General features: G+C 36.9%; 4 protein-coding genes and 1 long non-coding RNA gene across 5 annotated transcripts; 2 read left to right on the top strand and 3 right to left on the bottom strand.

Moving 5' to 3' along the window:
- Positions 1-25,877: 25,877 nt before the first annotated feature.
- On the bottom strand, positions 25,878-26,702 carry LOC105203354 (general transcription factor II-I repeat domain-containing protein 2B-like). Its single transcript, XM_011172140.1, has one exon. It carries the CDS (start codon positions 26,700-26,702, stop codon positions 25,878-25,880), a length of 825 nt encoding a protein of 274 aa, XP_011170442.1.
- A 5,797-nt stretch (positions 26,703-32,499) lies between these two features.
- Positions 32,500-34,639, top strand: LOC105203353. The gene is made up of 2 exons (XM_011172139.3): positions 32,500-32,764; positions 33,321-34,639. The coding sequence occupies exon 2, from the start codon at positions 33,341-33,343 to the stop codon at positions 33,794-33,796; it is 456 nt and encodes a 151-aa protein (XP_011170441.1). The 5' UTR covers positions 32,500-32,764; positions 33,321-33,340; the 3' UTR covers positions 33,797-34,639.
- Positions 34,640-34,895: 256 nt separating this feature from the next.
- On the bottom strand, positions 34,896-37,834 carry LOC105203355 (transmembrane protein 222). The gene is made up of 4 exons (XM_011172141.3): positions 37,620-37,834; positions 36,829-37,039; positions 36,635-36,762; positions 34,896-35,033 (listed from the first exon to the last, which is right to left on the bottom strand). The coding sequence occupies exons 1-4, from the start codon at positions 37,748-37,750 to the stop codon at positions 34,952-34,954; spliced, it is 552 nt and encodes a 183-aa protein (XP_011170443.1). The 5' UTR covers positions 37,751-37,834; the 3' UTR covers positions 34,896-34,951.
- Positions 37,835-37,871: 37 nt separating this feature from the next.
- On the top strand, positions 37,872-46,101 carry LOC113004603. Its single transcript, XR_005574608.1, has 8 exons — positions 37,872-38,100; positions 38,241-38,374; positions 41,075-41,279; positions 44,302-44,489; positions 44,614-44,713; positions 44,940-45,149; positions 45,214-45,302; positions 45,933-46,101. It is a non-coding gene; the product is annotated as an uncharacterized LOC113004603 (long non-coding RNA).
- Positions 46,102-46,261: 160 nt separating this feature from the next.
- Positions 46,262-48,977, bottom strand: LOC105203357 (putative nuclease HARBI1). Its single transcript, XM_039451815.1, has 4 exons — positions 48,718-48,977; positions 47,638-47,967; positions 47,363-47,507; positions 46,262-46,925 (listed from the first exon to the last, which is right to left on the bottom strand). The coding sequence occupies exons 1-4, from the start codon at positions 48,730-48,732 to the stop codon at positions 46,852-46,854; spliced, it is 564 nt and encodes a 187-aa protein (XP_039307749.1). The 5' UTR covers positions 48,733-48,977; the 3' UTR covers positions 46,262-46,851.
- Between the last annotated feature and the right edge of the window lie 23,112 nt (positions 48,978-72,089).

The following is a 72,089-nucleotide window of genomic DNA, read 5'->3' as shown; positions in this document are numbered from 1 at the left end:
CTAAAAATGTGTTATTTTACAGGTAAGTTAGATTTTATGAGATGTGAACCTCACATCTCAAACATTTTACTTTTTTTTTGTTTAAGTAATAATAATTTAAAGAATTATTTATTATTAGTTACATTTATCACTACTGTTTTTTTACATATATTTTATTTTATTGTATTATTTACTATGTACATACTTTATTTTATTATTAATTGACGATAATTAAATTTGTTAATTTTTTCCGAGTTAATTTTAAATCAATTTGTATTTTTCACGGATTACATTTAATTACTCTTACAAATGTTTATATCGTATTATTACATAATTTAGCAAAACAAGAACAAATAATTTTTTTATTTAATAATACTTTTTGATCACTAAATTATTTATTCGGAGTTATTCGTACCGATCGTACCGATTCTTACTTGAAATATAGCTAAGTAGTTCTCGATTTGGCCAATTTCCGGACCCGCTGAGATCTTAGATTCTCGGACTTCTCCTTCTATCTTATAGAAAAGTAAAGGTATTAGCAGTCCAGAGGTATATGTATAGTCAAAGGGCCTAATAGCGAGAGCAGTAACAGGACAGAAAAATCGAAATTTTTCTACTGTTTCTACATTGTTAGGAAGTCTGTTCACTAATTCTTTAACCAGAACCTGCAGGAATATTGCGCATCTCTGTTTTACGGGCAATATAATATCCTCGGGCAAAGGTAAAGCAGCAGAAAAGGTGTGAAAAGCTTTCCCTAAGTAAACCCTATCTTTAGGTAGAAGCTTTTCTTCTTGCGATAAAGTGACATTCAGCATTTCCAGCTCGGACTTACGAAGAATGCTCATAGGCCAACTTTCTTTCATTGCCTTTGGTCGTACTATTCTTGAGGCTATCGAAAATATTAAGGTGCGCAAATCGGCGTACATACGCCCATGGAATTTGATTCTGTGGGGAAATTTTCTAAATTGAGAAGTTACCATTTTCTACATACTCACAGTTTATGATTAATGTAACGACTAGAGCTTATTGGTCGTTACGTTAATCATAAACTGTAAGTATGTAGAAAGATAGCGACTTTTTAGTTTGGAAAATTTCCCCATGGACAGAATCAAATTTTATGGGTGTACACCCAAGGACTTTGAGTCTCTCCATGGGGAAATTTTTCAAACTGAGAAGTCACCACTTTCTACATACTCGCAGTTCATGATTAATGAAACAACTAAAGCTTATTGGTTGTTACGTTAATCATGAACTGTAAATCATAAAAAACTGTAATCATAAAAACATACCATAAGAGGGCTAATAAATTCCATCACTATCATGGAAATTGTTAATGAATAATGTAACAAAGAGGTATGCTATATAAAATTTCAACATATTTTAAATGTTTGTTATTTTAAATTTAAAACATCTGTTATTAGTTTCAGCGACATTTTCGTTTGAAACGAAGCACGTTCGATATATTGAATAATATGTATTTCAATTTGGAAATTTATAATACAACAACAGAGCATGGTGGGCGTAAAACAATAAATAGTGATGCACACCCAAGGACTTTGATTCTGTCCATGGAGAAATTTTCCAAACTGTGAAGTCTTTATCTTTCTACATACTTACAGTTTATGATTAACGTAACAACCAATAAGCTCTAGTCATTTCATTAATCATGAACTGCAAGTATGTAGAAAGTGGTGATTTCTCAGTTCGGATAATTTTTCCATGCACAGAATCAAAGTTCTTGGGTGTACATATAAATATTATTCTTATTACACCGATAAATCATGTCATAATTTATTTATTAATAAATGTGTATTGTATAGTAACTATAGTTCTTTTAATTACTTTTTAGGTGGCTCAATGCGCATGCACCATTCTTATTGTCGATTGTGATGCAATCGGCGGATTCAAAAAATTTCCTGTAACGAACAAACACGTCCGCACACGCTTGACGGACTCTAATGGCGGATTGTGAGTGATGTAATCGGCGATTTCCAAATAGGGTCGTCCACGATTTTCGAATTTTTATCTTAAATGAAAGTTTAGATGTTAAAAACAACTATTACAATCATAATATACATTAAAAATGATTAAATCTGTTATTTTTAGTGTATTAAAATCATAAGCATGTTAAACGCAGATATTTCCGTGCGTCAGGATGGCGTTGACAACGTGACGTCATAATTCAGTATAGATCGTTTACAAACATTTCACAATGTGTGAAAATATTGAAAACATTCAACAAACAGCAATAAAACGCAATTACAAGTGGTGCTACGTTCCCTTGTGTAAAAGTACAATTGTTTCTACGCCTTCAAAAGTGTTTATATCAGTACCAAAAGGAAATATCAGAAAAAAATGGTTCGAGATCGCAAGACGCGACAACACTTCGTCTGCATCATTAAATTCCAGCATATTTTGTTGTGAAGATCATTTCAACGTAAGTTTAAATATTATTTTTGTAATTAACTACTAAAACATAATGACAATTAATTTCGTCTTACTGCAGTTGCAAGAAGATGTAGAGGACTATATAAGAGTACGGCTTGATCCGAATGCATCAGTACGATTAAGAAAAGGAGTATTGCCTACAATATTCGATTGCCAACCTGACAGAAAACGTTCTTATTCAAAACACGAACGTGCAGTTATTTTAAAGCGTCAGAAAATAGAAAATCTGAAAGAAATCTTGCACAATAAATCAGATGACGAGACATGTAGAGACATAAATGAACCTGTTACTGATCATGATCTGTTATGTACGTCAAACGATAATATTGGTAATTGTAGCGGTATTAATGTCGTTTATAATTTATGTACCGTTGAATTATTATGTACAAATAATGTTAATGATAAATTTCTAGATAATCCTACATCAACTGAAGTTGTCGAAACTAATATCGAAAGTGATGTAAACCAACCATCTCCAAGGTACAAGGATGTCGGTATTCAAACAAAATTACAAGTCCGAAAAATAATGCGTAGCAAGTATATACAAAATGTACCTGTCATGCGAGATGCTTGTTGTGGAACAGAACAGAATGTTCAGCAGAAGCAACATACTGTCCAATCTTTATCGTCCACCACAACCAATACCAATACAACAAGTCTTGATGACACACTTAATGGCTGCGACGATGAATATTTACCATCCGAAGAAACAATTAGCGAAGAAGTAGTAAAGCAAAATATATTAGAACAGAAGAAATTTGCAAAGAATTTTAGAATGATACTTATTGAAAATAAACCAAAAATGTATTTGGGAATTCCGGATAATGCCTTCTTTTTTATAAAATTATTGAGCCAAGAAACAGGAATTACATAAGACGAAATTTGCTTAACACTTTATAAAATTAAATTGAATGACACTTTTGCAAGACTTGGAGATGAATTTGGAGTTAGTGCTAGTAATGTAAGTACTATTTTTCGAAAAACTCTTCCTATTTTAGCACATTATCTAAAACAATTAATAATTTGGCCTTCAAAACAATCTTTAAAAAAGAACCTGCCATTACCATTCCGTGCTCGGTACAGTCATGTACAATCAATAATCATAGATATATAGATTGCTGATGTTCTATTTTCCACCACAATTTTCAGATACAGTGCGTTGCATTGATGCCTGGGGTACCGATTTTAAGGACCACGTTTCTTTCTTAGTTATTTATACGTTCATGACCAAATGCTACTGTCAACGATCACTGCAGCATTCAGTCATGAACATAAAATTAATTAAGAAAGAAACGTGGTCCCTAAAATCGGTACCCCAGGCATCAATGCAACGCACTGTACACCCATGGAATTTGATTCTGTCCATGGGGAAATTTTTCAAACTAAGAAATCGCTATCTTTCTACATATTTACAGTTCATGATTAACGTAACAACCAATAAGCTCTCGTCGTTACATTAATCATAAACTGCGAGTATGTAGAAAGTGGTGACTTCTCAATTTAGAAAATTTCCCCATGGACAGAATCAAATTCCGTAGGTGTACACTTTGATTCTGTCCATGGGGAAATTTGCCAAATTAAAAAGTCGCTATCTTTCTACATACTTATACTTTATGATTAACGTAACGACCAATAAGCTCTAGTCCTTTCATTAATCATGAACTGCGAGTATGTAGAAAGTAGTGACTTCTCAGTTTGGAAAATTTCCCCATGGATAGAATCAAAGTCTTTGGGTGTATCTCATTGAATGTCGCCATATTGGAAAGATTTTGTTCACGCATGCGCAATACGTGCCTTAAGGCATACAGATGTAACTTGTGTACGAAAAGAGCAGAAGAGTAACGCGGTCCTTTACTTGTGATCATTGTACATATATATTTAAAATAATTATTAAATAATTTTAAGCGTGTTAAAGCAAATATATGAATATATAAAGTAAATTATATGTACTATATGGATATACAGGGTGATTCAGAACGACCCATGTATCCCTGTAAAGACGTGTTCTTGAATAAATTCTGAGACGATTTTTCCTGTACGAAAATTTTGTCCGACGCTTACTTTTTGAATAATAAAAGGATAAAGTTAGCGAATCACGGGCCGTGTACACATGGTAGACAAAGGCGGCGCAACTCACCGTTCGACACAGGTAAGCGCCCGCGTCGGACGTTGAGTTGCGCCGCCTTTGTCTAACACGTGTGTACGGCCCGTGATTCGCTAACTTTATCTTCTTATTATTCAAAAAGTAAGCGTCGGACAAAATTTTCGTACAGGAAAAATCGTCTCAGAATTTATTCAAGAACACGTCTTTACAGGAACACATGGGTTGTTTTGAATCACCCTGTATAAGTCTTGATGTCATATTTTCGTCCGCAATATTTTCGTCTCAAATTAAATGTAGAAATTTTTCAATGACATAAGATACTGTTGATAATTATAATATTATTTTTGAATTTTATTTTATAATAATGAAAGGTTACATAATAAGAAATACTTTTATAAAATTTGTAGATAATCTACATGTTTTTTAATTTATTTACAAATACTAAAAAATTCGTTATATTTATATAATATTAAATTTATTGTATTTTTATACAGATTAAAATTTTTGTAATTGATTAATTGATGTAAAAGTAGATTAATATTATAATTAAAAATAGATTAAAGTAAAAAGTAAAAATTATTTACTTTTTACCAAATTTATCTGATGTACAAATAAAAATAAAAATAAAAATAGAAATATATAATAAATTAAAAATTATAGAAAAATAGTACTAAAGAAGACTATAATATTCTGTATAAAATATTGTTATAAAACTTGATGATTGTTTTTACTTTATAATATTGATATCATTCTTTTACATTAGAAGATAAGATAACGATTATTCTGTCTCAATATTACCTGTAAGAATCAAATATAATTAATTATATAATTGAGAGATAGGAAAAGGGAAGATGTAATAAATTCATACATATATATTGAATAAAATTTTTATTAAGCACTTGTATTTTAGAATAAGAAAAGTAACAAAAGAAAATAATAATATTTTATTATTTGGTATAAACATCACAGAAAAGTAAAAAGAGATTGCAGAACATGCACATACAACATATTTATATACATGCAGCATACAATGAAATCCATGAAAGAAAAATAAAAGGAAACATATTTATTGATGCATCCATACCAATTGACGATTGGTGTAGTGTCTTAAATTAAGACCGGTTTGACGAAGACTACAGATTTTGAAAAGAGAAAACATACGAACTTCAATATATTCAATAATAAGAGATTTGGTTAATGTGTATAAATGGCCAGAAAGTTCTTCAACAGTATCATCAAATATGTGATTGTTTAAATCTGGAAATATATTGTAAATTGTTTTTGAATTCGACACGAGTTCTCTCAAAACTTTTGAGCAGAGTATTGCACCAAACTGAGGTTCAGTTGGTACATGACCTCTATTACAACTGATTGCACGTCTAAATAATTGTTCTGTTAATATTAAAATGTTATAAGCAGCTTTTTTCATAATTAATCGTAGAGGATTATGATAACAAAGATTATTTGTAGCATCATCTATAGATATATTTGAATAGTTATTGTTTATATTATCATAATTCATACAAATCAAAGATTCTCTGCAAGATTCACATTTGATTCGAATCCATACTTTACGAATTACAAAACCGCATATATAAGCTATAGAATTGTTTGAAAAATCACTCGTTATCTCAGATAATGTATCTAAAGATGCCACATTATTAAAAGATTGATTATATAATAATTCATCATCTAATAGATATTTTTTGCAAACACCTAAATTTGCTATTTCATTATAAACTGCTGGGTCATATCTATTTAATCGCGCCATTCGTTGAGTTGTTGATGTTACTGTAAGAATTTTTGTATTATATTATCTTGCATTTCTACATTGTCATTATTAGTTTTAATTTCATGATGAATCACTAATCTTTTGTAAGCAGATGAAAATTGTGCACAATGTTGATTTAGGCATCATCCTCCACAAGCTCTAATAGCGCAAAAAAATAATTCTAAATGGTCCTGACTAAATTTATATGTCAATAAATATTGAAACTGTCTATTATTAGGTTTAATATAATTATCGAAAATTGCAATGATAGCTTGAGTAGCTGAATACATTCCTAAAAAATTTTACGACGCGTTTTAAATAATAGTTCTCCATTTTCATTTTTCAAGATCGAAATATAAATTAAAATTTGTTCTATTCGTGGCCGCCAAATATGTTCATTTTCTCGTTTCAAAGGAGCTTTGTATCCTTGACCGTAAGGATTACGCGAATTTAGAAAATCAAATAAAATATCAATGGAACGAATAAATCGAATTGTTGCTTCACAGCCCTGAAATTGTGGTAATTTCACATCGTTCATGCAAAACTCTAAAGTGTCAACAACACTCTGACTTAAAGTTTGGGCAGCCAAATTAACTTTCATTTTCATTTTAAAATATCTTATGTGATTTAACCGTAATTTATTTCCTCCGCGTAATCCTTCAGTTTCTTGCAAGTACGCTACTAAAGAAGTAATATATTTCCATTCAATTTTGTTACCATCACTATCTAAAAGTATTTTCCAATCGCCAAGTACATTTCGAATTAATTTAAGCATGTGACAACCATCATATGTAACGTACACATAGTTTTGAGTTACAGGATGAAGAAAATAAGGCTGTATAACATTACATGCGATATCAAATTTAGCACCTAGTTTTTGTACCATAGATAAGTGCTCACTAGTACCATCCAAAGTTAAAGATACAACTGCAACACCAATTTCTTGCAATTTAATTAAACTACTCCTTATTAAACCCGATGAAGTATTAGAGTCAATTCCATCGATCAAGAAGTAAGCAATGGGCAACTTCCAATTATCAATAGCTACAACCATTAAAACTAATGCATTTTTGGCTTCTCGCAAATTATCGCTTGTTTCAAATTCAACGCCAAAATTACCGTGTCCACGTACTTTACCATCTCTACTTCTCTGAGTTCCTTTTTTTATTCCCATTTCATCTATTATAAGTGAAACAATAATTTTTTTATTTTCTAAATTTGCCTTTTCCACTTTATATTTTAATGATATAAAGCTTTCCGAAGTAAACCCTGGTTCTCCATCGATGGAATTGTACCACGATCTCAATACACTTGGTGTAAGCAAAGCCATGTTCATCTTTTCACGTACATAATTATATGCACGAGGTGAATAAAAATGTAGAGTTAGTACAAAACTACGCAAAGCTGGTGGGTATTTTCGTTTGCTCAATTTCTTACAATTTTTTATAGCACGTTCTACAAATTCTTTAATCCCCTGATCCGATATTGTATCGAGACAGCTCAAACAATTTTTCGAGACCATATTCTTGCGTCGTAAATCTGTTATAACTTCTTTTAAACTTTTAATTTCAGTTCGAAGACGTCGAAGCTGTCAGTTTTTAATTTTAATTATTCGTTCCTTTTTTTTAATATTTCTTTACTTTTTATAAGTTTCTTATGTTGTGTTGACGGAGAAACATAATAATGATGATCATGATGTACTGATTGAGAATTTATAATTGTTTTTTCATGTAACGGTTGACATTCTCCATTACTATGATTTATAATTTCAATGTAATTATTAGATGTCGATAATCCATTAACATTTTCATCTAAAAGATGAAAAAAAACTTTCGTGTATGCATGGAAAAAATTTTTTAATAATTTTTATCTTATTCATTATTACTTACCATTTGTGACAATAAAAGATTCCTCAGAAATAGGTATATTTTTTTTCAGAGACGTCTTACTAATACTTTGATCTGAAAAAAATAAATTTGTAAACTCTTCAATTTGTAATAATACTAATGAAAATTACCTGATGAGGATGTTTCAATCAGGTCTCTTAATTCATTACAAGATGCTTGTTGTGGAGGGTCAAACATAACATTGTTGTTGAATTGTATCTTCTGATTCAATTCTCTTTCACACGGAAGAACATTTTCTGGTGATGTTGATACAACTGAAAATAATATAATTGTATTACATTTTTATTTTAATAACTGAAGAGAAATATTCATTAAACATAAAAATAAAAATTTTACCTGATTTTATATTGTTAAAACATTCAATCTTAAATATTGTTGGAACGCTATTATCTTTTAACCAATATTTTCCTCGTATCTTGCGAAAACATTTTTGCTCAAAATGTTCTGAACATAAATAATTGTTGTTGTTTGGAATCCAATTCTTGATTCCCATATTATCAAGCCATTTCTTTAAAATATCTGATTTGTCTAATGGAAATCTAAGTTTATAATATGAACAAAAATAAATAAATATATTCATTTATAATTGGAAATATTCGATCATTAATGTAATATTTACAAATTGAAATAAGAACGCCTTGTACGGTCAAACTGGATCTTAGTATTTTTTATAAATTTTAATTGTGTGATGTTTATATACTTTTTTTCAAATTTAACCGACTACGCGTCGACTACTTTTCCGGTCAGAACGCAGTTGTAAATTGAACATGAACAGGTAATAACATATTTTTTAAATTAGAAATAATTTAATAATTAGCAATGCTAACTTGCATCTTGATGCCAGAGAAGTTCTTATTTCAATTTGTAAACATTCATTTATATTTACAATTACAAAAAATTGTTATAATCTTACTTGAAACAGGAATATTCTGATTTATGTATTCGCTTCCGTTTGCAATATATACAATAATGATAAGGGTTATCAAAACGCGTTGGAATACTGTTTAGTTTCAATCGTACTACACATCCTGAACGGTCAAAGCAATCTTCTATGAAATGATCAGAGCATAAAGTGGTCGAGTTGGTTGGTATCCAATTTTTAACAGGATAATTATTTAGCCATTGTTTTAGAAGTTGCTGATTGTTGAGAGGAAACCTACAATATGTTTAAGGATATAATATTGAGATTTTGAGCTATTTAAATTGATTGTTATAGATAAGACAAAGATAACTTTTATATAGATATAATATATAAAACTGTATCGGAATTTCTCAAAAGTGAGATGAAGACACAATAATCCATCAATCCAGAGAAAAACAACTTAAAAAAAAAAGTATATATAAATAAAAGTAATACAATAATGCAATACTTACTTGTGATATGATGATGTAGATTCGTGCCTTTTTGTATTATTACAAAAGCAGCACTGTCCCATTTTAAATTACAAAAGCAAAACTTATTGCATAAACAGCTGTAAATACTTTTGTAAACAATCTTTTAATTTTGTCTCACTTTGGCCACGTGTCGTCAACTTAACTGAACTCTTATAAATAGGACGAATTTTTTAATTCATTGATTGATCAATCGCATTATGTGCCAATGCGGCTTTTACAAAACAAAGTTGTATTTGCGCATAATACGATTAATCAATCGATGAATTAAAAAACCCGCCCATAAGCTAACCTACAGATTAACTAATTCTACGGATGATGTGTTATATAATCCAATTAATATAAATTTCACGACGCTGGTTTTGACAGTTTGATTTTCAAACTGTCAAAAAAAATAAAAAGGAAACAATTCTACGGGTAAATGCGCATGCGTGTGCAAAGTTTTTCCAATATGGCGATATTCAATTAGGGTCACAAATTCGACGCAATCAGCAATCTATATATCTATGTCAATAATCGATTGTTTAGAAATAGAGATTCAGAAGCCTGGCTCAGCGGTGAATCAAAGTGTAACTTGGTCTGAATATAAAAAATGTAATACTTTGAAGTACTTAATATCTATGTCAGCGGATGGATTGATTAATTTTATATCAGAAGGTTTTTGCGGTAGAACATCTGATGCTCTCATTGTTGAACAGAGTCAGTACATAAATAAACTACCGGAAAACTGTGCAGTCATGGCTGATCGAGGTTTTAAAAATATTAAACATTTTTTAAAAATGAAAGGATGTATTCTTATTTGCCCGCCAAGTGTATCTAGTAATTCAAAACCAACAAAGGATGAAGTGCTAGAAACTCGACGAATCGCTAGTTTAAGAATCCACGTAGAAAGAGTCATTAGAAGAATAAGGGTCACTTTCACCAACGCCGATTAACTTAATCGCTGATTAGTCTATCGGAATTGACCAATCGCATTTGTCGTTTTTACTTAACGACAAATACGATTGGTCAATTCCGATAGACTAATCAGCGATTAAGTTAATCGGCGTTGGTGCAAGTGGCCCTAAGAGAATTTAATATTCTAAAGCCTCATTCTACAATCCATCATGAATTATTAGACGCAGTAGACAATATGATTATTGTTGTTGCAGCATTAATTAATATTCAATTACCACTTGTAGCACAATAAATTTTGAAAATACTTTGGTATTTATTTATTTTTTATCCTACATTTATACATATTTGTACATATCTGTCATTTCTCTATTCCACTGAGAAGTAAAAGAAAAATATTTTTTTTCCAAAAAGTCATAGTTTGTCCTATAAGCTCCTTCACAAATGTTTTATTGTACTCTACACTAATTACAATAATCTCTTGTGATATTTCAAAATCATGTTTTGCCATACAAAAATAACCTCTTTTAACTTTTTTCATAAACATTTGTAATTAAATTTGAGCAAAAAATTTTTGTCTTATGCATTGATCTTTTGTAATATATCCCTTTTCCGATTTCAAATTTATAGGGCATTTTATTTCTACAACAAAATCTTCTCCTATTGCATCAGGAGATGCGCCAATTACAAGAAAATCAGGGTTTAACAATAATCCACAACATTGCAATCGAATATGCATAACTTCTTCAAACACTTTTAATACTTCTACTTCTAGGCGTCTTCCTCTTTCCATTGCATCAGTGTCTCTTATTTTAAGAGTACCAATAATTTGTTCAACTAAAGTGCCTTCAGGTGTTTTACAATGTGCTACTTCATAAATTCGAGAAGCTGTGATTCTTCTATATCTCAATTCTTTCCATATTATGGATTTACTTTGGTCTACAGTATCCTTTGCAATGTTTTCGCATGATCGTAGAGCCATTTCATTGTTGGTAATGTTTAAAAAACTGTCTGCGTCCTTACTCATATTAGAATTACAAAATTGTAACATTAATGAGTGTATTGATAAGTCCTTGCTGTTCGATTCAAATTGCATAAAATGTCTTGAGAGCTGGCAGTCAAATTTTATTTTTTTCATTTCTTGTAATACGGTTTGTAAAAATCCATCGTTGTTTGGAAAAACTGGAACAGGCTTTAACAGTAGCAAATCTTTTGCCTTCATGCTTCTCACATTTTGTCCAATTTGTGCTAGCCGAGGCTTCTTCCAATAACATATCGTTGCAGTTGGTTTAGGCTCTTCGCTTCGACGATGAACCCACATAAGAAATGCGATGGCATGTTTACAACCTCCTAAACTCATAACATTGCACAGTTCATATATAAGTTACTATTTCTTATTGATGTTAATTTCAATTTACACACCTGCTGATGCTGCACAGTCATCTCATTTAACATATTCGATTTTTTCATTTTCTTCGTCGACAAGTATTGATACCTAATATAGTTTATTGTGAACTTTATGTTCAGGACACACTTTCCCTCGAATGTGACAAAAGCTGCCTTCTCGATTTAATTCTACGAACCCAATTGCTAAATCTCCGTAGTTTTCATTTTCAGCTCTACAAAATATTATATTGATAAAATATTATAAAATATTATAAGATTTGTTTTTCTTTCACACACTAGAATTGAACTTCTCGTGCAATTTTTCTTTTCTTTTTTTCTTTCCTATGTGTAAAAAAATCAGAAAAAGATAAATCTATTATAATATATGTTAAGTTGGTATAAGAGGTTAGGGTTTCACTAGCTGTTATATTTAATATATGCGGTTTCATTATAACATATTTATGCGTTATTATGCATTATTGTTTTTATTTATTTTTCATTATTTCTACGTATAATTTTTACAAATATAATATACATGCATATATATACTTACTTCTTAGCTTTTACATCACGGGTTTCTGCAATGTTAAACACTTCGCTTTGGGAAAAAAAATCGGAAATTGTTAGTAGTCACTTTAGGTAGGTTATCTGACTGTGCTTGGACGAATCCGGTTTGATTTTTTTGCGACATAATAATTATTTTATTGTAAATATAAATAATAATTCTACAATTTCACAAAAAGAAGAAAATCAGTCTTACAAAGTATTTGAAAATACTGAATTATGACGTCATGCATGGTTCCAGCCAATCGTAGAGCGTTTTGCTCCCACTTCTTTTATAAGCATTTTAATTAATTTTTATTGACATTATTTATTGTTAAAATCATGTAAACGTATTATAATTTCTTTTAATTCAAGATATAGTATAAAAAAATAATTTTTAAAGCCAACTTTATTTTTAAAAATTGGACCCTATTTTCTGTAACGGACGATCATGTTCGCTGCTTAGTGTAAAGCCTGCCGCAGACGATACGTTTTTTCTTACTGGATTTCTAACTGGATTTTCTTACTTGCTACCGTACGGGCAATGGTACCGGCAGTGCTACTGGCCGTGGCTTCACACGGTGCGAGTTTTCGTACGGGCTAAGCAACTGAAATTTACTTCATAGAAGCAGCACGCTTAAATATGGATGAGATAGATGAGATGGATGAAATTATTGCAACAGTTGTACATTGTCGTAAAATTGCATTATTTTTAATTATTGAAAAATTGCGACAACGAAATAAATATCGCCGACGTTTATGGAGTCGACAGTCAATACATTCTTTAATGCCTCACTTTTACTGTGTTTATTATGGTAATTTGGTGTGTTTATCGCATATAAACATGGTTCTTATTAGTAGGCCTCTATTAAACATAAAATACTTTCTTTGGACTATTTTGACGTGGTCTTTTCATTTCTGCACGATGTTACATTTGCAAAGTGAATTCACGTTTGAACTTTGACAACACTTCGACAGTATAACCTGGTATAACCCAGTATAACCTATAAGACTGCGTCCTGATTGGCTTTCACAATAAACCAGTACTGAATCACGTAAGAAAAATAGGACATGATCTATTACGAAAATCCAGTACGCGAGCCAGTAGCGTAGCCCGTAAGCTACCCATTTTCAGTACGGGAGCACGTAAGACTGCCAGTATAGGAGCACGTAAGCAATCTCGTAAGAAAAAACGTATCGTCTGCGGCAGGCTTAAGTTTAAGGGGTTTTATCACTAATCTAACCAATCGGTTTGTTTATTGGAATTGACCAATTGGAATTGATCGCATTGCCTGTTGTGTAAAATAACAAATGCAATTGGTCAATTCCAATGGACTAACTTCTCGGTTACCTTTAACCGAGATTGGTTAAAGATAATAGGGAGGGTTCCGATAGCGCACATCCCGATAGCCCACCAACCAATCATCTTGACTTATCTAACCCAACCTTATCTAACCCAACCTACGGAAAATCTCTAGGCATCTGCCATTGTGAGTGGTTTGTGCGCTATTGGGACCCGCCGAAAGTGTAATATACAATTACGCTGGATTCTTATGTAGTTTGTATAGTCGTGAGCTAAAAGGTAGCAACACATTTTTTTTTATGGTAGATGGTTTGATGCTTAATTAGTTGGATCCACAGGTAAGAACCAATGATGTTCGCCGTTTAATGAGCAAGTCTACATTTCAAAACAATCAAAGAAAATGTGTTGCAACCTTTTAGCTCACGACTATACACCCAAGGACTTTGATTCTGTCCATGGGAAAATTTTCCAAACTGAAAAGTCGCTATCTTTCTACATACTTACAGTTCATGATTAACGTAATGACCAATATGCTTTAATTTTTTCATTAATCATAAACTGTGAATATGTAGAAAGTGGTGACTTCTCAGTTTGGAAAATTTACCCATGGACAGAATCAAAGTCCTTGGGTGTACAGTGCGTTGCATTAGGCCTGTTCGTGTTGCTGCCCTTTTTGAATTAATTTCTTTATCGTCTCTCTCTTTCTTATGATCGAATATATATTTATTTCATCTCGAGTGCAAAAATTTTTGGGGATTTCAAGCAACTCGAACAAACCTATTGATACCTGGGGTACCGATTTTAAGGACCACGTTTCTTTCTTAGTTATTTTTACGTTTATGACCAAATGCTGCTGTCAACGATCACCGCAGCATTCAGTCATGAACATAAAAATAATCAAGAAAAAAACGTGGTCTTTAAAATCGGTACCCCAGGCATCAATGCAACGCACTGCACATACAATAGAGGGGGTTTTCCAATAAGTTATGTAGGGGCTTAGCTCAAGGAATGAATGCGGAATCGATTGGAATTAGACTGAATATTATTTGCTCTTGTTGTATTCAAAAGACAATTTGTACTTTATTTATTGCTTACAACAGCTTAAGAGAGATCGAGAAGAACTTAGAATGTGTAACTCTCTAGATAGAGAAACTCTCTAGAACGTGAATCGGCGATGGCGCTTCCGTCGCCTAGTTATGTTCCTGAAGTGGCTACAGTTACACAAAGACCACAGTGTAACACTATTAACGTTTTTCATTGGAAAAACTAGTGCGCACGGAGTGCGCACTCGTCGCTGGCGATTGGCGCACCGTCTTCGCGCGCATTGAAACGTTCAATCGCCAGCGGCGAGTGCGCACTCAGTGCGCACTAGTTTTCCCAATGAAAAACGCTATATGTCCAACACGAAGTGTTCCAACAGTGACATAGTGTTACACTGCTTGACACGACAAAAAGCTAATAGCGTTTTCGATTGGGAAAAAGTTAGTGCGCACCAGTGCGCACTCAGTTTACGCCAACACTGGACAAGTTCCATGAGTTGCACTGAATAGTGTAAATGCAAAAGAACACGCCCAAATTTTCAGTGCAAGTGTCACTTGAGGTTATTATAATAGATCACGCGAAAAAGAAAAAAGTAACCTCGAAAAAATAATCTCGTGATCAGTAAGTAATGATTTTTACTATATGTAATTAAATAATATATAATCATTTAAAAAATGCTATTATATATATATTTATTGTACCATTCAGCTTTCGCCAAGAAGCGGGACTTGGTTTACAGAAAATCCTTAATTCCATTCATCCTTCCACACTTTCCCTATTCTCTCTCTACCCTACTTCATTCATTTCTTCCGCCATATTTTTCTAGAGACATTGAGTCTCTTTATGCGCATGTGTCTACTTTATATAAATTCTCTTTTATATATACGCGCCTCTCTATTCGAATACTGTACACAAAAACAAAATAACAGGTAGCATAGAATACATATTGAACTAACAAATAGATAACAAATACATAACATAACAATTACATAAATACATAGAACATGTCACAAACATAGCACCCATCCAATATACCTATCGATACCCCTCCCCTTACTTCTCCCTTTCCTCTTCTGCCTTTCTACTTTTATACTTTTCCTTTTCCCTCCAGAATTTAACTAACACCTTCTCTTTCCTTTCATCTAAACTATCGCTTTCTAACTTGCTTATCCTTTCCTCTACACTTTCTTCTAACTCCTTAAACCAGTCTTTTGTTATTTCGCATTCTCCCGTCAAATGCGCTAAACTATCTTTCCCCATCTCGCAGAATACGCAATTTCTTTCTTCCTCTTTTAACCAATATTTATTCTCTACCTCCATATTCCCACATCTCAATCTCATCAACGCTCTTATTCCTTCCCCGTTTTTCCTTTTTCTCACTTCGCTTTCCTCCAAGTAACAAGGTGTCCTGCTCCTATCCATGAATATTTTATATCTCTTATTATATTTAGCCTCTCTAATTCTACGCTCCTCCTCCTGTCGTTGTACATCCCTCTCTCTTTCCCTTAGTTCCTTAATTAAATCCCTCTCTATCCCTGGCATACCATCTATCGCTACAATCCCCCAGCCATTTCTATTATAATATTTTTCCCTCTCTCTTCCATATAAATCTTTCCATCCATCCTTCTTTTTTTCCAACCAGCACACTTTTACCCATCTCTCCTCTCCCATCTCTTCAATCTTTTCTTCATATCTTCTCGCTTTAATACCCCATTCTACTTTTCGCTTGTCCAACCCTAATTCTCGCGTAATCAAATATCTTGGTGTACAGAAATCTATTTTGAACATCCATCTTATATAATCTAGTGAAATCTTCTCTAATTCCTTTCTTTCCTCCAACCCCCATAATTCCACCCCATAGGACATTACACTCTCTACCAAATACTTAAACAACATCCATCTCCTTATGAAATCCTCCCTACAGATGCTTTCTCCTAATCCCCATACCATATTAGCTGCCAATCTTCCTTTTCTCCTTAATTCCTTTATATGATAATCATAATCTCCTCTCCTATTAAAATTGAAACCAAGATATTTGAATGTTTGCACCTCCTCGATTTCTTTCTTTCCCCATTCCCATTTCCTTTTCTTTTCCCTTCCCCTTTATTGAACACTATCATTTTCGATTTATCTGTATTCAGCTTTAAATTCCTCTCTTTTAAAAACTCTCCTAAAGTTCCCATCATATCACCCATAGCCTCCCTATTTTTCGCTAGTAATACTAAATCGTCCGCATACGCCAACATCCATACTCTATCTTTCCCTAGCTTCAGTCCCCCTATTCCTCTTTTCTCGAACCATTCATCCAAATCCGCAATATACAAATTAAAAAACGTCGGACTCAGAACACACCCCTGCCTTACACCTTTCTTTGTCTTGAACTCTTCCGATAATCCTTCCTTCGTCCTAATTGCTGCTCTTGTGTCTCTATAAATTTCCTTCAACCTCTCTATTAGTCCTCCATTGATGTTTTTCTTCTCCAAAGTTTCCCATAGTTTCTTTCTGTTCACATTGTCAAAAGCCGAGCTCAGATCAGCGAAAAAGCCATACACCTTTTTCCCTTTTTCCCCTGCTTTTCTCTCTCTCTGGATCAGGTGACCGAGAACAAAAATATTGTCCGTGGTCCTTCTACCCTTCCTAAAGCCACCTTGGTTCTCAGGCACTCAGGTCCCACGCTCAATCTCCTCCTCCAGTCGTTTCCTCAGAACTTCCGCGTAAATCTTATACGCCTTACATAGCAACGATATCCCTCTATAATTCTCCATTTTCTCAGTGTCTCCTTTCTTATATATCGTTGCTATGACACTTTTCTTCCAGTCCTCCGGAATTCCGTTGCTTTTCCATATACACGTTCCGCTAACCTTCTCTTCACTTTTCCTCCTCCATATTTCCACGCCTCCATTGGAATTCCGTCGAACCCTGCTGCCTTTCCTTTCTTCAATCTCTTTACTGCTCTCTCTATCTCCTCTATCTTCAGTCCCTGTTCTGCTTGTTCCATCTCCTCAAACTTCCTCACCTCGCTTTCCCTCTCCTCTTCTACTTCTTCTCCTCCGAGCAGTTCTTTGAAATGCTCCTTCTAGCTGTTCTTATTTATCGTGTTTTCCATCCAGTTGCTCTTCCCTCTCTTCTTATTGATCACCTTCCACACTTCAGCCTCATTTTTCAATGTCTTGAGCTCCTTTTCTTCTCTCTCCTTCCATTTCTTCTTCCTCTCCTCCGTATGCTCCTTAAATCTCCTTCTCTCTTCCAAGAATCTTTCTCTACTCGACTTCCCTAATCTCCAGCCTTTGTATAGTCTGTGAACTGTCCTTTTCTTCCTCGTGCAGCTCCTATCCCACCATTCCTTGTTTCCTAGTTTCCTCTTTCTTCTTCTTCTTACTCTTATCATTGCATTTTTTACCAAATCTTTTAACGCCTTCCATTTTTCTTCTATTGTGCTTTCATTTATCTCCTCTACGTCTTCTCCTTCTGTCCTTTCCTTATATAAAACTATGTCCTCCTCCTTCCATCTGTAGCTCCATTCCTCTTCTTCTCTCCTCTCTTTTTCTTCTTCATACATCTCTTTTCCTCTGTCTTCCAGTATTTCCAACACCAGAGGCATATGATCCGAGTCCGGCCGCCCTACAACCTTAAAACTATTTACAATTTCCATACAATAATCGTTCGCAATTACATAATCAATCGTAGAGCTGCCCTTTTCTCCTATATAAGTGTATTCGCCTTCCCTATCTCCTATCATTGTCCCATTCATAATATGCTCACTTATTTCCCCCACTAAATCTATTAGTTCTCTGCCCCTGCTGTTAATTACCTTATCTTTACTTTTCCTTACGACATTCCATCCTTCTTCGTCATTACCTCCTTCTAAACCAATTCTTGCGTTAAAATCTCCTCCTACCACTATATACTCCTCTTTATTCTCTTCTACCACTTTTTCTATTATCCTTCTTATCGTCTCCCAATTTCTTGTGACATAAACTACTACTATTATATAATCTTTCTCACCTTCCTCCCTCTTGATTTTTATTACAATCACCCCATCCTCCTCCTCCCATTCTAAATTTAATTTATCTTTTTTCCAGTCTTTCCTTATCCCTACAATAAATCCCCCCATTGCTCTACCTTTCTTTTTTACCCTTTTTGCGTAACTACATATCCACCTGTGCGTCGTCGGTAACTTTCCCTTAATTTTCTCCCACCCCTTTTCTTCTACCCAAGTTTCAACAGACATACTCCATGTCCCCTACAAATTTCCAAAATTCCATATCTTGCCTCCATATTCCTGCTATGTTCCAAAACATAAATCTTTTGATTTCCCTTTTATTCCTCTCTGCTTTCCTCCCTTCCCTTTCTTGGCTTACTCGAAATTTGTACTATTTTCCCTCTCCCATTCCCTTCTCCCTTCCTCTCTCGCTACCCTCCTATCTTTATCTATCTCTTTCTCTATCTCACCCCAGCTTCTCCAAGTATTTCCTATTTTGACTCTTCCCGTTCCTACCTTCACCTCCACCTCCTTCCCTCTTTGCTCCCTTTTCCATTTATGTATTCTCTCCTGTATCTTTCTCTCTTCCCACGATAAATCATTTTCTATATATATCTTTCCTCCTCTTAACTTACTCTTATTTGCCATAATTTCCCACTTTTTATCCTCCCCTCTACCTTTGCTATTACTATTGCCTTGTTAATTCTACACATCTTTATCTTACACTCTATTCCTAGTTCTTTCTCTATAAACTTTTCCACCCATGTTACCTTGTTCCCCTCCACCTCCTTTATCTTATCTCCTAAATCTTTAATTACGAAGTTATTCCGCCTTTCCTCTCTCTCCTTCTCCGTCACCCATTTCCTTACTTTACTAACCTCTCTTTCGCTTAGCCTACTACATTCGCTTCCCCGCGTCCTCCAGCTTCCTTCGCTCCTAGAACTTCCCTCCTCCCCTTCCCCGCTCCTTGAACCGTTCAACTCTCCCTCATTCATCGACTCCTTTATATTTACCGTCTGTCTCTCTACGCTATCTAATCTTTCTTTCATACTCTTAAACCTTTCTTCTCATTCCCTTTCTCTAACTCTATCTTTTTCCACCGACTCACGTAATTTCTTCACCTCTTCCTTTAATTCTTTACCCTCTCTTAGCCATACTCCTTTAAATTCTTTCCAGTCGCTCTTCGCCTCCTCTGCCCCCGTCATCTTAAAAGTAACCTTCTTACCGCTCGCGTTATCCTTCGTCACTAACTTTCTCTGTCTTAAGTCCTTACTTTCTACCTTACCGGCCTCATTTCTAGCTCCCGCCTTTCCCGGTGCCATAACCTCAACTCTGAGCCTTCCTACAATTCGCTGTATCTCCTCTAAACTATACTTCTCCACTCTCCCTCCAATTTCCCTTCCTCCTTTTATTCACCTCTCCACGTACTCACTCCCCTACCTTCCCCCTCACGCTTATTCTACTAATTACTCTATGCTAAATCACACGCTCACGCTTCTCCGTTCATTCACTCATGCGCCCTCTAACCAAGTCCAAAAAAATGCTATTATATTACATCAAGTAATTAATTATATTTTAAAAAGGGTATAAAATTGATGTACTTGTATAAAAGATATAACACTTACGGTGTCATTATCCATTTTTTTCACACATGCTACATAATTTACAGTTTTTGGAATCATTCTTCTAGTTCGGAAGATTGCAATTATTTCTACTTCTTTGCTTGAACTAGAAGAAGATTCCAAAAATGTCTCCAAAATGTTAAAAAGATCCAAATCCGGATTGCTCATTCTTTCAAATTTGAAACTTTGTTCGTTATTGCTTACAATAATGCACTGATGCTTGCATGCATCCAGTGCACTGAACTGGCACGGTCAAAGTATCTCGTACCACTTAGTGCGCATTGAGAGCGCACTATGCAAGTGTCGTGCGTTCAAACGAACACGTGACACTAGCCAAGTGCGCATTGGCACTGCCAATCGAACACGCGCCTGATACTGAGTGCAGCTAGTGCATCCCAATCGAAAACACTATAAGTTTCAACGTGTAATGCACATCAGTACTACTAACATTTAAAAAATTGATTGATAACCATGTCTGATAGATCCACGAAACTAATCAAATATAAAAATTTATTGTGTTACAGCGATAAAATTAGCGCATTACGTATTATCGCGGCAAGCCAGTAGAAGGATACTTGTATTAAATCTAGTGTAAAAACTATCAACTTTGAAAGATTAGTCTATCCTGGCAGATAAATCTATTACAGATGCGCTAAATACTTGTAAAAATAAGAATGAAAGACTATAATGCACTCTTGTGTTACACTATGAAACTAAACTGCATTCTAACAAGTACTTTACACGATATAACACAGTGTAACACAGTGTGTTTTAGCTGGAAAACGGCCAGAGTCGCAGGAGCAATCTGTATTATTGGTCGCAGTCGTAGTCGCTCAGAGTTGATTCAATTCCAATTCCAGCAACTACCGTCACTACGACTGACCAATTACAAGAGAACATGGTATATCGCGTATTAACAGAAATTTTATTTGGATTCACGACCACTCCTGCGACTTTTCGACCCCATTGTAGACGCCGCCTACAGTTACAACTTAACTTGTGTGTCTTGTGTTTACTGCTATTGTAGAACAGGCATAAAGGGCTCGCATATGAAATGCATAACATAACAAAGCACAACCATGATGTAAAAAACAAAGTAAAACAACGCGCATCGTCGGCGGCTCGATGCGCGGTAAGATGCGTAGCTCGATGTGATGAGCCGATAAAATTTGGGTCCAAATATCCGCGCAATTTAAATACGAAATAATCATATGTCACACGTACTTAAAATGTAGATGTGGTTAAAAAAAAAATATATAAAAATGTAAAAATACTTGAAATTTATTATCTTTAACACAAATCACTGTTGCAATAAACACTGTTGTCATAAACATGAAATACAACAATTTAGCCATACACATGAGCTCATTCTTATAACTTTCCAAATTTCTTCTAATCCAAGTTTAAAAAATTTGAAATAACAATTATCACAATTTTTATTAATGTACACCCATGAAATTTGATTCTGTCCATGGGAAAATTTTTCAAACTAAGAAATCGCTATCTTTCTACATATTTACAATTGGGTGACACCCTTTTGGACATAGCACGATTGGACACCACCACTCACAGCGCTTGACCAATGGAAAAACTCTAGGCATCGGCCGCCATGAGTGGTGGTGTCCAATCGTGCGCACCCTCTTACAATTCATGATTAACGTAATAATCAATAAGCTCTAGTCGTTTTATTAATCATGAATTGCGAGTATGTAGAAAGTGGTGACATCTCAGTTTGGAAAAGTTCCCCATGGACAGAATCAAAGTCCTTGGGTGTACAGAGTCTCAACCTTACCTTCACGTTCTTCTTTTTTTAAGTAGTTTTGAATTTTTCTGATTTACCGATTATCTCCGATTCACATATAAATACAAGTATAAATACGTTCCAGTACCGGAGCCTTAGCCATATTGAATATCAAAATTTGGACCCAGTTCTGATTGGTCTAGAGCAGGGGTCGGCAACCTTTTGAGTCGGAAAAGTCAAAAATTACAATTTACAACATTTCAAAGTTTTTAAAGAGCCACAAAATTTTCTCTTGCCAACAATAAATAGTACTCGCATAAATAAAGTTTTTTGATTAAAAAAAAACTAATCTATTTATTCATAAAAAAAATATCTATTTATTTATATATAAGTAGTGTTTTTCACAACAAATTAGATTATATATATATATATATTGTCACGTACTTTTCCTGACGCCGGAGAGCAACGGCGAAGTACGCGATCAAACAACGGGATAACTCGCGAAACACGCGCGGGAGCGACGAGCGAACCGAGCAACACCAAACGCTCGCACCAAATCGCGAGATTGGGCGCCAGACGCGATGATACTGGTCGCGTCTCCGGGTTCACTTTTCCACTCTAAACACGGATTCACAACACGCGAGAATGCGTCATGCCGAAACGCGAAATCGTCGCTCGCACGCGGCCAGCTCCTCTAACCGGTAGAGGGGCGGGGTAGCGGAGACAGGGACGAAGCGGCTCTGTTACGGGAGACGACGGGTAGGCGAGAAACTAAATAACGTCAGGCCGATGTAACAGACAGAGATCACATATATTGCAGATAATAGAAACAGCATACAATAAAATAAGAGAAAAAAAGGAAAGCGGTTAACGTACGAAAGAAAGACACAGCGATAAGGCGTTAACCCCATTAATAATCCAGACGCGGGAATTATTTCAACTCAAACCGTAATTACGCTACACGCGCCGATCACGACGACTGGTCCCGCGCGAAGCGCGGCAGCCAATCACGCGCGCTCTGACCGGCGCGGCAAGAACACGAATGCAGAGCCTCCGCTAAGGCGAGCAACGCAATTCTGAGCAGGGTTGCCAGATTGGGCGATAAGTCGCCAATTGAGCTACTCGAGAGCCTCGCGCGGCGACAAAAAATATGGTTTGGCGATATATCGCCGATTGGGCGATAAGCGATTTTCTTTGGGTGGTTTTGGACTATCGCTATAAAAGAACAGAAGAAAATTATTTGTGGGTTACACGCAGTACTTTTTTATGTTATAGGTTAAGTTTTAAATTTCGCGCATTGTAGATTTATTAGATTGCCGCTAGAAGCGCTTTGATGTTTGACTCAATCTTTGACTATATAAATATTTATATAGTCAAAGGACTCAATTAGGAATCGGGCATTTGAATGTATCCCAAGTCAATCATATTTCTGTATACTACATGGTAGACTTATGTATACTCGACAATACCATAGTATAGACATAGTATAGACATAATTTATATAATAATTATATCTATACTATGCTAATACTTGCTATGTTACATTACAAATTACGAAATAAAAAAAATCAGTTAAAAGCTATATATATTTTTATGTTTGTTATAATTGTCGCTACAATAAATAGATAATTAAAGTAATAATTGTTGTAGTTTATTAATAGAATTATTAGAATGCTCATTAACAGTTTAAAATTCAGCGGTAAAAAACAGAGAGAGAGAGAGAGAGAGAGAGAGAGAGAGATGCTGGCGGCGACTCAGTGTATCAGTGATATATCCAAAGTTTCTGTCGGCCAGTAATATTGTATACAAAAATACATTACCTTTAGATAACTATTACTACTATATATATTATATTCTTTTTTCAATTTTGCGAAAAATGTTATTTTATACGATTGGGCGACTTTGGGCTACTATAGAGGTCTCTGGCGGCGACTTAAGTGCTAGAGAATCTGGCAACCCTGATTCTGAGACGGAAGTGCGTACAGTAAAAGATTCGCGCCGACGACAACGCAGTCGCCGGAACCGCATTACAAAATTAATAGACCACGCGCGATTCACCAAGTCACCGATATCTCGGACGGCCGTATGATCACGGCCGTAACACGACTCACGCACGTGCGCGAGGGCTTTGCGGCTTCCCGAGAAGCCGGTCGTTCGCGAGCTTCTACGGCGGGACGGCTCAAACACACGCGGCAGCCGACAGCTGGGTGCCTCGACGAGGTCTCGGGCTTGAGGTGGAGAGCCAGCCAAACACTAAGAAGCAAGGTGCGTTCAATCGCCACGCGGCGGACGCACTCGCACACTAACCTAATGTCTCCACCTCAGAACGCGAGCCGGTCGACACCGACAGCTCGTGGCTTCATACAGCGGTTAGACGGGTCACCTCGACTTCAGCACGGTTCTTCCTCCGCTCCTCGATCCGCGGGGCTTGTCCGGGCCTGGCACACTCGACGATAGCCGCTCCCGATATCTCCAGCCGATATCTCGCACGCTCGCTCACGCTTCGCACCGCAGGGATCGCTGGGTCGCACGCAAAAGCCTAGAGGATCGCGTTCGATGCGCGATCGATGAGCGCTACCCCTCCCACATGGTGCGCGATATCCTTGCGCCTAGCGGCGCGGCCTATCCGCGGCCTATCCGCGGCCGCCCTTATCTAGCCGTGACGTCACGGCAGCGCAGTGTCGGGTCTCCGCAGGTGTCGTGCGGTCCCCGTCGGCATCCGACATCCTCGTCGTTCTTGTCATCCTCGCGGACGACAGCAGCAGAATTTCTCCAGCGGCGACTCTTCGCCGCTACCCTCCTCGATGGACAGCCGGCATTCGACGGCCCTTGTCCTGGCCGTTCGTCCGCCCCAGCCTGTCCATCAGCTGTGCCACTCGCGAGCCTCCTTTGCGTGGCGCTTATCTGTTGCCACGTCTTGTCTCGTCCTCCTCTCCGTCGGCGTTTTCCTGTGCGCCGGCCCTGGACGATCGCCCTCTCTCTTTCCTGTCGCGGTCCGTCTCCCTCGCCGCTGCTGGTCCTTCGGCGGCGTTTGTCGAGGTGCCCGCGGTTACATGTAATAAGCCGCGAATGAATAAATAAAATAACACGCAACGCAGTCCCGCCGGAGATTTCGCTCTCTCGTTGAGTGCCCGGCCCGGTCGTTCGCGCCTCCTCGCGCTACGCTTAGGCGGAGGACGAAGTGGCGAGGCAGATAAAACTGCCACGTCACAATATATATATATATATGTATATATATATGTCATTATTAGATAATTACTTATTATTTAAGAAAAAATTAAAACAATTAAACATTTACTTATAACACTAACTTGTACTTCAATAACAAACAATTGAGCAAACAAATTCAATGGGAGCGATGGCTTTGCATGGTTATTCAAGTAGAAATTTAAACTTTATTAAACAATGTAACTTGTATTTAAAATAAAAAAAACAGTAACATACATTTGAGCAAACAAATTCAATGGGAGCGTTGGCTTTGCATTGTTTTAGAAAGTTTGGATAAATTTGGCTCATAACTTGTTGTTTTATGTTTCAAACACGACTCTAAATTTTCATTTATTAGTTGGCTTCTTACTTTACTTTTAATTATATTCATGCAAGAGAACGCTTGCTCGCACGAATATGTCGATCCGAAGATAGTCAGCACTCCAAATGCGAACCTCACTGTAGCAATCTAGAAGACTATTCCATGCGTCGAATATAAGTACCTCAACTCGCGGCATTTCTTTCAAAGCTGTCCACTTTTGTTGCGTTACGTACATTCATTCCAACTTGCTTTTCAACTCTGTAAATTTTCCACTCCACAAAGCTTTACTTTTTAAATCGATCAATTGCATTTCTAGAGATCCAGTGTCAAATCCAAATGGCTCAATGTGGATTTCGTTACTATTTGTGTTGAGAGGATTTACTATGAATGCTAGAGTGGTTTTGTTGGTTTTGAATTGCTCAAATCTGTCAGCAAATTCATCTTTAATTTTTTTTATAACTGTGCTGAAGTAATTGGTGTCAACAGTTACACTGGTTTTATCACGATATTGCTTTAGAAATTGAAAATGAAGTAATTTACCGCTCTGAATATCTTCTGCAAAAAGAATTAATTTTTCTTCAAAACAAACCAATTCTTCTATCAAAACATAGTCTTGGTTTCCCTTTCCTTGCAGTTTTAGATTCAGCTCATTTAATTTCGCTGTGATATCCACCATAAAGTAAAATTTTTGCAACCATTTGTCGTTCTCTAATTCAGGGTGATTAATGCCTTTTTCATTTAGGAATGTATTTATTTCATTCAAGCACAAAGCAAAACGTTTCAACACCTTACCTTTGGAAAGCCATCGCATTTTATTGTGAAGAAGGGGGTCGGAATACTGAGTCTCCATTTCGTTTAAGAATTCTTTAAACTGACGATGGTAGAGTGCTTTTGACAAGATGCTGTTAATCTTGATTATCAAATTCATGAGCTCAACTATTTCGGCCGGAAATGTTTGGGCACAAAGCACTTCTTGATGTATTATGCAGTGAAACGTAAAAATTTCGTGGTTTATTTTGCTCTGAAGAATCGTTGTTGCTTCTTTATTTTTTCCTGTCATACTTCTGGCTCCATCAGTTGCTATTGAAACGATTTTATTTAAATCGATCTTATTGTTTTCAAAGCATTTTTGCACGGCATTTGCTATATCTTCTCCCCTAGTTTGTCTCGAGAGCGGTAGCAAGAAGTTCTTCTTTTGGACCTTGGGAAGACATATACCTGACAAAAAGGGCAACTTGTGCCGTGTCTTTTATGTCGCAAGACTCAACTATAGCAAGTGATAAGGCAGAAGAAAGTTGAATATCTTCCACCTGTAAATATGTTACATTTGAAGACATTTTAGCTATTCTATCTTGTACTGTTTTAGCGGATAGTGGCAAATCTTTGATTTTTTTCAAGATTTCTGGTTTGTTTTTGAAATCACGAAACAGTTCTTCAAATGCACGTATAAAGCAATCTTTGACATACTCACCATCTGTGAATGGTTTGCCTTTTTTTACAATTTCTAGTGATACCGCTTGCCAGATTAACATTACTTGTAGATTGCGTCCAGTTACTTAACATGGAACTTGATTGCTGTTTTTGTTTTTAGAGCTCGTCGACAGCTTTTTTTCGTTCTTTGCCGGCTGGATATTTACTAGTAAACTGAGTATGTTTTTTAGTGAAGTGTCTCTCTAAATTTGATTTCTTACTGTGAGCGAGTTTTTCGTGGCAAATGAAACAAGTCGGAAAGCCATCTGAGTTGCATATGAAAGCGAACGACTCCGTCCAATCCCGATTGAATTCTCAATGCTCTTCTTCAGTTCTTCTCTTTTTTTTTGTAGATGCCATGCTTGTGGTGAAGCTGTAATAAAGAATTTTTAAAATTATTATTTAGGTATCCAAAACAGCAGATGACAAGTTTTGTAATTATTTACTATGTCAACGTATACCTAAGTAAATACATACGAGAAGCTGTGCATAATGAAATATAATTTATCAAAAAACATTTTACAACGATATTTCCCAATTAAAAATACTTACCTAAATAAAATAAATAATTCTCTAATAATTTAATTATTAAAATAAATAATTTAGACACGAAACACTGTTTGTTTCGCTTTCTCACGTACTGATTGACTATAAGTAGATGAACTCTAAAACTGCAAATACCTACCTACTTTGATCCTCAGAGTTCGAAAATAGGTTTATTAAATAACAATTTATAGATACTTATACTTATAATTATTATTTTAATTCTAATTTTTAAATAATAAAAGCTATAAAATAGATAAATAATAAAATAGGTAATTTATTAAATATATATTTTAATAAAAACACTTTTGCAGTAATATCCAACAGTAGTACTTTGTTTCTTTTTTGACAATTCTTATTGACTTCAAAAAAGTAGTTAGGTATCTTATTTGGAAAAAAATATGTATAATATGTATTTTAAAAATATAATATTTATTATGTTACCTACCTTTATTTCGTTTTTTTATTACTATTATATATATATGTACATACATAACTCTGAGAAGATAATTCGCTTCTAACTCTTTTATTTGAAACAACAAACTATACGTTACAGCCAAAGTACTGGTGAAGACGCCAAATTGTCTTGCGTCGAAAGCGAATTAAAACCTACATAGAAACATCCGACGACGGCGTCATTCGAGAGCTTCCGACGGACTGACGACAAGATGACGCGTGTCACGGGGGAGGGGTGCGGTGAAAAGTGAATACAAGTGGCTGAGAAATAGAATCGGTGCCTAATCCTCGTTAATCGATTCAGAACGATTTTTAAATGTTTTTTTTTTTTATAAAATAAATAATATTTGCGTATGGAACTAAAGAGCCGCAGCTACACATCCAAAGAGCCGCATGTGGCTCGCGAGCCGCAGGTTGCCGACCCCTGGTCTAGAGTATGGTCTACTGCGCATCTGGTTACTTGTTTCACCTTTCTTCTTACATTGACCTAGTTTACATCGTTAAAACTTTGGTACTCGTATTAAATTTGGTGCGCACCAATGCTTTAATACAGGCTCGTTTACATCGAACGTTTCTTACACGACAGTTTTTAATATGTTATCGTTTTAGAGAGACCAAATAAGATTACTTATCATAAGACCGGTCAATTAAGGTTATATTTAATAGGCCTAATCCGCTACAAAATACGTTTCAGTGTTTACATCGTCATTTCCCAGATAGCCAAACGTGAATACTCAATCTAAATCAAATAATTGCAGAAATTAAGTTGCTCGTCAATTGCTATTATGTTGCCTATAATTTAATGAAACAAAAATGTTTTTCTTAATTCAGTATTAATATGCTGAGTTTTATTGTCAAACAACTGTAGAACAATTGTTGCAACCAATGTTTATAGCAATCTGATAGCAATATGTGAACAACGATTATCATTCATGAGTTGTGAGCAACGTGTCGGCAACCGAATGGTAATATAAAGTTAACAGAAACATGCGAGTATTACTTTTAGTCATAAGTTGTGAGCAACATGTCGGCAACCGAATATCAACTCTACTATAATAATAATTGCTGAAAAGTTTTCAGTATTTAGTTGACAATGATGTGCATTATTGAGTGAAAGAAGTGCACGTAAACGCCAGTAACCTAAGCGACCAACTGAAGCGAAGCATACTTGCGCATGCATCGCCTAACTTACTTTTTTACTCTTATTATGAATGTACATCATTTGTCGTTGTGTGTTTCATAAAATTAGTAAAAATTCAAAATAGCCCAGTGTCAGCAATGCATTTTCGACTTTTAGCAGCCACACTAGTAGCATGGAAGAGGAAGACTAGTACGTATGTATGTGGGCGCTTTGCGTATATGTGTAGAAGCCGCGTGTCGCACGCGGAGGGATACCGATTCCGTCGATGTGCGTATATACAGTCATGAGCTAAAAGATTGCAACACTTTTTTTTTATGAGTTTTGGAACATAGTTTTGCTCTTAACTCACTAAGCGCTCACCGATCTGCTCTATCTATTGAACATAAGTCTTGATATGACACAGATCTTGTAACAAGATCTATATGGTATTTATAGAAGGGATATAAAAAAGATTAAAAATCTTTTTACCTGTTGTTTATAACATGATGGCAATTTAAAAACACAATATGTTGCACGTGAGTTGTTCACAAATTGCTGAAAATCGTTGTCATCAGATTGCCGACGGATTTTCTACAAGTTTTTTGCATTGTCTGCAATCCAAGGGCAACCTAACAGCAACACTTGTTTCCTACCCATTGTTTAGATTTTAAGGATTCCTGATGTGTTGCGCGCCAGTTGCCAGCAAGTTGCTGAAAACTGAGTTTAAAGTCTATTGCCAATAGATTGTTGGAAACTTGCCATTATTATATTTTGAAAATTGTTACTGAACATACTGACAAAAACATACTGAAAAGAGGATACCCCCTTCTGTTGCTTTGCTGACAACTTATAAGCGATATTTGTGGCAAGTTGCCGACAATTTGCAATCATTTGGCTATCTGGGTTGTATCATTTGGTACGCGTATCAGTTTGGTACGATACTCTTGCTTGATACGTTTGTACCAATTTGATCCGGCATCGTTTACATCGTGAGTACTAAAAATTTAGTACGAATTTGATACGAATATAATGCTTAATACGCGTACCAAGTGCACGATGTAAACTAGGCCATTGCCCTAGTTGGGTGACACTCTTTTGGACACAGCACGATTAGACACCAACCAATCATCTTGACTTATCTAACCAAACCAACGGAAAAACTCTAGGCATCGGTCGCTGTGAGTGGTGGTGTCGAATCGTGCGCACCCCGTCCTAGTTTACACCGATTACTTGATACGCGCACTAACTAGTAATTTTCTATTAAATTATCTTAATTTCGGAAATAAATTTAAAAAATAGTATATTAACATAATACATATATTTAATTATCTCGATTCATTTTGTACCAATTTAATATTAGTATATTAAGTTAGTACAATATGAATCGAGATAATTAAATATATGCGTGTATTATGTATACACGCATTGTCGAAAGTAAGATAAATTAATAGAAAGTTACGAATTAGTACGTGTATCAAGTGCTCGGTGTAAACTAGGCCATTATGAGCACAACATAAGACCGATGAACCAATAAGCATCCAGCATAAAGTCGCCATATTGATTTACATAAGATTCCCATCGGTCCATAAGCCTTAAGCCCGTATCAGACTACGCATTGAAGATTGAGATTGAAGATTAAAGATTGAAATTTGACCAATCAAAACAAGGAAATTTTAACTCCTTTTATTTTGATTGGCCAAAGCTCAATCTTTAATCTTCAATCTTCAATTTTCAATGCGTAGTCTGATACGGGTTTTAAGGGCCTAGCACATGAAATGCATAACACAACATAAGCACAACATAAGACCAATGGACCAATGAGTATCTAGTACAAAGTCGCCATATTGATTTACATAAGATTTTTATTGGTCCAGAGACCTTATGCTACGCTTATGCTCTGTTATGCATTTCATGTACGAGGTCCTTTATGCTACGCTTATGTTGTTATGCATTTTATGTGGGAAGCCCTTAAAGGTTGGTTTATGCAGACCGTAACCGTTAACTTATGCCGGAATTTGTAAGAAATTAACCAAATATAATCGATTTATAAAAGAATAATTGACTATGATTGGTCAATTTCTTACAGATTCTGGCATAAGTTAGCGGTTACGGCCTGTATAAATGAACCTTAAAGAGTCTCGCATATGAAATGCATAAAAGAGCATAAGCGTAGCGTAAGGCCTCTGGACCAATGGGAATCTTTTGTAAATCAATATGGCGACTTTATGCTGGATGCTCATTGGTCCATTGGTCTTATTTGTGCTTATGTTATGTTATGTATTTCATGTGCGAAGCCCTTAAAGGCTATAACACATACCTTCCATAACCGTAACCATAAAGGTTGGTTTATGCAGACCATAACCGCTAACTTATGCCGGAATCTGTAAGAAATTGACCAATCATAGTCGATTATTCTTCCATAAATCGATTCTTATTTCTCGACTGTGATTTGCTAATTCTTACGGTACGTCTTATGGTTACGGTTATGGAAGGTGTGTGTTGTAGGCTACGGTCCACTTGACGCTACAAATGCTTCTAAGTATTTTTTGATTGGTCAATTTGTAAAATTCATTGTTCCGATTGGTTAATCAAACGCTTCGAAGCATTTGTAGCGTCAAGTGGACCGCAGCCATAGGCTTAATGCACACAGGACGCGTCAATGCGTTACGCGTGGCAAATAGCCAATCATTCTTTCGCTTTCTTATTTCTTGTCATAAAATAAAAAAAATGATTGGCTACCTCGCCATACGTAACGCATTGACGCGTCCTGTGTGCATTAAGCCATTGCCTTTAGAATGTAGACTTGTTTGGCCTAGTTTACACCGAGTACTTGATACGCGTACTAACTCGTAACTTTCTATTAATTTATGCTACTTTCGACAATGTGTGTATACATAATACATATATTTAATTATCTCGATTCATATTGTACGAACTTAATATACTATTTTTTAAATTTATTTCCGAAATTAAAATAATTTAATAGAAAATTACTAGTTATGGCTCTGGCAGACCAGCGCGATTTGCGACACGCGACGCGCGATTATCCAATAGGCGTACGTCTTTTCAAAAAATTGTAAACGCCTATTGGATAATCGCGCGTCGCGTGTCGCAAATCGCGCTGGTCTGCCAGAGCCATTAGTGCGCGTATCAAGTACTCGATGTAAACTAGGACTTTATCGAGTGGCGAACGTAATTGGTTGATCCACAGGTCAGAACCAATTACGTTTACTGCTCGATGAGCGTTTACATTCCAAAAACCATCGAAGAGCAGTGGCAGTGGCTGCGCTAACCACTGCATAAACGAATGCACCCGTAATGTTGCATGTATATACTTTAAAGGTATATGGTTTTAGTAAATTGTATTTTGTAGTGGATTTTCTTGTTGCGTTTTGAAAAGAGCCGATCAGCCGATTTATCAATTCCGAAACGTCCAAAGCATCCTAACAAAACGGTAGCAGGATGGTCAATTTGTAGCGTAGATCATTCGTTGAATGTGTGATGAACTTCTTTAGTTTTTAACCTGCTTACATGTGAGTAAATCCTATGATTTTTGCCATGCACACACCTAATTACGACTCTTAATTCTTTTTTATTACCATACAGCTCGAGTTTGTTTAATCTTTTGAAAGTTGAAAAATGTTTAGATGCCAAAGTTTAAAGGTAGATGATATATGTTGTCTGTAAAAGTCGAACATGGTTTTTTGTTCAATTTGAGATACAAATTCATAGACGTTTTTTTGATCTCAGATCTCAAATCTGTCTTTGTTTCGCGTATGATAACATAGCAAGCAAGACAAAGACAGATTTGAGATTTGAAAAACGTCTATAAATTTGGATCTTGGATATGCTTACAGTTTGACAAAATGTAAAAGTAAAATGATTTTTTTTTATGGATTAATCTGTGCACTTGCTTTAGATACGAAAGTGACTCAACTTTTACCTATAAAATAGCTTTGGCTTTTCAAAGTTTGTTATTTATTTTTAAAGTCTGCTTTTATAATAGATTTTATTTTATGGATATTTAATTTTAAACATGTCTTAGAATTATTAAAATTTATTTACAACAGAATTTAAATAAATTTTTAGGTGAGAATATTTTGTAAAAAATGTCTTGGCTCTTTGGCAAAAAAAAACATAAGGATTCACCCCCTGAATCTAGAGATGAGCAAGAAGAACGACCTTCAATAAATCCAGAGGATGACTTTATAGTGATTGAAAAAAGAAGAACCTCTCTACCACCTAATGTTGGTGATCATGATATTCCTTATCCCAGTGGACTATATCCATTCATCGGTGGAACACCAATGAACCCTGCAATGTCAGCTGGTAATTTACCAAAATTAACTCAGCAAGTGGATGCTCCGCATTATTTAAATGGTGTACCATTTAAGTTATGCAAACAATTGCAAAGTAATATGAACAATGATTTGGAAATAGATGGTCTACGAATTAGCGAAATAATGTCTTTTGTTGAAAGATTAGAGAATCAAAATTATGATTATGATTTCTCCCTTGAAACAGGAGTTATTGCAGAAATGGATAGTAGAACGACTAATGACTAACTTAGAACTCCCCTGAATGTTATTGTTATGTGTAATAAAATGTAAATTCTATGAATTAAAGAATCAAATTTAGATATATGCATGTGTCTCTCTTGATTATGTGAATATTTAATATATATAATGCTCATTTTTTTAAGAGGCAAGCATTATGTGATAACGTTATTATAAACGTTAAGTTTGATTCTTTTATTCTACACAGGTTATTTTTTTAAAGCGTTCCTATCTTTTATAGGCGATATAAAAACGTGACATTTTAAATAGATATAAAAATAAACAATGTATTAATACATAAATATCAGATTATTGAGAAAAAAATTTAATTAAAAGTTTGTAGGCATCAATTATTAGGAAAGAAAAAGTAGCATATAATTAAGATTTACTTTTTATGTATTTAAATTGCTTAAGGAGATAGTTTTATTGCTATTATTGCCATAATACTAGACTAATTAAAACACATACTTGATATTACATCATGTCTTGCAACATGTGAACATAAGAAATACTTTAAGAAAATAGTTATTAACTATATAGCTGTATATAAATAAAATGTAAAATAATATAAATTTCTTTAATTGTATATGCATATATGAACATACAATACAATATTATGAAAAGCCATACATCTTAGATTTAAGCCTGGTTCATGCAGGCCTTAACCATAAGAAATTGGCCAATTATAGTTGATTTGTAGAAGAATAATTGACTATGACTGACCAATTTCTTACAGTTATGGCCTGCATAAACCACCCTTTAATTTTATTGTTATGTAATACTTATGTAATAAATATACAACATAATTTCAGTTTGTAAAAATTAAATAATAAATTATATTTATATCTAATAAATAGATTTTTATTGGTAGAATTTGGCATAGTACTCCTCAAAACTTTTTTGCATACATGAAATTTTGATTTATGCTATTTACTGATATTTGCACAATGCCAAAAACTGCCATTTCAAGAAAGCTATATTTACATATAAAGATGTTTGTCAAATTCTTATAGAATATTTTAAAATAAAATTTTATCTTAAATATATAATTCTAAATTGATATATTAAATTTATAATTGTAAATTGACATTTTATGATTATATATATATATATATATATATATATATATATATATATATATATATATATATAGATATATATAAATTAATATGCACACAGACTTAACACCAATATAATTGTAACAAGTATGCAGAAAGGTAACCAAGTCTTAAGAAATCCCAAAATACTGAAATAAACGTATGAAGTATTATTAATAACAGAAAACAATTACATATACAAGAATGTTTTCTTTAATTAGAATATTTCCACAGAGAACAATATCAATTGCTAAGAGAAGCGTTTACTTAATTTACTTTTTTTCTTTTTGTAAGTATTATAACGATTAGCTTTAACAAAGAATATTTTCTTGATAATTATCTTAAGTATACTCAATTTTAGAAAAATTTATTATCATATATTGAAAAAGAATTTAGTTTTTTTCGGAGAATATTATAAAACTATTGGAGAGACCAGAATAACAAGCAAATTAAATTTTTGTTTTAATTTAACCTCCTGAGAACTAGCATTTTTTGGACTTTTATAGTTTTATGAAAATTTGATAAAATATTTTAATGTTTTTTTTTTAAGATAATTTTTTAAAGTAATTCCTTTGGTTTAAAAAATAACTTCTTAAAATAATTTCTTTACTGCTAATAAGCATTATGCAACGTCTACTCTGAAGTTGTAAAGTCGCAAAACTGATCTTTAGTTCGTAATGCAAATTGCTTATAACTATTTCAATCCCTTTCACTACATAAAATAATTTATATGCCGAATTCACACATATATTATGGTATATATTAAGTTCAATTAAATTATTTGAAAGCCACATTCAAGAACTTTATGTTAGACTAAAGTTAAAAAATTAATATGTAACTACTTTGCAAAATTAAATAGAGAACACATATACCTGCAAAAGTCACTGTTACAAAATTGAAATTCAGCTTTTATAAAAAACGTAGTAAATAATAATTAATAACTATCTTATAATGTCTAAATACACTGTAAGGTAATTTTAAAGGTGAGGAATCTTAGAATTCAATTATGAAAAAGAATTATACAGGATATCATGTTTGGATCTCCATATCATATTGCCTCCATTATTTCTTTTAAATATACACAAAAATTTATTTTTAAGTAAATATTTGTTTCTAGTAAATGATAAATGTTTCTTAAAATTGTTGTAAAAAAATATTCTTTGCAAAAATAACCATTACTTTTAAAAGAACAAAACTAAAAATTGAGTAATCACTTCTATTAGCAAAGGTATAACATTTTTCTGCATATAGAATATCTGTTGTTTTTAATGATAAAATGTCAAAGAAAAAATTATTTTAAATTATGATAGACAGAATTTTTTAAATACTTATTTTATAAGATTTTAAAATTATAAACATTTATTAAAATAAAATGGCATATTTTCACATTAGAGAATTAATATAGCTCAAAAAAATTTATTTCACATAGAATATGTTGATTTTAAAATGATATAAAACATAAAACAATCACATTTATATAAAACTGGATAAATTTTATTTATTTTATTTTAGATGTTTAAAATGTCATGTTAACTTCCACACATTTTTGGATACAATTCATGTTTTCATTAAAAATGCGTAAGACATATTCAGTTTTTTGTCATATAAATGTAATTTTTTTATTCTAGATTATTCCTTCGAAACAAATTTTCTTTGATGTATTTTGTCATTAAGAATGACAGAAATACTGTAAATATTTGAATTAAAGAAAACACCTATAATTTCTTTTTCACACATAGTTTGATATTACCTAACATATTTTCCATGAAGCAACATAAGAAATGCAAGTTTTACCATATTCCAACTGCTTGAGTCATATGACATCAAGTTCAAAGCTTTTGCCACATGTGAATGGCAATTATTGCAACATAAATTATGCTATAAGAAAGTTAGTTTTGTGATCATCAGATATAAAAGTTTCTTTTAAATTTATAGCTTTGTTACCATTTTAGTTTTGTAAATTTCACTAGCTTCTGCTATGCCAGCATCCCATCCTTGTACACCTCCTTTGGCTTTAGTATAATCCAGCTGCCAATATTTAGTAGGTTTACCAAATGCCATGTTATCTTCAGAAACATAATAATGACCAGCAAAGTCCCTTATTACACCGGTTGATGTCGCAATGCCCATATGTCCAATAAAAGGTAAAATATACCTTAAAAATTAAGCAAATTACTCTATAAATTATATGAGACTGTTTTTCAATAAAGTACACAGATGATACAGTGTAACACTGTATTCAACATAAAGTTTTTCAATATAAAATTATAACACAGTATTACACTGATTAATACTATACAATTTAACTGTGAATGTATAAAATATGCCAGTGTTATCAACTTTCCAAAATATTTTTTTGTATTGTTTAACATGCAATATTATGTTTATTTATTATATGAACGCAATCTAAGTTGTATAAAGAAAGATTATCAGTCACTAATATATCAGAAATCAAGTCTAGAATTCTAATTGTGTTCCAACAAAAATCTTAGCTGAATATAGTATAACATCAGTGTATTCCAGTTGAAAAACAACGAAATTTATTCAGCGTGATTAATCTTAATAGCAACTTAAGAAAAAAAGTTTGTACATTTCACGAATTATTTTTATGTTTTATGATAACTTCCCATGTACAATAATCAATAAGCATTATTTGAGTGTTGAACGTAGAGAATCAAAGACAAGGTTATGATCAAAATGTTGGTAAGAGAGTCATTTAATCGCGATCGACTTACGTTAGGATAGGCAATGGAGTCCAAATAATACAAAAAGGAAATCTTTGTCGTTCTGGTTGGATGCTAAGGTCCATTTCGGCCGAATCATTGGATGCTTCTGAAATATCTGTCAATAGATCAAGATCTCTCATAATTTGTTAGTGTGAAGTGAAGCACATGATAGGTTTGTTTTCAGTTCAGTTGGTACCCGTCCCTCTACCGTAACGTTACAGTTTGTATAAGGGTACCCCTACTACGTGATTTTAGCACAGACTTAAACCATTTTTATCGACAGTGTCGCAAAATGGATGTAATTTTAATTCATATTCCGGCCTAAATGGATGTGCGTCGTTAGTGCGCCGGGAATTTTAGCGTTATAAGAAAAAGGCCGGCGTGGCTACTCTGGGTGCTATTCTGTACTTCGCTTTCGATAACTGTCGGTTCGGTACGGTAACGACGTTTGTCGCTTGCACGACCGACGGTGACCGATCAAGGCTATTCTGTAAGTTGCTCCTACCGACACTTATCGTTGCAAGCGATAGTAATCGTTACGGTTTTGTCGATAATGTATAGACAGGTTAAAAGTTAAAAAAAATTTATTTTAGCCAATAATATTACAGTTTTAAAAGAAATGCATTTTAGGTTTGGTAATCTATCGTTATTTATAATTTATGACTATGTGCATACTGTCACGTGTTATATAGGCACAAAATTTAATAATTAATTATACAATTATTAAATTAAAATGGAATCACAAGAAACGCAAGTATAATAACGTAAGTAAAAAATATAATAAAAAAGAAAAAAATATATAGCATAATTAGGGGAAAGTAGGTAAATTGCACGCACCTAAGGGAAATTTATCGCAGTGAAGTGATTTTTGAGGTTGAAATCGATACGAGTACAGAAATAGAAACTTTAAACATTTTTTTATCATTATGTATTGTCATATTGAACAATTTTTTATTTGGTAATGCTATATTCAGCAAAAAGAAGTAAGTGGTTAAACGAAAAAATTTCTCGGGCCTTGGGTAATTGTACGTGCGGTTGGATAAATGGACGCGGAGGAAAAATGAGGTTATAGCCCATTCTTTTAACTACACTACACTGCACTACACTGTACTAGTGGCACTATAGTTGATCTCACGTGGTCTCACGCCTTTCAAGATGGATGCGTAAAATTGTCGACGGCGAACTTGATTTGATAAAAAAACAATTACTTGATGACTATTTAATTAAATTTAATAAACAATAGCTCAAAGAACGCAGGAAAAAACGTACTTTTGTTAGGTATAACAAAATTAAATGACTAAAGTAAAAATACGGACTTATTGCCTTATTTTCTGAACGCCAAAATCGCAAGAAAAATCATGATTTTACTTTTTCTTATTTTTTCATTTAACTACGTTTTTAAATGATATAACGTATGGTTATATATTTAAAAAATGCCTTCAGCCTACAAATATCGTCGTGATATAATTTCTATTCATCGGGAAGGTGCCAAACCACGAAGCGTGCAATTACCCAGTGCGTACAATAACCCTACTTTCCCCTACAATTTTTTCATTGTCAATATAACTGTGTGCTAATGTTTTTAATATATTAATGTAAATTAAATATTTAAATAATTAAATGCTAAGTTAAGATAAATATAAGCATATGAGTCGCTGTCTTTATGAAAAAATACTATTCTATTTGCGGAAAAACTATTGTAAACTATAAAAGCATTGGAAAAATATTCGCATTCAATAATTTTCACTAATAAAAATATAATTGGAAAAATATTAACAATCAATAGTTTTCAATAGTTTTTTACGAGTGCAATAGCATTTTTCCATAAGGGTGAGCAACATATTTAATATTACAAAGACAGTATTATAACTGCATCAATTCTTGGAAAAAACAACCAAGAAAATTGACTTCAAGAAATTGATGGCAAAAGCAAAAAAAATCTTTTATACTGTATGATACAGTATAATAGATTTTACTTTGCTTTTGTAGGACTTACCAAATATGGTTGTGGCAAACCACAAAAAAATTGTAGCAGATACATTAAAAACTTTGTTTCAACATATCATGCAACATATAGTAATGATTTTGAATTGTTTTACTTTTTATTTTTTTTATTCTTTTTATATATTACAACATTTTTATATGTTGTAATATATAAAATATGTTATATGTGTAAAATATGTTTTACATGTTCCCAGCAAACGAGAAATGATTGGATTGGATAAATCCATATGAATCATGTTTCTGAATCCGCAAAAAAGTATTGAATTTTATAGAAACTGAACACATTGAATCCGTTTCCTATATCCCTAATTAAATATAATTGATTGCATTTTTTTTACGTAAATCATTTGAATGGAATCTACGTGAGCAAAACAACATTTTTGTAATAGTTTCAAAAACAATTTTTACAAAAAAAAAATCAATTTCTTAGGAACTTTTTCCGGAAATTTTCAAGCGGTCACCCATCCAAGTAGCGACTCCGGTGAACGTTGCTTGACCTCCGTGATCGCTGCTAACTAATTCCTCATGATGACCTGTGAATACTTTATACTGATATGTGTATATAATTGTTAGATCAGGTCAATATACGTTATCGAAAAAATGAAATATGTATAATTAAAGCATATTATTTATATAAACAAATATAAAATTATAGTTTTTTTACTAATTTTGCAAATGTAAAATATCTGGAATAATTTTTCTGTTATTTGTTTAAATAAGAATTCAATTAGAAAATATAGATCAATATAATACAATAATTAAATTAAATATAAAAAAAATTTTATCAAAAAACCAATTAAAAAATATTGTTTGCTCATTGGGATGTAGATCAAGGTTTCTTCATATATGGACTTATTTTGTCTATTGATATGAATATTTATGTTTATCAACAATACATGATGCACACAGGACTACAGGACCGCATGCCTTTTTCTAAACGTCGTAAAGTCAATATTTGAAGGACGTCTGCAGACGTTTATGCAAAGTCGATTTGCAGTCAACTCCAAAAGCCTGACTTAGAAAAGTCGATTTACAGTTGACATATAGATGGTTGTGCTGTTAGGGTAGTTAAATATAATTCATTGCATTGTACATTGAATATGATACCAAAAGCAAATGGCTAATCCACAATTACAGATTCAAACGAATAGACTCACGTTCATTGCATTGAATATTGAATATGATATCAAAAACAAATAACCAATCCACAATTACGGATTCAAATGTATAGGTCGCACGTTTTACTTTTATGTATATTGAATAAGATACAGAAAGCAAATAGCCAATCGGTAATTATTGATTCAAATGGATTACGGATAGAAAACGGATTCAAAAAATCCAAAAACTGGATTTAATTTTGTTCCATTTAATAATCCTAAATATTTTTCAATTATTTCTCGTTTGCTGGGTTATCTAGAATGTTCATTTTTTACAAAATTAAATATAAAAATGTCTTTTAGTTCGAAAAAGAATCGTTCTACGAGAACAACAGCAACTCAATATGAGGAGCTAGTAAAATATATGGAATTGCATTCGGAATTTACAAAAAACAAATTTTTGACAAAGGAAGATAAAGTACATCAAACCCAACAATGGGACCAATTAGCGGCGATGCTAAATGGCTTATCTAATGGTCCTGGTAAGACGGTGAAGCAATGGCAAACCGTAAGTATTTTATTATAACATATATTTTATAAATTTACTTTATATACAGTATTTCAAAAGTAATCAACTTTATTAATTTGTTATTTACTTGATCGCTTGAAATTTAGTTTGCATAAAATTCTCTTATTGCTTATACCTTAAAAAATATTGATGTGTATATGTGTACATTTTGAATAAGAAAATGTTTAGCCTTAATTACTTAAAAAATTTGTTGTCAAATATCTTATATGTTTGGATGCATGCGACTGTAATTGTATTCGCAGATTTTCTAAGCAATTAAAATTAAATATATTCTTGGCTAAAATGTACACACATATACATATCAGTATTCATATACATATATTTATATACATGTATATATTTTTTTATCGCAATTTAAACACACACACACACACACACACACACACACACACACACACACGCATATATATATATATATATATGTGTATACACAGGGTAATTATTAATGACTGTTACAGCGTTTTACCCTAAGAGGATAACATATCGACAGAACACTGTAATATACTCAGCGCTCGTTAGATGACAGCTGCGCCGAGCAGTGCCGAGTGATACGTACGTATAGGCCCCTGCTAAAAAATTTTCCTCAGATTATTTTTATATAATTTTTCAAAATGTCTGTATAATTTTATAGTTTTTTCAGACTTTTTCATAAAAATTGGAATACTTTTTATAAATATTTAGAATGTCTATATCTTTTTTCAAAATTTTTAAATGTGTTAACTATGAAGTATCCTAAGATTTCTATTATTTTGTGTTGTATAATTTCATATAAAATATTATAAAATTTAAAATAGTTAAAAGTATTTTACAAAAATTAAGAATAAGATAAGAAATCTCAGAACATTTCTGAATTCACATGTATAAAAAGTTCAAAGAGAAAATGTACACTTTTCAAGTAATTCTGATTATTTCCGAAAAATGTTCCAATTCGTACAACGATTACGAGAAAAACTTTTATTAGGGAAAATTTTTATTATGTTTTCGAGAAAAATATGAAAAATTCTTAAATTTATGGAATTGCTCTGAAAAGTTATGCTATTTTTTATTTCTTGTTGGAAAAAGATTTAAGAAAATGTTGGAAAATCTGAAGAATTTCACATAACTTTACATACGGATATTTTGAGAAATTATGTGTTTTCTTATGTTATGTCTTTTTTGGAAAAGTGTGTCAAAATATTAGAAAATTTAAAAATTTTTTTATATTTTTTTATGGGATTGTTTTCTGATCTTATTGTGATATTATGAAGCTTTATATTTTATGTTTTAGTGAAAAATGTGAGAAAATTTGAAAAAATTTTCACACAAGTTTACACATTTACTTATAAGTTGTTGGCATGACACATTATGAAAACTTTTATAGAAAATTATGATAAAAGTTTCTCCAGGGAAAGCTGTGCATATTCCGTTATATTTTGCATTTATTACTTAGATTATTACTTTTATTTATTAATCTGATTAATAAATAAACGTAGTACGTAATAACGTAATTTAAAATACTAAATACATTTTATATATGTACATAATATAAAAATGATGTATAAAAATGATAATAATTAGATTTTCTTAAATCTTTTTCCAACAAGAAATAAAAAAATACCATAACTTTTCAGAGCGATTCCATAATTATGATAATTTTTTAGATTTTTCTTGAAAACATCCCTTATAAAAGTCTTTCTCGTAATCTTTGTACAAATTGGAACATTTTTCGGAAATAATCAAAATTACTTGGAAAGTGTACATACATCTTCTCTTTAAATTTTTTATACGTGTGAATTCTGAAATGTTCTGAGATTTCTCATCCTATAATTTTTATAAAATACTTTTAACTATTTTAAATTTTATAATATTTTATCTGAAATTATACAACAAAAAATAATAGGAATCTTAGGATTCTTAGGATAGTTAACACATTTAAAAATTTTGAAAAAGGATAGAGATATTTTAAGTATTTATAAAAAGTATTCCAATTTTTATAAGAAAGTCTGAAAAAACTATAAAATTATACAGACATTTTGAAAAATTATATAAAAGTAATCTGAGAAAAATTTTTTAGCAGGGGCCTATACGTACGAATCACTCGGCACTGCTCGGCGCAGCTGTCATCTAACGAGCGCTGAGTATATTACAGTGTTCTGTCGGTATGTTATCCTCTTAGGGTAAAACGCTGTAACAGTCATTAATAATCACCCTGTATATATATATATATATATATATATATATATATAGGGGAAAGTAGGGTTATTGTACGCACTGGGTAATTGTACGCTTCGTGGTTTGGCACCTTCCCGATGAATAGAAATTATATCACGACGATATTTGTAGGCTGAAGGCATTTTTTAAATATATAACCATACGTTATATCATTTAAAAACGTAGTTAATTGAAAAAATAAGAAAAAGTAAAATCATGATTTTTCTTGCGATTTTGGCGTTCAGAAAATAAGGCAATAAGTCCGTATTTTTACTTTAGTCATTTAATTTTGTTATACCTAACAAAAGTACGTTTTTTCCTGCGTTCTTTGAGCTATTGTTTATTAAATTTAATTAAATAGTCATCAAGTAATTGTTTTTTTATCAAATCAAGTTCGCCGTCGACAATTTTACGCATCCATCTTGAAAGGCGTGAGACCACGTGAGATCAACTATAGTGCCACTAGTACAGTGTAGTGCAGTGTAGTGTAGTTAAAAGAATGGGCTATAACCTCATTTTTCCTCCGCGTCCATTTATCCAACCGCACGTACAATTACCCAAGGCCCGAGAAATTTTTTCGTTTAACCACTTGCTTCTTTTTGCTGAATATAGCATTACCAAATAAAAAATTGTTCAATATGACAATACATAATGATAAAAAAATGTTTAAAGTTTCTATTTCTGTACTCGTATCGATTTCAACTTTAAAAATCACTTCACTGCGATAAATTTCCCTTAGGTGCGTGCAATTTACCTACTTTCCCCTATATATATATATATATATATATATATATATATATATAATCATCAGGTTTGGCGCGACTTAAAAAGTAATGCGTCCAAAAAGCTTCAAAATTAAGAATTGAGAGGAATTGAACAGGAAATTTTCCAGTCACTGCAGAAGGGCTCGACGAATTGCAGAAACGCATTATTGGCTGCATAGGACTAAAGTACGTCGAGGGTAGCCAAGAATGCGCAGATAGCATGCCAGAGGAAGAGGTACATGTTCATATTTTTTTATTTGCAATGTGTTAAGTTAATTTGGCCAATATTTGGATTATTTTTTTCACTGCGTTACGTTATTTTTTTTTGTTATTTTAAATATTTTATTTTTTTTATCAAGGAATATCAAATGCAACTAGAAAGTGGAAATAATAGGGTCCTGCAAATTTTTCCAACAACAACATCACTAGCAGAGATAATAAACTCGGATACAAATAATAGTAATGATAAAAATATACATACAAAAATATACACGTGTGCGAGTGTGCGTGCGCGCGTGCGCTCGTGTGTGCGTGTGTGTGTATGTGTGTGTGTGTGTGTGTGTAAAATAAATTATAAAATATATGTCATAACTTATTTATATATATTTAGAAATGATGATATGTGTTTTATAATTCGCGCAAAAAGCTGAAGATAACAAATTAGAATATGTGTTTGTATTTATAGACTCACATGTGATTGAAGTGGAATAGAACGAAGACTTGTTATTTATTGATGTATTACAATGTTTTCCGGACGATGAGCAAAGTATGATGAGACCAGAAGAAACATCTACAGAGAGACCGACGGAAGCAAGACCCTGAGAAGAAAGAGTAGAGGATAGACCAATTACAAGAAAAAGAAAAGCAACTAATACACCGAAAAAAACAAATAATAGTAAGTGCACTTTGTAATCTCTTTTTCTTGTTACAAATTACTACTCATTTAAATTATTTTACAGAAAAAAGGAATGAACGAATCAGCGTGCAATTGAATAAAGTACGAGACAAATTTGCACATATTGCTGAAGGTCACGTTGCAGCTTTACAGGTAACATATTTATTATTTTATCGCAATGTGTGTCAATATTTGTTTATTGTATTGAAAAATTTGTTTTCTTTTAATATTTTTGAAAGTTTTATAGGTATTTTTTTCATAGGTATTGAAATATATATATACAGGGTGTCAGGTAACTTCCGCCCCTGGTTTCGTGGATTGATAGATCAAATAAAACTAAGCAGAAAAGTCTTTTACCATTTTTTTAATATTTGCCATAGTTAACGAAATAAAAATTAATAAAGTCTGCGAATAAGCACGTGTCACCGCGCGCAAGGACCGCCCGCCGGTCGCCGAGACGTAGGCAGCGGCTGTAGGCGCGGCGCAGTGCGGTGAGGAGGGAAAAGTAGCAGTAGCTGCGGCCTGCAAGCGGCGCGGCAAGGAGGGAGAAGGCTGCCCCGGCTGCCTATGTCTCAGCGACTAGTGGGCGGTCCTTGCGCGCGGTGATACGCGCTTATTCACAGACTTTATTAATTTTTATTTCAACTATGGCCAATATTAAAAAATGGTAAAGAACTTTTCTGCTCAGTTTTACTTTATCTATCAATTCACGAAACTAGGGGCGGTAGTTATCTGACACCCTGTATATATCAACTGTATATCTATTTTCATCTTTTGTTACAGATGTTTGCGGAGGCTTCGATGAAACAGAGGCTGCATTATTGCAAGCGGAAAACGAACGAGAACGCAAACACCTGGAACAACAACGACTAATATTGGAAGAAAAAAGATTAAAAAATGAGGAAAATTTAATAAAAACGTTAAATAATGTACAAAAAATTATAAATAAAATATTGACAGAGTAAATGTAAATACATTCCTTTATTATTTCAGAATCATTAAACAATTATTAATGCTATTTAATTAATAATCGGATTCAATCTAAGATGATAAAGCTCTTAAGAAAGTTTATGTTATTTAAGTCATGTTACATTAAAAAGAAGCATGAATAAATATTTATAAGAGGTTTACCTTTGTAGATTGACTTTCACTATTAATCGTTCTCTAAAATGAAAAAGATGTAAAATTTTAAAATATAATTTTTATTTGCACTGTGTTTGTTATGGGATTTACTCTATTTAGAGCATCAAATGAGACGCTTTGAACGCCATAATCAGAGAAGAAATTAACGAGAGTTACACGATCCATTTGATCTCTATGATACGGAATTAACGCAGATATTGTGATAGAGTTAACCGAGGCAAATGGTAATATGTAACATTATTTAAAGTCTTCCGTATTGCCGAGCAATAAAACGCTCTTGTATGCGTACAACAAGAGCCCGTCCTTGCAACTGTCTGTCTTCAGGATGATGTAAAATATTTGGCCTATGACACGCTGCATTTTCCATTTCTATGTCCTCATCCTGTATGCCGTGTGCAATTCTCATACTGTGCAGCACAGCACAAGCATTTACAATTTTTCCGGCCATGCCTGGTTCGTACATTAGTCTTCTCTGAGACGATAGACATCGAAATATCGCCTTCCAAACTCTAAATAAGCGTTCTATGCAGGATCTGGCGCTGTACAAATCCTCATTGTATTAGAACCTAAGCGTGCCTGGTATTTCGTGCAGAGGAGTCATTAGCCATGGCTCGAGTGTGTATCCATCGTCACCTGTACAAAAAGAATAAGATTAATAGCGTTTTTTATTGGGAAAACTAGTGCGCACAGAGTGCGCACTCGTCGCTGACGATTGGTGCACCGTCTTTGCAACATTGAAACGTCCAATCGCCAGCGGCGAGTGCGCATCTCAGTGCGCACTAGTTTTCCCAATAAAAAACGCTATAGATTCTTATTTCTTTGTTGCAATCATCTTACATTGAAAAAAAAACACAAATGACACAGTGTAATCATTTCATCCTTGTTGTCTGCCTATTAAACGAGAATAAAGTGATTCATACTGTGTTATACTGCATCATATGTGTCTCTTGCTGGAAAGTACTCAATATTAGACACATATACGTATTAACAATTTTTGTATGTTAAGTTTTTATAAAAAGAGATCAAAAAAATAACTCAGAGTAACCTTTGATATAACTCAAAAAACTTACCTATTAACCAAGTATTGCGTTCTCCATCATTGTATTTCCGTTCCATGACACGTCTTACGGGAGAATTAGACCAAATGTATGCGTCATGTCGCGCTCCGGGATATCGCGCATTGACATTCAAGATTTTTAAATTAGGATCACAGATCTAATAACATAATAAAAAATATATATTTTAATATGTAACAGTTTAATGGCAATAATTAATAATATTATATAATTTACAGTACTCTTTTTTAATATATAAATAAATATCATTATTATGTAAATATACGTACAGCTTGGACATTGAGTGCGTGATCACCCCAACGATTCACATATGCTTCTTCATGTACCGCGCGTCCTTTTATATTGATGTAAGTGCAATCGATTGTCCAAATTGCGCCTTCAAACGGTTGAGGAGCATTTTTAAATTTTTCCCGAGCTCTTTGGCGTTCATCATCAGTCATAGGAAATCGTAACCATTGTCGCAGTAAGATGTCATTAATAGCATTAGTCACTCTTCGTACACAGCGGCTAACGGATGGCTGGCTAATTGCAATGTCCCATTGTTCTCCAATTGCACCTTGGTAACAACCAACAGCATAAAACCGTAGAGCTGTTAGAACCTTGCAAAAAATATGTATAATTAATATTTAAACGCCAACTAACACCAACATTATATTAATATTATAATTTTTCACTTAACACTACAACATAACGATATGTAATATTTATAATAATTACATTGTTGAGTCAAAAGATTATAACATGTTATCGTTAGTTGATTACTAGGTTGTAACACAAATTAAAAAATATCCGACTTTTTTATAAGTGTCAGCTCATATTCAGAACACGTTTATACGTATATTAATATTAGTATTTTTAAGCATATAATGTATAGCTTACATATACCATATGCTCAAAAGCGTTCTAAATAAAAAGTGCTTTCCAGCAAATATGACATAGTGTAATGTATATATTGATGTTTTTCGTAATATATAACCAGGAAAAAATATTTTATATATAAAATATGCCCATATATAAATATATATGATATAATATTTATATTATATACATAAATGTTACATGATTTATATATCATATATATAAATGAATATATAATTATATATATTTATATATAAATTATATATAATTACATATAATATAATTATATACGATTATATATGATTATATATAATTATACATAATTATATATGATTATATACAAAGAATTTTCCCGGGTAATGCAGATGTTACATAAAGTATAAATGATTTATTGTGTCATTTGTGTTTCTTGCTAAAAAAAATGCCCATCATTATAAGTTTTGAAAGCTATAACTTAAAATAAATGCGGAAAGACAGAAAGTTATACGTACATATATACCTAACATTCAGGACTGAGACAGTTCGGTCGTTCACGCTCTAATCTTGATCTTAATGCATCGGTTAACCCTATCACAATATCTGCGTTTACTCTGTACAGTTTCACAAATTCCGTGTCATGGAGATCAAATGGATCGTGTAAGTCTCGCCAATTTCTCCTCTGATTACAGCGTTCAAAGCGTCTCATTCGATGCTCTAAATAGAGTAAATCCCATGCTAAAAAGCCTGCTTTTGCCATTTTTGTAGCTCTATAACAAACTATCTCGTTTTAAACAAACACAGCGCAAATAAAAATTATCTTTTAAAATTTTATATTTTTTTAATTTTATAAAAATGATTAATAATGAAACTTAATCAACAATGGTAAACCTCATAAATATTTATTCATATCTCTTTTAATTATAACATGACTTAAATAATACAAACTTTTATACGAGCTTTACCATTTTTGGTAGTTGAGATTGAGTTCGATTATTGACCGTTCTTATAAAATTAAATTGCATTTTGCATAGATCGAATAAGAATACGAAGTTATTACTTATCCTTTTTACATTCTTTTAATAAACTTATAAATATATTTACACTATTTATTTTAACTGTTTTATTAAAATTAATTAAGCATTTAAAAAATACTTACTGTTATAAAAACTATTTTACTTTTCCTTTTGCTTCCTTATTCCTTTTGTTTTAGAAATGTATGTCTCACTTGACGCGTTGTCAATCCGAAACAAACTTTGAGGTTGTAAACCAACAAATTACCAAACGTATCGACGAAAAAGTTGTCGGTCAAGCGTTACCGTCACGTATTGGGGGCCTCGTTAAAGATAACGACGGTTGTCGGTCACGAACGACAAGTATCGTTAATTCTTTATCGTTAACGGTGGTACAGAATAGCATTTAAGGGCATTTATCGGTAGGTGGCATTAACGACACCAACAGTTGTCGGTAAGCGTGTATGTACACCCAAGGACTTTGATTCTGTCCATGGGGAAATTTTCCAAACTGAGAAGTCACCATTTTCTACATACTCGCAGTTCATGATTAATGAAACAACTAGAGCTTATTGGCTGTTACGGTAATCATAAACTGTAAGTATGTAGAAAGATAGCGACTTTTCAGTTTGAAAAATTTCCCCATGGACAGAATCAAATTCCATGGGTGTACACCCAAGGACTTTGATTTTGTCCATGGGGAAATTTTCCAAATTAAGAAGTCACCACTTTCTACATACTCGCAGTTCAAAGATAGCGACTTTTCAGTTTGGAAGATTTCCCCATGGACAGAATCAAAGTCTTTGGGTGTACAATCGTGAGCTAAAAGGTTGCAACACATTTTTTTCGATGGTTTTTAGAATGTAGACTTGCTCATCGAACGGCGAACGTCATTGGTTTACCTGTGGATCCAACCAATTACGTTATCCAACGTGGATCCAACCAATTCGCTTATTGATGAAAAGTTTACATTTCAAAAACCATCGACAAAAATGTATTGCAACCTTTTAGTTCACGACTGGCTAGAATAGCACCCCAGGTTCTTCTAGGTTCCTCTCTGCTATCGTTTGTTTTCTGTTCCTAGGGGTCGATCATGTAACATTTTCCATAGAAAACGTGAAAAGTGAAAAGTTTCACGTGAACTGGGTATCGATTGTCTAAGTTCGGTGAGATGGTTCACTTCGGGGTGCGCACGATTAGACACCGCACGATTGGACACCACCACTCACAGCGGCCGATGCCTAGAGTTTTTCCGTTGGTTGGGTTAAATAAGTCAAGATGATTGGTTGGTGGACTATATCATCGTGCGCTATCGGATCCCGTCCGGTACTGTGACTCAGTGAGAGTTAGAAATAATAAAATATAGTACTGAGGCTTGAACAGAAATCCATTCTCTAGATAATCTGCAATTTATTTATTATTTAACGGAGTACACCCAAGGACTTTGATTCTGTCCATGGGGAAATTTTTCAAACTGAGAAGTCACCACTTTCTACATACTTGCAGTTTATGATTAATGAAACGACTAGAGCTTATTGGTCGTTACGTTAATCATGAACTGTAAATATGTAGAAAGATAGCGACTTCTCAGTTTGAAAAATTTCCCCATGGACAGAATCAAAGTCCTTGGGTGTACAGTTATGACATAACCACGGGAGGGTCCCAGATGCGCACGGACCCAATCGGACACCACCAATCACGTAATCTAATCTAACCCAACCAACGGAAATACTCTAGGCAACGGCCACTATAATTGGTGGTGTCCAATTGGGTCTGTGCGCATCTGGGACTCTCCCAATCCCTTAACCTTCTTCTTGTAACTTTTAATATCTGTTCTTTCTCTTCATTTTTTTCGTCAAATAACACAGCGATTATGATTTTTGCCATTATTTTCAATTGATACGTATAATATTTTATGTAGCGAGTTTAGCATATTTGTCTCTCTCATGTGTGCATATAGCAGCTACCTTTCTCTTTTCAATCTCACTATTCGGCAAGACATTTCTTGTCGAATAAACCCACATGAGATGACTCACATTTTCACCATGGTGAAAATTACAAAATCACGTAAACTGTTCACTTTTCACATTTTCCCCATATTTTAGTTAGACAATTGATACCTTGCATGATCATGCACCCAGCGATTTTGATTCTGTCCATGGGAAAATTTTCCAAATTGAGAAGTCACCACTTTCTACATACTCACAGTTCATGATTAATGAAACGACTAGAGCTTATTGGTTCGTTTTGTTACGTTAATCATGAACTGTAAGTATGTAAAAAAATAGCGACTTATCAGTTTAGAAAATTTTTCCATGGACAGAATCAAACACGCTAGGTGTGCAGTTCGCACCAGGGGGTCAATCATGTAATTTCACGTGGAACTTTTCACGTTTTACTTTTCACTTTTCACGTTTCGCTTTTCACTTTTCATTTTTCATTTTTCACTCATAGAGAGTTCACGTGAATCTTTTCACGCGATTATGTATGAATAATGCGCGGAAGTTTAGTTTGCGTTCCGAAATTCACCATTAGAGGCTCTGTCATTGCAACTATCAAGCGATCGTGAAAAAGGTTTCTACCTGCTTTTACTGTAAAATTTTATTATATAAACAAAAATTGTAAAAAAAATATTCATAAATAAATAGCAATATTTCTTAGTTATATTGCATAAACTTAATTTACAAATATATATATTACATTTATTTTTAATGATCCATATATTGTAACAACTATTTTATTATGTAGTAATCTAATACTCAAAATTACATTGTAATTTAATTGAAACATTGTTTTTCAAAATTAATTTTAATTAGTTTTTTATGTGTGCAAATTTTAAAGTAAATTAATTTCATTAGTCATTAAATTTAACTTTGTTTAATTAAAAAATATTGAATAATTTAGAATACGGATCTTGATCAAAACTGAATTCTCCGCTCACACATGTATTTTCCAAATTTATAAGTTATAAACACTTACATGATTGATTAATATTCTATTTCACAAGACGCACGTTTCTTATATCATTGTGTATCAAAACGCGTTTAAAGTATATTTTTATCTAAATTTGCATTTGATGAAACCTCATTCTATATAATTATCAAAATATCGATTTATCAAATATAAATATCAAACCTAACCTAATTATTTTGTCTAGCACTTTTATGTAAAATATTCACTAAAAAAGTTTCACTTACACACTATATAGGTTGCATTGACCCTAAGAAAACTTTGTTGCCGTGCCGTTCGAATTCTAGTTGATCAAAAAAGTCGATTAACCATATCAATCGAAAGAGAAGATTTCAAACTTCTTACGTCTTGGTTCAAACCTCCTGTCTCATTCACATAGCAAGCGTTCCAAACTTCATATAAGGTCTCTCAGACCCACACATGTGTTTAAGGGTTAATTAAAGTAACAACTAGAGCTTATTGGCCGTCACATTAATAATAAACTGCGAGTATGTAGAAAGATTATGACTTCTCAGTTTAAAAAATTTTCCCAGGAACAGAACACGTTGCGTGTAACGTACAGTCGCCTGAATTGCGTGTAATGTACAGTCGCCTGAATTATAGTTGTAACACTTTTTTTTCGATGCGTATCTGAACGCGCAACTATAACGAAAGCTGAGAACGTGATTGATTCTTATTTGTGGATCCAACCAATTACGTTCGCCGCTCAATGAGCAAGGCTACATTCCAAAAACCATCGAAGAAAAAGTGTCGCAACTATAATGCAGCCGACTGTACACTTAAAATAAAATAGGTAGTTGTTTGAAGCGAAAACAAGACATGACGTTCCAATCATGGTTAGAATCCTAGAAGTCAGAAAGGCGAAATAGAAGGGTATGATATAATTGGCAGTTTAAATTACGTGACACGAAGCCATTTTGTTCTTTGCCGTAGATGTAACCGCACGGTATACGAACGGTTAGTTTTCTTTTTTTGGGAAGCCTCCATTTAGAGACAGTACAGTTTGTGCCAAGTATGACTGGGGTCCGATTCTAGGGTCCATGTTTTGTTTTCAGTTGTTTTTACGTTCATGACTATTATAACTGGATGCTGCGTCAGCGATCATGAATGTATTGTAATGTTAGTAAATTATGTTTTGACAGCCGGCTGATGTAACCTTTTAATCGGTGAAATCTCTGAAATATTATTCCAAAGCTTAATTAGGAGGAAGCGGATCGAAGCATTTGATATATCAGGTAAGTTGTAGTTTTAAAAATAAAAAGTGCTATTATATAGCAATAAGAAAATATACTTTGTGAGCTGTTTTTCTCACGCTTACAGGTAATAATACTTGGTGCGAGCCATTACCGTATTTCTTAATAAATGTAAGGAGAATCAACAACGGAGTGTTTGTGACGATAATTATTTTATTGGAGGCAATCACAAAAAAGTCTTAGATATCTCCGAATCATCAAAAATACCAGATGTCTCAGAATCATAAGGTATTTCAGACACTAACCACGTTAAGAATGTAGGTTAGTAGAATTAAATTTTTTTGTATTATTGTTTCGCATCCAATCTCAGCGAAGATCATAGTTTTGGAATAGCGAGTATCTGAATTTAAATTAAATTATAAACCCCCCCCTATAAAAATTTTTTCACCGTTTTAGCAAAATTAATAATTAAAAATTAAAAATTAATGTAATAAATAATATTATAATTAAATAATATTATTTTAATAATTTAAAATTAATAATTAATACGATAATTTTTTTGTTATTATCTATTTTATAATTTTAGACATTAAATTTTAGGAAAATGACAAAAATTTCAGGCCAGTTTTGAAATTTCAGGGATTTTCCAGAATACATTAAATTTCAGGACAATTCCAGAATTCATGGACATTCAAGGATTGCTGGACACCATGACTAAACAGTAATCGATATAATAGTCTTTGTTATTAATGACCTGCTGTAGTCTGATTTAAATTGATAGCAATAGGTGCTAGCATATTTCAGGTTTGTCACGAATGCTGTTCCATACGTTGTTTATGTGCTGGATTAATGCATCTCAAGTTCTGTGCTGATCGAATCTCTATTACTTGCCCATAATTCTCCACAAAGGGCCTAGCCGAATAAGTATGGTGAAAATGCCCCCACGGCTTTTCGAGTTAGCCTTTTTTTCTAAGATAACTTATATGAAAAGACGTTTACATACCAAATGTTAGATTTCTATAATGGAGACGTGACCAAGATAAAGGGAAAAACCGATTTTTTTACAATTTTACGATTTTCTTAGTAACAAATTAAACAAAATTTTGAAAAAATTCTGAAAAATCAATTACACTTGGACATTAATAAAAATATTTTTTACATTTGTTTTTAATGGGAATTTCAATTATAAAAAGATGAAAATAATTTTTAAATATTTCATCCTGATTTCGTTGACTTACCACCTTGAAAAAATTATATGTAATTTGATCAGCACAAAACTCGAGACGCATTAATCCAGCGCATAAACAACGTATGGAATAGCATTCGTGACAAACCTGAAATATGCCAGCACCTATCGCTGTCAATGTGAATCAGCGCCTACAGCGAGCCATTAATAACAAAGACTATTGGATCGATTACTGTTTTACGGTGTCCAGCGATCCTTGATTGTCCATGAATCCCGGAATTGTCCTAGAATTTAATGTATCCTGGAAAACTCCTGGAATTTCAAAACTAACCTGAAATTTTTGTCGTTTTCCTAAAATTTAATAAATAAAAAATTATAAAATTATAAAATAATTATAGCAGAAAAATTATCGTATTAATTATTAATTTTAAATTATTAAAATAATGGCAAATATTTTGAATAGACGAAGCAGCCTCGATGACCTTGACCTTGATATATGTTGTCAAAGTTATGATCCTGAGTAACGCCCAACAAGTTTTAGCCGTCGCTTGTTCTTTGTTAAAAAGTTATAATTATAAGATGTTTATGAAAATTAAAAGCAAAAATTATACATATACTCACATGTATTAACATATACTCACATATACACGTACATAAAAATGTGGTACAGAGAACGCGTGGGCGAGGAAGGGGCTCCGCCCCTCCCCCTGCACTTTCTCCCTGTATTTTTTCTAACTTAACCTACTCCTATTTTTGTCGAAATTTGTAATGATATCATATTTAAAAGTATAGGTTGAGTTAGGAAAAAAATTTTTACGTCCGTAAGGCGGGTCGTCCCGCGGGTGAACCCTCGGCCTATCGCCCCATCTGCCTTCTAGCAGATGTGGGCAAATTGCTGGAGAGGGTCGTGGCGTTTCGCTTCACGTATCACTTGGAGTCGGAGGGCCCCGACTTGTCGCCCAACCAATTTGGGTTTTGGCCCGGGAGATCAACCGTTGGTGCTATCCGGCGGCTGAGATTCCGGGTCGAAAAGGCGGTGTCCCGGGGCATGGTTGTGTTAGCGCTGAGCTTGGACATATCCAATGCTTTCAACACCCTGCCCTGGGGCAAAATTAGAGAGGGCCTCAGAAGATTAAGGGTCCCTCCCTACCTGGAGGAGTTGGTCGGGGCCTATCTCGGCGACTGGATGGTCACGTGCCGGGACCGGATGCACCATGCGCAGTGTGGTCAGCAGGGGGGTGCCACAGAAGTCGGTCTTAGGACCGCTCTTGTGGAACATCAGTTACGATCGAGCATTCGATCATCTCCTCCCTGCGGGGATTTTGGTATGCTACGCCGACAACATCCTGGTCGTCATCTCCGGGGTGCTCTCCGGACATGGTTGCTTTAGAGAGTACCTGCACGAAAAGGCTGGGAGGAAGGCCTCCACCAAATGCCACCACTGTCCGGAGGAGAAAGACACGGCGCAGCATACACTACAGGTGTGCCTCGCGTGGGCCGACGAGCGCCGTGCCCTCACTGACAGGATAGGGGTGGACCTTTCCCTTCCTGCTATAGTGAGGGGACGGGATCTGATAGCGCACGGTGCGATAGCCCAGAACCAATCATCTTGACTTATCTAACCCAGCCAACGGAAAAACTCTAGGCATCGGCCACTGTGAGTGGTGGTGGGCTATCGGTCCCGTGCGCTATTGGGATCCGCCTATAGTGAGGAGAATACTGGACGGGCCCGAGGGCTGGAATGCGGTGGCCTCCTTCTGCGTCAGCGTCATGACGCAGAAGGAGGAGACGGAAAGCAGACGGGAGAACAACCCCCTGGCTCCGCCGGTGAGGAGGCGAGGGGAGGGGGGAGGAGGAGAAGGAGGAAAGTATACCTGCGACAACATCAGTAGGTCCTCCTCCTCTCCCCCCAGTGGGAGAGAGTGGTAGGGAGAGAGTGAGTCTGTTGCCCTTTCCCTCCCAAACTTGGAGATCGCTGGCGTCCTGGCGGCGACAAATACGTCGCCGTCAGTGATAGCTCGCTGGCGCGGCTGCCGTCTCCCCTCCCTCTTCTTTAAGAAGGGGAGGGTAGCCGAGAAGGAACAGTGGGAAGGGGGGACCTTCACAGCGCTAACTAGATTGGACAGAGGGCCTACCCTCTTTACTATTGAGGAGGTACGCGGAATCAGAAGCGGAATCAGGTGCAGGGTAGTTGCCCGGCTGATCCGTCTGGGGCTTAGGATGCGAGAGTGCGAACTTAGGGTTCTTTTAGGGGCCCATCGCACCTCTGGCATACCGGTTCGGGCGGCTGGGGCTCGACTTCGAGTCTTGGCCGCTAACTCCAGAAGGGAGTTCCGCTCTTGGGCAGAGACTCGTTTGAACTAGGATCGCGTTACATACTCAGTTTGATCCCGTGATCCGTCCCGAGCCCAAACGCCAGAAAAAGTTAGGTTTTAGTGGGTATGCCGGCCAAGTGTAGGTCGGCGAGTCCCACATACCCCGCGTCCTGTTTCCACAGGCGCGGGAACCCATAAAGGTGTTTCCTAACTATAAAAAAAAAAAAAAAATTTTACGTGTAGTACAGAGAACTTTTCCTTGCACCCCCTTCCGGTATTTTTCCTAACCCAACCTAATTCCTAATTCTATTTTAGTTTAATTTTAAATCTAATATTGCAAGGTGGTCGATTGGATATCCTTGGCCAAATTACAACTAAAATAGAGTTAGATTAGATTAGAAAAAAAACGGGGAGAGAATGCACGGCGAGGGGCGGTGCCTCTCCCCAGCTCACGCGTTCTATGTACTACATGTGAATATTTGAGTTTTCCGCGCAATGTGCGTGTGCGTGTGCGCGCGTAACCTAACCTAACCTATAATTTCAAATTTAATGTCATTACAAATTACAACAAAAATAGGGGTAACTTAAGGAGAACAGAAAAGGCAAAAAGGTATCAAAATGACGTCAAAATATGATCAAATTTTAGTTCGTCACTATAACATCAAATTGCATAAATTTTTGATACTTTTTTAACGTCAAAATTATGTCATCGTGACTTTTTGATTGTATACGAAAATATTGGCATAACGAAAATGTCAAAAAATTTATTTTATGTGTCATGTTTTGTTGTTTATGATATATCAGTTTATTATTGAGGACTGCTGAAGAAACTGTGAAGCGTTGGTTGAATACCTCTGGTCAACGTGAAAAAGATAATTTACGTTATTCTTACATTTTTTATTTAGCTTTTTCTTTTAAAGTTCCCACATTTCCACGTTTTATACAATTATACTTTATTATGAATTCTTTTGTTTTGATTAATTCGATTTAAAACTATACATTCTGTGTTCTTAATTCATTTTTCTATTAATATCATTTTCCTCTGTTTATTTTCCAAGTTGAAGTCATATTAAATTACTGCATAGAAATTACTGAGTAGAAATGCTAACCTACATTATATCTCTGTAATCTGTAATTGTATTCATATAAAAATGTTATTTGTCATTACAGATGTATAATAAACTGATATATCATAAACAACGAAACATGACACATAAAATAAATTTTTTGACGTCTCCGTTATGCTAATATTTTCGTATACAATCAAAACAACGTGAAAATTATGTCACGATAACTTAATTTTGATGTCAAAAAGATATCAAAAATTTATGCAATTTGATGTCATAGTGACAAACTAAAATTTGATCATATTTTGACGTCATTTTGATACCTTTATGGCTTTTCTGTTCTCCTTGAGAAGTTAGGCTAGAAATAATACGGCGTGGGAGTGCAGAGGGAGGGGCAGAGCTTCTCCCCCCCCCCCTATGCATACTCTGTACCACATTTTTATGTATATATGTGAGTATATGTGTAGTTATTACTTTTAATTTTTATAAACTTTTTTATGATTATAACTTTTTAACGAAGGTCAAGCAACGGCTAAAACTAATTAGACATTACTCACTGTCATGACTTTGACAACATATGTCAAGATCAAGGTTATCGGGGCTGCCTTCCCTATTCAATATATTTACCAAAATAATATTATTTATTTATAAGATTATTTATTACATTAATTTTTAATTTCAAATTATTAATTTTTCTAAAACAGTAAAAAAATTTTTTATAGGGCGGGAGGTTATAATTTAATTTAAATTCAGATACTCGCTATTCCAAGACTTTGATCTTTGCTGAGATCAGATGCAAAACAATAATACAAAAAAAATTTAATTCTACTAGCCTACATTCTTAACGTGGTTAGTGTCTGAAATAACTTATGATTCTGAGACATTCGGTATTTTTGATTCGGAAACATCTGAGGCTTTTCTGTGATTGCCTTCAATAAAATAATTATCGTCACAAACACTCCGTTTTTGACTATCCTGACATTTATTAAGAAATACGGTAATGTCTTGCACCAAGTATTATTACCTGTAAGCGTGAGAAAAATAGCTCACAAAGTATATTTTCTTATTGCTATATAATAGCACTTTTTATTTTTAAAACTACAACTTACCTGATATATCAAATGCTTCGATCTGCTTCCTTCTAATTAAGCTTTGGAATAATATTTCACAGACTTCATCGATTAAAACTAAGGTTACATCGGCCGGCTGTCAAAACATAATTTACTAACATTACAATACACTCATGATCGCTGACGCAGCATTATAATAGTCATGAACGTAAAAACAACTGAAAACAAAACATGGACCCTAGAATCGGACCCCAGTCATACCTGGCACAAACTGTACTGTCTCTAAATGAATGCTTCCCAAAAAAAGAAGACTAACCGTTCGTATACCGTGCGGTTACATCTACGGCAAAGAACAAAATGGCTTCGTGTCACGTGATTTAAACTGCCAATTATATCATACCCTTCTATGTCGCCTTTCTGACTTCTAGGATTCTAACCATGATTGGAACGTTCCGTCTTGTTTTCGCTTTTTTTTTTTTTTTAACGGGGGGAAAATGCTCATAGCACCTCAGGTTGGCTAGACCTGAGAGTGTGGGACTCGGACCCCGACGGCACTGCCGCTCGCGCGACAGAGACGACGGAGGCACCGGCCCGCCTACCTCACTAAAAATCCACCGAGCCCACCTCACCCCAGTGTGTGGAGGGGACCGGGAACCCGTGCAGGATACCGTCCGGTCCCCCCACAGGGGTTGGAGCGTGAAGCTCTCCGACGCGCCAGTTCGTCGAGTTGGGAGTCGGGCTACGCTGGCCCAGCCGAAATACATCAGCCAGTAGGACCAAGCCCGACCCCGGGGAGGCCGTCGCAAGCGTTCCGACCTCCCCGCGCTCATTTAGGGCCAGGGGCCGCCCTCCAGCGGACAGACCCCATGCCCAGGGGCAGGCGGTCATACCCAACCCGCCCCACCTCCCGTCCACGGCGCTGGCCGGACCGGCCGCCGGGGGACTAACCTCGCCCGGCAACCGGCCCCATCAGCCTGGAACCCCGCCCCGCCACATCCCCCGAGCGCTGAGGGCAGAAACGGGACGGGGCCCGAGGAACGACGGATTTACCGCCGCTTCCCCTTGCCGAGGACGGGTGGCCCAGGAGAGGGCGTCTTAGGCGCACCTTCCCCAGGCCTCACCCTCCCCGAGGCTCTACTCCCCTCCCCTCCCTCTGCGGGAGTGGAAGGGGGAGGGGTGAGAGCATCACCCTGGCCTCGGGGAGGGTTTCCTCCGACTTGCGGCTCGACACACTGGCAGCGTCTGAAACGCTGCCACCGTCGTCCGCCTTCTCGACCCTATAGGTCTTGGCTGGCGGGGACCAAGCCCCGGACCCCGACGAGTCCAAGGGGATCCTGGCAGCTCGACGTCGCCGGCTGAGGGGGACCCTTCTGCGGGAGCCCCCCCAGCCGGGGACGCAACCCCGGAAGCGGCGACCGGCCCCGCCGGCCCGTCGCCCCCATCGGCCTGAGCGCCGTGAGCAGCGCCGGCGTCCGGCGGAGACGGAGGCCGCTCTACCTCCATCTCGTCGCACCTCCCCTATCCGGGGAGACGCGGCGAGGCCCCCAGGGCGCCCTAGCCCTGGGGGGAATTTTGGGGCAGCCCGCCCCACCGGGCTGGTGGCGGACGCCCTCCCCCTGGAGGCACACTCGGGACAGTGCGGCTGGTTCGCGCACTGAGCCCGAGTGTGGCCCTCGCTCCCACAATTGAAGCAGGCCCGGGCCCGGTCCGATAGACCGGGACACCGGTTCTGCGTATGGCCCTGAGCCAGGCAGCGGAAACAGCGCTGTGAAGGAGCCTTGAGCACCTCCACGCGCGCCGCCGCCCAGCCCAGGGCCACCCGCCCTGCCTTGGCGAGCTTCGCAGCCGCCGCGACCGGGCACTGCACGATGACAGAGCCCAAGCCGCGGCGACCGCGAATTATACCGCCCACCTTTATATCCATGGCGCTGCAGTCCCCTGCGCCGGCCACTGCCTCGGCCACCTCTTCCGGTGTCGCGGAGTCGAGGAATCCGGACACGCGGACCCCCACCCTCCGAAGAGGGCAGGTGATCCGAACGCCCGGACCCCCCGCCACACGCGACATCTCAGCCGCCAGGCGTTCGGCCGCCGGACGGCTGTCCCTATCGGGGAACTCCAACAAGAGTCCCCCCATCTGGGAGACCCTGACATTGGGGCCCACGCCCTGAGGGAAGTAATCCCTCAGGTTGATGGCCGATATGGCCTTTTTCATTACCCCGGATAGGGAGGCGACGTACCGATCCACCGCTACCGAGATCACGGAGGACCTCGGGACACGCCTCCCCACCCTTGCCGAGGCAGTGGTCCCCGCCTTGCTCGACGGTACCGGCCCACCCCCTGAAACCCCCGACTTTTTCCCCCCTTTCTTCTTTTTGCCGGGCCGTGGCCCCGGCGAGGGGGGACGCGATGACTTCGCAGCCCCCCGCCGGTGCCCCATCACCAGTGGCGGTCGGCCGGGGAGGGCACAATCTCGGCCGCCTTTAGAGGGTGCAGGGGCGGAAGCCGGCTTCTTCGCCGGCGCCCTCCCCGTTGTAGCAGCCCTCCTCTTCTCTTTCTTGCCCACCACGGCCGCCCACCCCGGCCCGTCCGAAGACGGAGCCGGTGCAGACGGGGCCCATGGCCCTGTAAGCCAGGGTCATAACGGCCTCCCGAGCGAGATGGGCTCCTCCTGCGGAGCCCGGTCCCCCCGGCGTCCCCCCCTAATGCGCTTCGCACCGGCGCCGGCCAAGGTGGGAGCTGAAACAGCCCCAGCTCGACCCGCGCCAGGCGTCTCTCCATATCCCCCACCGAGTCCGACAGTTGCCCCAGCAGCCCGAGCACCCTCTCCTCGAAAGGAGAGGGGTGGTCAGGGACAGGGGCAGCCGCCGGAGCCGGCGGGGGACGGAAGGAATTCCCCCCTTCGGTACGGGATGCAGTCGAGGGCCCCGATCCGAGCATGAGTGCTCTTCTCGCGACCCCCAACTGCCCCCGCAGCTCCTCGACCTTGGCGCGGAGGAGTCGAACCTCCTCCTCTCGCACCGCCGTCGAGGCCTCCTCCTCGCCGTCATCCCGCCCGAGACGGCCCATGGCCCGGTAGGCCAGGGTCATGATCGCCTCCCGGGCGAGATGTGTACACCGCTTCATTTGCCCGGACAAGGCACCGTGCATGCCGCGACCAGAGTCGAGGCTGGTGCACTTTGCCCGGGCCTTCTCCACTTCCAACAACCACCCATCGGCCAAACCGGCCAGATCGGTGGTTGTGCTTCTGTGGATCACCCCTATCTGCCTGTCCAACTCCCGGCGCTGCTCAGGGGTGAACAGGGTAGGGGGGATTTTGATCCGCTGCCGCGGCCGCGCATCAAACACCCCCCCCCCAGCGACATCTCGCCCTCCGACTCAGAATCGCGAATAACATTTGCTCTGAGTCGTCGGGCACGAAAGCCTTCCATGGGCACTCCATGGAGACGGTCCTCAATGGCCGCCCCGTCCGAGAGGGGAGACGGGGACCTGTAGGGTCCCGTCCCGTCCAGGCGGGGACGGCCACGCGCCCGCTTCCGCCCACGCTGTACCCCGGATTCGACGGGCAAACCCGGAATATCCGGGGTCACCACGACCTCTTCCGAAGGCCCAGCGGGAGGGGCGACCGGCACCACGGAGACCATGTCGGCGTCTCCCTCCCCCCCATCGCACCCATACGCACCCGCGGGTGCGTCCCGGTCTGGTTCACCGGGTGGGTCGTCCCCACCCTCGCCACCCGGGCCGCCTCCGCGGATGCGGATCGGCGAGCGCGAGCGCGATCGGCGCGCATCCTGTCCTCCCGCCAGGCTGTCCGGCTTCCGCCGTACGGCGTCCGCCGCCCAGCCGGTCCGGAGACAGGGAGAGCGCGCGAAGCGCCCGCCACCCAGGCCCCGCCCACCAGCGTCCGCCTCGCGGCGTTCGCCGGGTGACGGGACCGAAAACTCCTCCGGCTCTACCCCACTTCAGCCGTTCGGGGATGAGACGTTCCCACCCTCATCCGACTCCTCGCTTGAGCCCTCGTATCCCCGGGACATAAAAGAGGAGTACGTATCCTCCGCGGTCCGCCACACCAGCGGTGTCGCCGTCCCGGGTTCGTGCCCATTGTGGCGTATTATACGCACAATGCGCTCCCTATTTTTCTCACTCCATTTGGAGTCGACTCAGCTCCCCCAGTAGCCTTATAGTCTGCGGAGCCCGGGGGCACTCCACACGACCGCCCGTCGTTCGATGACGACAGGGGGGGGCCCGGGACACTAGCCCCCCCGTGCCGGCCCTGGAGTGTCCGTTCACCCCTGGGCGGTAACTTCTTTTTACTACGTCTGCCCATGACGTAATCCATAGATGGGGTCTTATTTAACGAGGGGAACCCCATCCTTGCCCCGGAGCCTACTCAGGCCGATGTCCGGGGACCATCGGCCCGAGGCACCATGGGCAGACGGATCCACCAAGGCGGGGGAGACGGCCCCAGGAGGCCAGAGACGGGCGCAAGCACCCGCCCCGGACCACCCCGGACCGGCGCCCCCACCTAGGCACCCTGCCGACCAACTAAATACGTTGTCGTCCGAGACACGAAGCACCACCCCGCTGTTACACGGGACGACACCCGCGCCACGGACGCCACCCTTGGATTTTTTATAGAGGTTTACTCCTGGGCGATGAGACCCAGGCCACCGGTCCGTCCCGCACGTAATTTCAGCACGTGACGGATTACGGTATGCCAGCTCGGGCGCCAGGGTCTCTAAGATCCCTGAATCTACGGCCTACGAGAGACCGCAGACCCCCTAGCAAGCTCGGGAACCGCAGGAACGCCAATTCCTGTATCTGGAGTCGTTGCAGAGCCTCGGGAGGCCCCGAAACGACTCCAGACCCCTACGGGGCGTCTTGTTTTCGCTGACTTTCAAACAACTACCTATTTTATTTTAAGTGTACAGTCGGCTGCATTATAGTTGCGACGCTTTTTCTTCAATGGTTTTTGGAATATAGCCTTGCTCATTGAGCGGCGAACGTAATTGGTTGGATCCACAAATAAGAATCAATCACGTTCTCAGCTTTCGTTATAGTTGCGCGTTCAGATACGCATCGAAAAAAAAGTGTTACAACTATAATTCAGGCGACTGTACACGCAACGTGTTCTGTTCCTGGGAAAATTTTTGAAACTGAGAAGTCATCATCTTTCTACATACTCGCAGTTTATTATTAATGTGACGGCCAATAAGCTCTAGTTGTTACTTTAATTAACCCTTAAACACATGTGTGGGTTTGAGAGACCCTATATGAAGTTTGGAACGCTCGCTATGTGAAGACGGAATGAGATAGGAGGTTTGGATCAAGACGTAAAAAAGTTTGAAATCGAAAGAGGAGATTTCAAACTTTTTCGATTGATATGGTTAATCAACTTTTTTGGTCAACTAGAATTCGAACGGCACGGCAGCAAAGTTTTCTTAGGGTCAATGCGACCTACATAGTGTGTAAGTGAAACTTTTTTAGTGAGTATTTTACATAAAAGAGCTAGACAAAATACGTTCGAACAGGTCGGTTTGCGGATGTTACTCTGTCTAAAGTTGGAATACTATAAAATGCTGTAGAAAAGGGAGTTTTTCCGAAATATATAATGAAACACATCAATTTTCAATTTTAGACACGATTTAATCAAAGATACTCATATTCGTCTTATTACATAAGTACATTTTTTAATAGAAATAACAATAATATAATTTTTTTTTGAAAGTATGAATTTTTAGCTTAGAACACCGTATTGTAAAGTTCTTTAAAGTTTTTTGTTGCAAAGATATGGTTCTTTTTTAAAAGTAAATTTTTAGATGGCCAAAAATACCTCATATTCTCATGTTACATAATTATCTTTTTAAGAAGAATGACTTTGCCAAATTTTATTTTGAAAGTGTGACTCTTTAGCTTTAAAACGCCGTATTTGAAAGTTCTTAAATGTTTTTAGTTGCGAAGATATGATTTTTTGAAGGAAAAGTGGATTTTTGACCAATTTCTCATTTTTGCTTAATGGTTTTTCTTTTATAACTTCACAATAAATTATTTCTCGGCAATGCCGATTGTGCAGTTACACTCCTGAGATTTTGAACTTTTGTTATAAAAAATAACATCTTAGAAAAATATTGATTGTAATCAAAGTTATAGCTTCTCAAAGTTGAAATAGTCTCCCAGATCCAAAAATGTGTTTCCATATTTTACAGAATCGGTGTGTTTAAGGGTTAAACTGCGAGTATGTAGAAAGTGATGACTTCTTAGTTTGGAAAATTTCCCCAGGGATAGAATCAAAGAAGCTGGGTGTACAATCGTGTTTATTATAGTTGCGACACTTTTTCTTCGATGGTTGATGGAATGTAGCCTTGCTCATCGAGCGGTGAACGTAATTGGTTTTTACCTGTGGATTTAACCAATTACGTTCGCCGTTTGATTAACTAGTTTACATTCCAAAAATCAACGAAAAAAAAGTGTCGAAACTATAATAAACACGAATGTGTATACAACAAGTAGAGAACAGAGGTTATTAATCTCGTCATCGCTATTGCCGAAGATTGTTACGCAATTATGAATTAAATCAAACTTATTTGGATCATATTTTGTGGATTGACAAAAATTTATTCACAAAAATAAGAATGTTTAATTGTCATAATTATCATCAGTACGCGCAAGAAAACCACCATGCAAAGTGAACGAAAAGTTCGCAATATCGATGGACTATTAATGTTTGGGCTGGAATCATAGGAGATCATTTAGTAAGTATTCATAATTGTTTCAATAAAATCTAGAATAAAATAAATAATTCATTAGAATAAAAAATGCATTAATTTTTAATTTAAAATAAAAGTAACATTCTAACGTTTTCAGTTTTAACATTTTTTCTTTTTAAAAGACTTTTTATAATATTTAATATTTAGTAGTAGTAGTAGTACTTTATTCCCTTTATGGGGTACACTGCGGACCTCCATTTTGCTTACAAAATACCTATGCTTCTCGCATCTTTTCATTTCGCACGAGAGAGAAGAGAGAACGAAATATACACTGATCCATCCATACATCATTTTACTCTCATTCCTTGGACTTTCGTTTCAACCGCATTTTCCTTCCTTCCTTCCATACTTCCATTTATTCCAAGCCAACCTCCTTCCTCCCTCATCTCCTCCAGTCATCTCGTCATTCGAACCTCTTCCTCCCCCCTTTTATCTAAAACCTTTCTTACCATCTCCTGCCATCCCTTTTCTATCCCTCAATCCGTGCATTCCTCCCATATAGGTTCCCACGTTCCTCTCCCCATCCACATATTCTACATTTCTTTTCCTCTTTCTCTTCCCAGTATCTACCTCCTCTCATACCACCTCCTAACGTAAACCTTGCAAAACTTTTTCATCTTTTTTCCTTCTAATCCTCTTCAAGTACTCCGGCACTCCCTTCCCCTTAACTCTGTTATACCATCTGTTGAACCTCGAGCTTCTAATTCTTCCCCACCTTTCCTCCTCTTGCCTTCTCTCTGTTGCTACCATCTCTTTTCCTTTTAACCCTTGCTCTTCTCTCAACTTTTCTATCTCTTTGATATTCCAGCTCTTTTCTTCATAAAAACTTTTTCTTCCTTCTTCCCATTTTCCTATCACCTTTCCCTCCTTCGCTCTACCTTTTATCTCCTCCCCACACAACCTTGCCAACTCTCCCACTCTTTTTTCTTCCAGTTTTTTGTTTATAACACCATGCCCTCATTCTGACATTTCCCATTAATTTTTCCCTCTGCAACTCTTCCCTTACCATGTACCGCGGTGTGTACCTTCTCACCCCTATTACCCATTTCAAATACTTGTCTTGTATCCTCTCTACCCCTTCCCTTTCTTTCCACCCTCAAATTTCTGCACCATAGCTAATTACCGTCGACACTAACCTATCAAATAACCACATCCTTCTAGCCCAGTCCTTTCCGAATTTCCTCTTTCTTATTCCCCATACCACTCTCATCATCACCACTCCATTTTGACTCTCTCCTCTATATGCTTTTTTTGTCCCCCATTTGCCATCATCATATACCCCAGATATTTATACCTTTTTATTTCCTCTATTTCTTTTTTTTTGTAATTCCATATCATTTTTTTTCTGTCTCTCACCTCCGCTTCTACACCTCATCACTTTTGTTTTCTCCACCTTTAATCTTTTCTATTCTACATATCCTTCTAATATTTTTATCAACCCTTTCATCCCTGCTTCATCATCTGCCACCACCGCTACATCATCCGCCAGGAAATAGATTTTTCTTCCTTTCACTTTTACTCCCCCCTATCCCCCCTTTTCTAACTCCTCATGCAAATCTGCTAGCAGTAGTGTGAACATGCATGGGCTCAACGGACATCCCTGTCTCACTCCTCTACGTGTCCAAAAGTTTCCCCTTTCCATTTCCCTCACCTTTACTCTACTTACTGTTTCCTCCAAAACTTTCTCACACTTCACCACCAGACTCTCTCTCTCACTCCCTTCCTCCTCATTGTATGTACCAGTATCTCCCTATCTACCGAGTCAAATGCTGCTTTCATATTCACAAACATAACTATTATTTTGTCTTTCGTTTCCGCTATTTTCTTATTTATTAGATTAACACGTATATGAGGTTTATCGTTCCTACTTCTCTCCTGAACCCTGTTTGACTCGGTGGTAATATTCCTTTATTCTCTACTTCTTTCTTCAATCTCTCCACCAAAATCGCCGCGTACACTTTATACACCGTTTACGTAAGCGTACCCTCCCTATAGTCTTCTACCTTTTTCCCCTCCCCCCTTTTCATTATCGGTACCATTATCTCCTCTCTCCATTCTTTCGGCCATCCCTCTCCCTTCCACACTCTATTGTATATCTCCCAAAGCTATTCCTTTATTTCTTTTCCCTGTATTTCCATACTTTATTCATAATCCCATCCGCTCCTGCCGCTTTCCTCTCCTTTAATTTCATTATTGCCCTACCAATTTTTTCTCCACTAATCTCTTCCTCTTTTACCCCTCTCCCCATTATTTCCCCTCTTATCGTCCACTCCACTCCTCCTAGTACCCCTCTAAAATGTTTTTTCCATTCCCCCATTTCAATCCCTTCCTTGATTCTCTTTCTTTTTCTCCTTCTTTTATTCACTACTTTCAACACATCCTTTTCGGATTTTATTCCTTCTATTTCCCTCTCTCATCTTTTTTTCCCTTTTCTTCTTTTCACATTGTTTCCTGTACCTCCTCCTTTTTTCTTATATTTTTTTCTTTTTTCCCTCTTTTCCTCCACCTCTTTAATTCTTCCATAACTTTTCTTTTCCTATTCATACATTCCTTATTCCACCATCCTCTTTGTTTCTTCTTCATTTCCTTCTCTACTCTCTCTAATGTTACTTCTACTCTTTTTTTCATTTTCCTCCAAACCTTCCCTACCCCCTCACCATCACTATCCCTTTTTCCAAAGTATTCCTCAAATTTATTTTTTCCTTTCTCCGTCCAATCCCCTATCCTCTCCCTTTCCCTTTCCTGATCCTCTCTTTCTTCCGCCCTCCTTCCTCCACCCATACCGTTATCGGCTGATAGTCGGAGTCCACCCAATCCTCCACCTTCATTTTTTCTACCTTTCTTCTTGTCTCCTCATTTCCGATCACGTAATCTATTACGGTCTTTCCTTTTTTTCCTGTATACATCCATTCCCCCTCCTCATTCCCCTTAACGTTTCCATTCAATATCGACCATCCTAATTCTCCTATATAACCACATAGATTTTTTTTTCCTTTTTGTTCACTTTTTCATTCTTTGAGCTCCTCTTTCCTTGTTCTACCGTTACCTCCCTCTTTATCCTCACCCATTCTTCCCTCTTCTCTTCCCGTCCTAGCATTGAAATCCCTCCCCTATTAGCACCCTTACCCCTTCCTCTCTATCCTTCATCCACTCTCTCAGCTGCCCCGTTTTCTTCTCCAAATCTCCATTTACACTCTTATTAGCCTCCACCACTCTCCTCCTAAATTTACTTTTACTGCTTGTAATCCCTCCCCTTTTCTTTCCTTATCATCCTTTTCTCTTCCTACCCATTCCCTTATTTCCATAATCATTCCTCCCATTGCCCTCCCTTTCTTATTCTTCCTTGCTGTCTCTTGCACTTCTCACACGTATCCTTTTGGCAGCCATTTTTGATCTCTTTCTCATTCCTTCTTCTGTAACCAAGGGATACAGGTCTCAATCAGGAACATCACATCCCATTCTTTTAGTCTCTCTCTGAAACTTTTTTTTTGTTTTCCATGCCTGCCACATTTCAAAAGCCTATCTTATACTTTTTACCATCTTATTTTTTCCTCCTCTTTTTCTTATGCTTCTTATTTTCTATATTTCCTTCTTTTTTCCCCTCTCCCTCTCCCACGTTCAACACCCTACTAAAAATCACTTTTCTCTTTTTCCACCCCTCTATTTTCCTCTATTACCCCTTCCATTCTTTTACTTTTTTTTCGTGCTATTCCCTCAACTCATCCTTAATCTTATCCCATTTATATAATTTCTCCTCAATCCATATTTTCATATATTTTACTCTTACTTTCCTACCTTCTCTCTTCATCTTTTCCGCTTTCTTCCTTATCCACCATTATATCCTTCTCTCCTTTTCCGTCAGATCTATTATCCACTCCCTTCTTTCTCTCAGCTTTGCTTTTTCTTTCATCACTTCAATTTTCTCCCCTCGCTAATCTTATCCATACCATTTCCCTTCCCTTCTTATCTTTCTTCTCTATACTCCTTATCCCTTCCACTCTCGCTGTCGCCTCCGTCGTCTCCACTATCTCTTTTATCTCTTTTCTTAACTCCTCTACCCCTTTTTCCTTTACTTTCACTCTTTTTATGATTGTATTTCTCTTCTTCTCTTCCCTTTTCCTCTTTTCCCCCTCTAACTCTATTCTCTTCATCTTTTCTTCTAATTCCTTCATCTCTCCCTTTCTTCTTCTCTCTATCTGCTTTACCTTCTCCTCCTCCTTCCTTTCCTCACCCCCTTCCTCTTTCTCTTCCCTCCCCTTATCTTTCTCGACCTCTTTCACTCTTTTCTCTAAACTGTTTAATCTTTTCTGTTTTCCCCTCCTACACTTTTCTTAATTCCGCTTTAATTTCCTTAAAACCCTCTCTCACCTCCCTTAATATTTCACTCAACCCGCCTTCTTCCTGCTTTTCCGGCTGCTTTTCTGGTTGTTTTTCCGGCGATCTCAAACTTTTCTTAAAAATACTATATCTGCCTGTAATGTGTCTATTTCATTCCTTTTCTCTCCTCTTTAAACGCATCTATCAGCGACAGACTGTATACTCTATTTCTTATCAAATCTGCTTTGCTCGCTCTTCTCACCTTGCTCTTATCTTCCTCCCCTTTCCCCTCTTCTTGCTTTCTTATCTTTCTTCCTTCCTCTTCACCTCTTTTTTCCTTTTCTATTCCGTTCTTCTCCTATCTCACTATCTTTTCCTTTTTCAAATTTCCCGCGTCCCAGCCTGATCTTTTCCCTTGCGCTTCCCACTTCTGCCACGACAGCGCCGCTATCTCTGCTTTTTCTTCTGCTTAGTGCTTTCTCCACTAACTACGTTCGTGGCTTGCTCTATCTCCTGCTTGCCTAACCTCCAACTCCTATCCACCTACTTCCCTTCTATCTCTCCACTTCCTTACCCCCGCTCTTTATCATTATTCACCTTATTATCCTTATTTACATATACTCCTATTAGCCTCCACCACTCTCCCCCTAAATGTACTTTTACTGCTTGTAATCCCTCCTCTTTTCTTTCCTTATCATCCTTTTCTCTCTCTATCCCTTCCCTTATCCCCAAAATCATTCCTCCCATTGCCCTCCCTTTCTTACTCTTCCTTGCCGCCTCTTGCACTTCCCACACGTATCCTTTTGGCAGCTATTATCGAACTCTTTTCGATCCCTTCTTCTGTAACCAAGTCTTACATAGGAAAATCACATCCCATTCTTTTAGTCTCTCCTTGAAATCCTTCTCTTTGTTTTCAATGCCTGCCACATTCCAAAAGACCTTTTTTTTTTTACGATGAGGGAAATGCTCATGGCACGCCAGGTTGGCTAGACCTAAAAGTATTGGACTCTAGTCAGGGCGGTGCTAACCCGGCCACTTAATTTCAGCGACCAGGCTCGTCCTAACCCGCCTACCAAGTAAAAACCTCACCGAGCCACCTCGCCCCAGATTGAGGGAAAGCCCCGGCCAGCAATACGCCGTTCCATCAGTAGCCTTTCCCCGGGGTCGGAGCGTGAACCCCGACGCGCCAGTTCGTCAGGTTGGGAGGGAACGTGCCAGGGCAGCAGCCGAGATACGTCAGTTGCCGCCTTGTCCACCCCGGGGTAGCACCGTGAAAAACACTGCACGCCCCCCCGCGCTCCTTTAGGGTAGGAGGCGAACGCCGAACTCACCCATTCCGCGCTAACCCCCTACCGAAGGTCCAGTGGTCCCGGAACCGACCGGGCCTACCTCCTATCCTCGTGTGGCAGGCTCACTGAATGAGTGGAGACCCCTACTCATCGGGCGGCCCAACAGCCAGGGTCCTCGTCTCCTGGGCATCCCCGAGCGCGGGGGCAGCTGGAAACGAGGCCCATGATCGCGAAATGCCCCCCCCCCCAGGGGAGTCACTCTGCGGCCTTATCTCCTCCGAGGATAGGCGACCCCGGGGGAGAAGGCGTTGACGGGGTCTCAACGCCTTCTTGAGAGGGGTGCTCGAGTCGCGTCCTACTCGCTTCTCCCGTTGCGAGAGAGGGAGGGGCTCGAGCACCACCTTCGCCTGGGGGAGGTGCGCGGTACTCGGACTGTCGAGTGCCTCGCATCTCTTTTTAATCGGCGGACTCGTCCGGAGCCCAGATGCTCCGGACGACTCCGACGATATCTCTATCACTCCCGTGACAAAGGCCTCGCCGACAGAGGTTTCCGTCACGGGAGGGGTCTCCTCCATGTCCACGTTGGCCACTGGCTCCTCCGACACACCACCATCCACGGTCTGAGCGCCGGGCGGGGTGGGAGGCGGAGGTGTCAGCGGCCGATCGTCTTCCGCGTCTCCACCCTCCTCCCGCTGCGGTGGAG

Source organism: Solenopsis invicta, chromosome 1 (assembly GCF_016802725.1).
Source record: "Solenopsis invicta isolate M01_SB chromosome 1, UNIL_Sinv_3.0, whole genome shotgun sequence".
Taxonomy (NCBI): Eukaryota; Metazoa; Arthropoda; class Insecta; order Hymenoptera; family Formicidae; genus Solenopsis; species Solenopsis invicta.
This window is presented reverse-complemented; position numbering and strand designations above follow the sequence as displayed.

Coding starts and splice junctions, on each gene's coding strand:
- LOC105203354 (XM_011172140.1), bottom strand. CDS start 26,702: ATGACAGGAAAAAATAAAGAAGCAACAACGATTCTTCAGAGCAAAATA.
- LOC105203353 (XM_011172139.3), top strand. CDS start 33,341: ATGTCTTGGCTCTTTGGCAAAAAAAAACATAAGGATTCACCCCCTGAA.
- LOC105203355 (XM_011172141.3), bottom strand. CDS start 37,750: ATGAGAGATCTTGATCTATTGACAGATATTTCAGAAGCATCCAATGAT. Junction 36,763..36,828: donor AAATTTACAAAACTAAAATG/GTAACAAAGCTA, acceptor ACTTTCTTATAG/CATAATTTATGTTGCAATAA. Junction 35,034..36,634: donor CTTCATGGAAAATATGTTAG/GTAATATCAAAC, acceptor CGTTTATTTCAG/TATTTTGGGATTTCTTAAGA.
- LOC105203357 (XM_039451815.1), bottom strand. Junction 47,508..47,637: donor ACGCACTCAATGTCCAAGCT/GTACGTATATTT, acceptor TTATGTTATTAG/ATCTGTGATCCTAATTTAAA. Junction 46,926..47,362: donor ACGCAATACTTGGTTAATAG/GTAAGTTTTTTG, acceptor CTTTTTGTACAG/GTGACGATGGATACACACTC.